This window comes from Oryx dammah, unplaced genomic scaffold (genome assembly GCF_014754425.2).
Source record: "Oryx dammah isolate SB20612 unplaced genomic scaffold, SCBI_Odam_1.1 HiC_scaffold_10, whole genome shotgun sequence".
Classification (NCBI taxonomy): Eukaryota; Metazoa; Chordata; class Mammalia; order Artiodactyla; family Bovidae; genus Oryx; species Oryx dammah.
In genome coordinates, this window is record NW_024070194.1 from 44,323,390 (window position 1) to 44,395,478 (window position 72,089).

Consider the following 72,089-nt stretch of genomic DNA (forward strand, 5'->3'; position numbering starts at 1 on the left):
ACATACATACGTTCTCTTTTAGACTCCTTTCCCAGAAAATCCAACTTACCATTTTTATTTTCTGCACAATATGGATTGCGGTTTTGGAACTGCATCTAAAAAGTTATTGTCAAACCCAAGGCTGTGTAGATTTTTCTCCCACATTACATTCTAAGAGCTCCAGATTTTATGTTCAGGCCTCTATTTTATAACTAAGTCAGTGATTCAGTGTTAGTCGCTTAGTTGTGTCCAAATCATTGATCCCATGGACTGTAGCCCACCAGGCTCCTCTGTCCATTGGATTTCCCAGGCAAAAGTACTGGAGTGGTTTGCCATTTCCTTCTCCAGAGTATCTTTCTGACACAGGGATTGAACCTGGGTCTCTTGCACTGGAGGTGGATTCTTCATTGCCTGAGCCACCAGGGAAGCCCCATTTTATAACTAAAGTCATTTGCTATGTAGCCACGATTGCCTTTAGCTCTCTTTTAGATCAGGTCCAGGGTTTGCATCTGAGGTGAGCTCAGACTTATGACTTAATCAACAACACCTTGGGTGTATAGCAAGGGCTCATCAACATGGACCTCCGAGAGCATTCATATATCCAGCTGCTAGGTTGGTGGGAAAGAGGCTGGCAGGGCATTGGCTCGCACGTCCTCATCAGCAAGTGGACTGCTGGGGTCTAACAGAGAAGGGAGAGAGGAAGGCGGGCCTCGGATGTGTGCTCAGGGGTGAAGCTAACTGCAGCAGGGGGAGAGGGGGGAGGGCTCGGATGTATGCTCAGGGGCAAAGCTAACTGGAGTCTTTCCAAGTAATTTGCCAACATGCTCTGCTAAAAATCCTTCCCTTCTGTCGTGGTCAAGTCTGTTTCCTCTGTTAGAGATTAGGCTCACGTCCTAATGTCAGTTTCAGGCTATCTCCTGGGTACCACTCATCTGTCTGGTTCAATGCTGTGGCTTTAATAAAATGTAAACTACATTTCCATATAGAGTAGGGAAAAAAAGTTCCTTCATTGCTCTTTTTCAAAATATGTTCAGGGCTTCAGGTAAATCCCAACCTAAATCTTATAGATTTTTCAATTAAATTGGAAAGATGATTTAAAAATAAGCTTTCATCTTCTCCCCAAGAACACATATTTATGAAAATAATTTAGTATCTGTTTAGATACAAGTTGACATTTTCTTTATAGAGGTTGTACACTGTTAAAGTCAATCCTAGATGTTACATTACTACATTTTGGTTGGTATTATCTAAATAAAAGATTTGATGCATCTTCTAACTGGTCACTATCAATATTTAAGGGAGCTATTGATGTCTGCATATCTATTTTGTATCTGACTATTTAAAGCTTTATTACTAATTTTAAGAGATTACCAATAGATTTACATTATTTTTTGGTATAAAGTTATACTATCCATAAATAACATTCATCTTTCTATTGAGAAGAGCTATCTAGCAGCACCTTTGAAGCAAACGTGTTAAATAAACATGATTATGGTGGCCATCTTTATCACAGATATGATTTTTATGGGCCATGTGTGTTTTCTGGGCTTCCCAGGTGGCGCTAGTGATAAGGAACCCACCTGCCAAAGCAGAAGACAGGAGAGATGCAGCTTCAATCCCTGGGTCTTGAAGATCTCCTGGAGGAGGAAATAAATGGCAACCAACCCCAGTACTCTTGCCTGAGAAATCCCATGGGCAGAGGAGCCTGGTGGGCCACAGTCCAAAGGGTTGCAAAGAGTCAGACACGCCTGAATTGACTTAATATAGCATGGTGTGTTTTCTGGTTACCTCCACTGATATATGTTGGTTGGCACACCTCCACGGATGTATGGTTGGAATCAGTCTTTTTGACAGGGGGAATATCCTTCCCTTTAATATTTTTTTTTAATATAATGTGATTACCCCCCAACCCATGGAGACCCATCACTACAAAATAGGACACTGAGAGATATTCTAGTGTAGTAGTGTTAGTTGCCTGGTTGTATCCATCTTTGCGACCCCATCGACTGTAGCCTGCTAGGCTTCTCTGTCATGGGATTCTCCAGGCAAGAATACTGGAGTGGGTTGCCATTTCCTCCTCCAGGGGATCTTCCTGAGCCAGGGATCAAACCTGGGTCTCCTGCACTGAAAGCAGATTCTTTACCATCTGAGCTACAGGGAAGCCCAAGAGAGAGATATTCTACTGTTAATCAATCTTTGCATCACTAAGTTCAGATCCTACTGGCTCATGAAAGAAACTTCTTTTGATGTCCTGACAAATCTAGTTAAGTGTTTCCTTTGGCAGTTCTGGATTCTTAATTTTCTTTCAGAGTGCTCTCAGTCTAAACTCTGGGTTATGCTGAAGTTCTAAGCCACTGGGGATAAACACCATCCTCCACTGCTCCCTCGGAGAAGGCAATGGCAACCCACTCCAGTGTTCCTGCCTGGAAAATCCCATAGACAGAGGAGCCTTGTAGGCTCCAGTCCATGGGGTCGCTAGGAGTCAGACACAACTGAGTGACTTCACTTTCACTTTTCACTTTCATGCACTGGAGAAGGAAATGGCAACCCACTTCAGTATTCTTGCCTGGAGAATCCCAGGGATGGGGGAACCTGGTGGGCTGCCGTCTATGGGGTCTCACAGAGTCAGACACGACTGAAGTGATTTAGTAGCAGCAGCAGCAACAGCCACTGTTCCCTGGCTCTCGCGTCCAGGGGCAGTGGGAGGGTCCTGCATGGATTTGGGGTCAGGCATCACCTCATGGTTCTTCACTTCAGCTCGGTGCCCTGGAGCCCACGTGGGGAACTTCAGAAGCAGCTGACACCAAAATCATCCCAACTTCGGGAGAAAGGCTGGACCATGGCTGACAGGCTTTATGAAGCAGGCTCCTGGGCCTGAGCTGAGTGAAACAAGGAGAAAATTTCCTCAGACAGTTTAATTAAGTTGAGTGACTTTCACTGTCCCGGAAAATAAACTCAACCTTTTTCTCTATTAGCAAAAATGACAACTCAGCACCCAGGCAGATTGCTGAATTAATAAAAATTCATTTTAAAAAGTCCATCTTTTAATTAGAAGTCTCTGCAGACTTAAGGACCGATCTGCCTAGAGAGAACACGGAGAAATTCTTGATGCTAAGGTCTCTGCCAGCCCATCACCCATCCCTCCTACACTGCCTAGGGCTCCTTCCCCGGGCTCCTCACATCACCTGTACCTGCAAAGCAGCTCCCAGGCCCTTGGTGGAAGCAGGACAGCTCCCCTGGGGGAGTGTCTTGTGTGGGCTGCACAGATCCTACTATTGACAGAAGGTAGTCAGTAAGAACAGGGAGAGCTGGTTCAGATCTTGGTTTCCCAGAGGCCTGGCAGCCTGGCCGAGGGTGAGTGACTCACCAGCTGACCCTGGAGACGGGATTAATGCCAAAGCCTATGGATGGCACAGGTCAGTGCAGGATGAAAGGAGAAAAGCCCACGTGAAGGGCTGAGCCCAGTTCCAGGTAGTGCCCACGGGAGGTCCACTGTTGCTGTGTGATGATGAGTGCCAATGCTGCCCAGTTATTATTATTATTATTCCTCCCTGGCAGATGGGGGGTGGACCATGTGCTAGGAACCTAGATCTCTGACCTTTGCCAATTGCATACGCACTCAGCTTCAGTTCTCTTTCTTTTATAAGGTAAATGAATAATATTTATCTAGCTTGTTGTACAGAGTTTTAAGGAACACGTTTTAAAATCCTGTAGACTAAGAAAAGTAAAGAAAGAAATTATCTTATGAATTGTCAAACAAAATTCACAGAGAAAAAACAGTGCCTCTACAACAACTATACTGAGACCAAAACACTCATATTCCTATGAATAGCATTCATTTATACTAACCCTGTGAAGATGTATCATTTTGCTCATGATGTTTTTACAGAAAGCCCTGCACCCAGAGAGGTGCAGAAATATCACCTGCAGGCGATTCAGGGACACACCTGGATAGGTGGAGATAGGCTGTCTGACCACATGGGGCATTCATGGAGTTGTGAGGTGAGAACTCATACTCTCAAACCGGCCCCACCAGGGGGGAGCTTGAGAAAATTTCACCCACACCAGGAGCAGCCTTTCTCTCAGTGAGTTTCTATCAGAACAATGTTGCAGATTGACCATCAGAAATCTGTTGCAGACTGACTGTTGACAAGTCCACATCCCACCTCTCATCCCAAGGCAAGGACAATGCCTCCAGCAGATAAAGGTATGTGACACTGATTGATACTCACTTTACACATGCCTCTGGAGTGCCTTGTTGGATCCACACACATGACCACACATGCGTTTATGATGTACAGGACATGGGGCCCTGTAGCAGGTGACAGAGTCTATTACCTTCTAAGTAATAAACATACTGAAGCATCTCCTGAAAGCTCCATCTCCATAGAAAAAGCACATGTGGACGAGTGCAAAGCACAAGCTCCCTAAACCCTCCCCCACTATGCATCCTTCCAAGGATTCATGAACCCAAAATGAAGAACTGTTGCTGTAAACAAGAGAGTATTTTAAGAAACGGTAAGCTAAATATTTGCAAAATTGAATCTTTTTTAAACCCCGAGATTACTTGGTATTTAAAGAACTACAAGGCAAATTCCTTTGTAACTTAACAATCTCTGTTATGCAGAGATTTGCAGACTATCATATATATATATATATACACACACACATTATATATGTATATGTCTATAGAATATATATATGGGTTTCTCCAGTAGCTCAGACAGTAAAGCATCTGCTTGCCTTACAGGAGACCCAGGTTCAATCCCAGGATTGGAAAGATCCCCTGGAGTAGGGAATGGCTACCCACTCCAGTATTCTCGCCTAGAGAATTCCATGGACAAAGGAGCCTGGTGGGCTATGGTCCAGGGGGTCACAAAAAGTTAGACACGACTTAGCAATTAACACTATCAATGGTATAGTATATATATATAATATGTACATGTAATATAAGTGTGTGTGTGTATATCTATATACACACACACACACAGATGGATGCACTGCAAGGCATGCAGGGTCTTAGTTCCCCAACCAGGGATCGAACCCTCATCCCCTGCAGTGGAAGGGCAGAGTCTTAATCACTGCACTGCCAGAGAATTTCCTATTTTTATATTTTAAATTCTCAAATATGGCTCTATTTTTAAAGGAACAGTTTGAAATTTTTGGATTAGGTTCACAAACTGCATCCATTTTTAAAAAAATTAATAATTTGAAAAAAAGAGGCTGTTGATGGGGAGTGCTATCAAAGGAAACTTTTTGACCTTTCCTGCTCTTACTTCTGCATCCCTTCCCCGGCCCCTTCCACCCAGTGATGGGCTGGGGCTCTTAATCCACATGTTACACACTCAGAAAATTCCTCTTGACCTTGGCCGTTGTGGGAAGATCTACGCCAAGGAAATCAGCAAAGGCTACCAATCATGAATGGGGGGTTTTGCTTCCTGGAGCCAGTTCACCAGGCAACTCTTGTCTCACTCCCCAGTTATATACATACAGTCAACACCTGGAATGTTCATGGCGGTCACACCTGGCTTTCTGGCTTCCAGATCAAAACCAGAAATGCATTAGTAATACAATTCAAGGAAGAAAGTGCCAAATTTGATCTTAATGGCATATTAATTAAGGATGAAGTCTGAAAGCAATTACTGCGAATGTTTCAGGACCAGATTCATGGAGGGACTGAAACAGTCATTTAAAGATGGGGCAACATTTGGGATCAGCCAGCAGTGAGGGCCTCCTGGCCACGCCGTGCACCCCAGCACTGTCTACCAGAACACCACAGCATGTCAGCATGCAGGCTCCACTCTTACTCTGCTTCTCCCACTGCTTCTTTAAAGACGCCTTGACCCAGAAACCTCACAACAAGCACAGAATCCCTGAAGCGCCCTCCAAGCCCTTGACACTTGCTGCGCTGGGCCCCCACTTCTTTCCAGACGCTGTCCTGGGAAATCACAGCATCTCCTTGCTTCCTCCCACTGAATTCCCCTTCCTGAATCCTCCTCAAGGAGATGTTTACCCCATTCAAGTGGCAAAATTGCAGCCTGAGGTTAAAGCCAACCCTCCACCTGTTCTGACCCACACCTGAGCAACTGACATGGCTGGAGAGAAATGACACACCTGGGCTTAGAAGGGCTTTTCCCAAACAGGCCACTAGAACCCAAAGAGGCACCTGGGGAGCGGGTGATCTGACTACATTTTCTATGTGATTTTCTCCCTGCTCTTTGGAGTGATGGCTTCACAGTCTCTTCTCTCCCCTCAAATGCATCCTCTCCAACAGCTCATCACTCTGCCTTATGTTCAGAAAAATTAGGAGTAATCAGGCTCTCATCTTCTTCTGCCAGAGTCCAGAAGCTCCCTGTACCCACACCCATATCCTCTCTCTCTTGCTGTTAAAATGCAGCATTCCCGCAGCTTTAGAAGGAGGTCAAGGGTGCCTGTTCTGGGTTATTTCCCCTCCTGGACTGCCCATGACTTTACCTCCTGGTCTCCCCTCTGCTCCTGAAACACAAGTCTCCCTTTCCTCTCCATCATTTCAATCAACAAACAAATAGGTTCCAGAGTCCTCCCTTCAAATATATCTCATCTTAAAAACAAAGCCTTCCCCAGTTCAACATGCTATGGGCCACTGCCCCATTTCTGTGGTCCTTTTTCAAAGAAAAACTTGCAAAATGGTAAATTCAACTTCTTCACCTTAATCTTCAGAGAAGGCAATGGCACCCCACTCCAGTACTCTTGCCTGGAAAATCCCATGGATGGAGGAGCCTGGTGGGCTGCAGTCCATGGGGTCGCTAGAGTCGGACATGACTGAGCGACTTCACTTTCACTTTTCACTTTCATGCATTGGAGAAGGAAATGGCAAGCCACTCCAGTGTTCTTGCCTGGAGAATCTTAGGGATGGGGAAGCCTGGTGGGCTGCCGTCTACGGGGTCTCACAGAGTCAGACACGACTGAAGCGACAGCAGCAGCAGCACCTTAATCTTGGACTCAGCTACTCTTTGATCATTTAACGCACTCCCCACCCTCCAAACTCTCTTGAAAATGGCTCTCGCCCAGGTTGCTATAGACTCCATGCTGCCCGATGTTTCAATGAGGGCTTCTCCAACCTTGTTTCCTTGGTGACCATCCTCCTGACCTCTCTTGTGTTTGAGGATGCTGTGATCTTTTCTCCTTCTTTCTTACTGGCCACTCCGTCTTGGCCTCCTTCACTGGTACCTGTTTCCTTGATCCAGATGGTGAAGGACCGGAGGGCTCCAGCTCCAACGTCCATCCGGGTCAACTCATGGCTCTAAATGCCATCTGTAAGCTATGTTTCCAAAATGCATATCTCTAGACATGCCAGAACTCCAGGCACATGTGTACTTAGGTGACATTCAGACTTAGATCAGTTAGATGAAGGCACATTCGACATTTCCCCCCAAATTTGCCCCTTCTATGCTCACTCCCATCTTCCCTGCCTGGGGAAAAATTATAACAATCCCCGCATTTGTTGACCCACACGTTCAGGAGTTTTCCTTGCTTCTTTTCCTTCTCCTCTCCCATCCAAACCCTCAGCAAGCCCTCTCCACTGTACATTCACGTACATTACAAGTCTGCCCCTTCTCTCTACCCTGACCACCTTCACCGTCTTTTTCCTGAACCACTGCAATGGACTCTCTCTTGATGTCTTGGCTTTCACTTGTGTCCCCCTTGTAATCCATCTCCCCCACCACCCTCCTCTGGCAACCAGAGTGGTCTTTCAAAACACAAATCAGGTCATGTCACTTCTGGGCTTAAAACACAAATCAGGTCATGTCACTTCTGGGCTTAAAACATTTCACACCGCCCTGCTTATTACTTTCACAGCAATGACCCCAGTCTGTAATGACCTGATTATTCGTTTCCGTATCTGCTTTCTGTCTCCTCTCACTAGAATATAAGCTCAAGGCTCAGGGGTCCACCACGGTACCCAGCAAGAGGCCGGACACATAGTGGATAGTCACTCTCATATATTTTGGATAAATTAATAAAACTATTTTTGAAAGGGAGTTCTTTTTATCTAATCTCGAGTCCAGGACAGCTTCTTGTGGTCAGCAGAATCTCTGTGCATTAGGAAGGCGAGGTGTGCTTTAAATAGGCCCCAATCCTGGCAGAAGACAGGGCACTCAGAGAACTCCATCCCTGCAGGACGTTTTATCGCCCTCAGACACTGAAAGCCCCTAAATATAGGCCAGCCATGAAAGATTCATGAGCTCCTGCTGCGACGGGTCAGAGCCATGGAAATCAGAGACTTCCATCATGGTGGACACTGTGACATTTATTCCTAATCAGCAAAGGCACATACTTTATTACCTTTTGAGGGAAGAAGGACCAGGGTGATATTCCAGAAGCACAAGAGGCTTCCCTCTGGAGCAAGGACTATGCTTTGCTCTTGGATGCAAACACATAGCACCCATGGGCCACTTCCACCGCACAGTGGCTGCTAAAAGGGGTGGCCCTGGCTAGACTCCCTTCCCCGTGTCACTGCAGGCATCTTAGCTGCTCACTGTCCTCTTTTCTTAGGTGCATATAACTTAATCCCCGTGTCGGGAGTCTGCAGCATCTTTCCTGAGGCAGTGAGACTTTCTGGTCAAAAGGACTATTGGAGGAGTAGCAGCAGGGGATAGGTTTGAAACGATGCCAGCATTTGACATTTATAGTAATTCTGATTTATCATTTGGGATCCTGCATTCAAGAAAAGTTAAACTTCTGTATATGGTGAAAACATGGTATACTTTCTCTAATGCATAGGATGAAGACTTTTATTTAAGGTTTACCAACCTACTTCTAAATAGACCCAGGGCAGCTTAAAGTGAAACGAAATACAAAACTAGATGGCTAGGGGAACACAGAAAAGGCCACCAAAAGCTGAGTGCCCCAGCCTAAGGACCCAGCATACGTTTCCCTGCAGCTCCAAAGATGTGAGTTCTTAGGCTGCATCTACAGAGTCTGGTTTAACTGGCCCACGGTGGAGTCTGGGCCTCAGTGGGTTATTTTTAAAGTTCTCTGGTGAGTCTAATGTGCTTTCAGTGGTGGACGGGCCCGCCCAATAGAAGCATGGTTAGAGCCTATGACATCCCAGAGATAAACCACTCAACATGACAGGGCAGTGACTTCTTGTGGCTGTTTTAAGACATCAACAACAAAAGAGAAACAGGCTGTGCCACGCCAATTTCATTTTTTGCTGGAGGAGACTGCAAGTTGGTCTGCAGATATAAGATTTCCCACCTTCCTGGAAGACCCCAGAATCGAGCATGAGTTAACCACTTGGATAGAATCAGTAATATCACAGGCACACAATCAGCTCTGGCTTTGATGGGATGTGTCTTAACTAAAGACACATGTCATTGCTCGCATCAAACAAACATGCATTCTAGCAAATCATGTGAGTAAGCATCTTATATTTCTGGGAAAAAAAGGAATATGACCAAGTCCCTTATGGGAAAATATGTTCTAAGTGGGAAGTTTCTGTTGGATGACTGGACACTGTGGATGCTTCCAGATTGTCAGTGAGCCTGGGCGTCCACAGCTCTCACAGCTCCACCCTCCCGACTTGCTCTCATAAAGGAATCCTGGAAGAAAGGCTGCAAGAGCATTGACCACATTTGATTCATGAAATCTGCCTTCCGAAGTGCTCTTTCCTGTATGTGCTCCAGGCCTGTCCAGTACGGCAGCCACAGGCCACTCGTGGCTAACTAAACTTAAATCAGTTAAATTTCAGCAACATTGAAACTCCAGGACTTCCTTGACTGCTCAGTGGGTAAAGGAGATGCAGTTTCAATCCCTAAGTCAGGAAGATTCCCTGGGAGAGGGAATGGCAACCCACTACAGTAATCTTGCCTGCGAAATTGGAAGGACAGAGGAGCCTGGTGGGCTACAGTCCACAGGGTTGCAAAGAGTCGGACACAATGAAGGGATCAAACAACAACATTGAGACTCCAGGCCCTCAGCTACACCAGCCATGCTTCAAGTGCTCAACAGCCTGGGTGGCAGGAATCACCGACTTGGACAGGGCTGGTGCAAGGGATTTCCATCCCACAGAAAGTTCTATGGGGTGATGCTGCTCTGGACTTAACAGGTCCCCAGCCAAAGTCCCCACAGAAATACTGATTGGGGCCTGAAGAAGTGAAAGACGATCAGATGTCTAAGCAGAATCGACAATCTCCTTGGGTAAAGAGGAAATCATGGTGTGTTCGGGGGCCTTAGTTTCTTAATCTGTATAATGGGCATGCTCTCTCCTTTCTTCTCTCAGCTTTAATACACATAAAGCTTGTCCAAAAGGGAGACGACTCCTGAGAAACCTACTGTGTACACAGAATATGCTATTATTGTTCAGTGAAACAATTTTAAGCGCTAACAAATAGCCCCCAGAAACCAGGCCCAGGAAGAAAGATGATGGGGAGCCAATGAGTGAGGAGGGGTCTTTGTCTGGTTTAGGATCAGACAGGTCTCTGCAGTGTCCTTCCTTTCCCAACTGACCTCATCCCGTCCTTTGAGCACACACTCAATGAGACACACACACTCTGACTGTCTGTGCACGTACGTGCATGCATGCGTGGGCATGTGTGCAGGTGTACGTACATGTGTGCACACATGTGCGTGAATTCAGGGCCTCAGGAGCCAGTGGTCAGAGGAGGGCAGGGAGGGATGTCACAGTCATGTCACAGGCCCGCTCTGAGAGGACAGGACAGGACAGTCCACTTCCACCAGCAGGGTGGTCATGAGGCCAGCAGCCCCGACGGCCTGGGGATGAAGGACCTTCCACTGCAGTGGCGGTTTTTCACAGGTTCCACACAGCTGTAAGAAGGTCAACAGAAAGCCATCCATGCCCTGGGGGACTAGGAGACAGTGCGCTGTTTCCTTCTCAGCAGCTCAGTGTCCAGGAATGTGGATGTGTAGTGTGAAGGGCCCTCTTTATCATGAGGCTGGAAAAGTGGGTGAGAAAGCACCAGGGCTCCCCCCACCTCCACCTCGAGTGCCCCTCAGCAACCCTGGGAGAGCCTGGTGGGTGACAAGTGCAGCTTCCTCCCAGGACCCCCACCCAGCTAGAAGGAGCCCCCCAACTCCCTTCCCCATGCCCTGATGAGCTCTCATCCCATCTCTAGGCCACCTCTGCCAGACGGACCTTCTCCTGGACTTCTCAGTCCACACAGGCGGCAGAGGAGAGGGGTCCGTCCGCTCGGTCCAACTTCCTGGCTAGGCACCCAGTGCTGTAAGAAAGGAGTCCTGCCCTCATGTCCCCGCTGAGCCCACCCCGGTGCCCACCATCTGTAACGACCCCTTCTGCATCCCTCTCCTGTCACCACCTCTAATTCATGCTCTGCATTTGCCAGGGAAACTGTATCAGAACAAATCATGGAAAAGATGGTAAGAAACTCTCCTGTGTCTTGACATTTGCTGATGGAAAAAGACGACGATGAAGGATAAATGCTTTCGTGGAGGGATTCTCCACACAAACATGTACACATACGTCTGTGACGTTATTTCATCTCGACTGAAGTCTTCACTGGTGGAGGGACTTTGTGGGACATCCTCCCCCTGGCAAAGAGGGGAACCAGCCCTCCTGTACACAGACTCATGCAGGAAACAGCCAGCATGATCAGACCCAGCAAATACACTTCAGGAATCTGGTGTCAGGAAAGGCAGACGTACAAGGATGCAGTGGTGTTTACAATGTAGAGAAACTGGACATCAACTAAGTGCTTAATGAAAGAAGCCCAGGAGAATAAACACAGAGCATCCCTGTAGGGCAATGGCATGCAGTTATTAAATGCCATGGAATACTTTATGTTGACCAGTTACGGTGTTCATAAGGTGGCTAATTGAATGAAGACCCTTACACGGCCACCACTGGAGAGCTGGAGGGTGGTCCCCTGGGGAGGATGTCCCAATGGTCTCACCATTTAGGATATCATTAATTCCTCTGATTAACGACAGAATTCCCTAACCAGAATCCTTCCTCCGTTCACTGATATTTTCTTTCTTCAAGGCGACTGCAAGAGGCAGTTGCTTAAACATCAACAAGAACAAGCTTTTCAGGAAGATGGACATTGAGAACAGGCTTGGCCTGGAAACTTTTCCAAACATACTTCAGAGGACGCATGGAGTGCTTAGAAGGAGTCTGGACACCGGGAGGGGAAACCCAAACTAAAGCCGTCGGGAGGCAGGTTCCTGGGTGAGAAGCTTGGTAGGAGTAATCAGCAACTTGAACCTACATGACAGTGATGGGCCCCCAGGTAACCAGGCAGCATCCCTGGGGTGGGCAAGGCCCTGTTGTGGTAATACACAACTCTCTCCTTCACAGGTGCCGAGCGTGGGGCAGCAGGGGGCTGAGCCCTGGGAATCACCAGGACTTGGTTTCCATGGGACCCCTATGGGCACCCCCTTGGGGCAGGAGGACACGAGGAATCACCTTCAGCTCTTACAGCTTCTGCACGGGACAGCACACTTCGCTTCTGCAGTGTTTCATTGGCAGAAAACTCATTGTGTGCCCACGCCCAGCTTCAAGGGCCTGGGATGTGACAGGTAGCAGGGCTGGGACTCTGATGAGCAGTAACAAGACGGCAGAGACATGGGCGGGAGCAGGGGCTGTGCAGCCACCTGTCACAGACACAGGCAATCAGCAGGGGTGGGGTGGGGGCACAAGGGAGAGAGTCACCACCGTTAAGCACATCCTTGGGAGAGGTGCAAAGAAAGAGGAGTGTTGAGGCAGATGGCCGGATGTCAGGGATGGGGAGGTGAAGCCACAAGGACCCAGTTAGAATGCCTCCTTCTCCACTAGGTCACTTGAGTGAGGGAGAACAAGTCATAGAATGTGCGGGGCACTGGCACTCAGGATGAAGGCAGCCTGAACTTGCCCCCCAGGAAGGGCACGCTACCCTGGGTGTGCCTGGATAACTCTGAAGGGAGCGTGTCCCTACATCAGGCGCCCTGGATGCTCCTCAAAGACCCCAGCCCTGGCCCCACCCCTTCCACACCCCTGTTCCCAGCAGTCTTGCCCTGCACTGCTGGTCCAGGGACCAGCAGCACCCAGGAGCTTGTTACAAATGCAGACCTTCAGCTCCACTCCAGACCTACAGCGTCATCATCTGCATGTTAACAGGATGCCGGGTGATTCATATGTGCAATATTTAAGTTTGAGACCTGGCAGGGCCTAGGAACAACATGGAAACTGGCATTTGTCATCTCTCAGCCTTGCTGATGCTGGGGCGGGGGTGAGGGATGGGCTGATATTAAGGAGGAAGACACTCCATGGGTGTCCAAGATCTCTCTCAGCCACCCAAAGATCACAAGTCCACACTCAGCTCCAGAGAGACAGCATACTAATTCTATTAAAATATAGAATTGTTGACCATTTATTAAATATTTCACAAAGCTCACACATTGCATTTGGATGAAAGAACCACTGCTCTCCAAGGTTCCATCTAGTACTCAGAGTCTGTTTAATTTTTCAGGATGTCAATACACTCCATGCCATAAAAAACAATCCATGTTTACATGATGCCTCAAACACATCCAGAATTTAAGATAATAATGTGTCAGGCACATACCTGAGCATCCACTCCTGGCATGACTGAAAGATGTGAAGAGAGGTGATGAGCACGTTGCTAATACAAGGAGGTCTTGTAAGAAACCTGGGTTGACTCCATGGTTTTATTCAATGAGTCTTAGATGTGACCATTTTAGAGGATGTGTTAACTGGGAAGAAGATGTTGCTAAGTATAGCAAGACTGGCCGGGATGCTCGTGGTTATGCTCAGTATATTTTCAGATATATCTCGATGTATACACTTTCCATTAAAAGCAACCCAACTCAATAAGCCATGCCGATGACCCAATTCAAGTCAAGTGAGACTGATCCATCACCCACCACACTTGCAATCTTCTATAGGCAGGTCCTGGAGCCCAAGTCTTCCAAAGTCTATGGACACTCCAAGGACCACCTTCCCCCTGACCCCGCCTGCCTAGGTCCATGCTGCAGGAGAGAAGTGAGTTCTGAGTGAGTCTGATAACACTACTATTTTACCACTCCAATGGGCCAAGGCAAGCGTGTCAACTAGTCCTAAGTTCTCAAGTACCTGTAGACAACAATTCTTCAATCCATCGAGGTAAGTGACTTGACCAAGTCCATCTGGTTAAAAACTCAGCCAATTTTACCCCACTGTCTCTGAGATACAGACAGACACATGCAGAGACGTGCATGTGTATATCTATGTGTTTGTATATGTGTCCGTGAAATGTGTGTACAAGTGTGTGCATGTGTGTGAGACAGGCTGGAAAACACTCTTTGCAGGACACAGGACGCATGAACCCAGAACCCGTCCAGACCTATGACCCACTGCAGCTCCCACCCTGCCATGCCGACCCAGGTGTGCAGGAGTCACGTGGAAAAGGTGCTTATGTAACTGCGGAGCGCATACAAGCTGGACCTTCTGGAGGGCGAGTCTGGGAACAGACCCCTCGCCGCCCCCCAGATGCTCTGAGATTCCCCTGGGGGCACCTGGTCCCGAGACTCTGCCACCTCTGAGCCTCGTAGCTGGAGCTGCCACTTTTGATTACCATGGGCTGGAGGTAATTAATTCCTGCAGAAGCCACGTGGGCCTTGCAGGGGCTGTTCTGTACGCTCACCCAGCTGACTCCTTCCAGATGGGACACAGGGCGGCTGGAGTGACAGCCCAGAGAGTGTCTGTCCTCAGAGGGAGCCTGCTTTGGAGCGTTGGTCCCGTGCAGGTGACCCATGGCTGTCGGGCCCCGTGCGACTGCCTGGCCTCACCAGGCGGCCCAGGAAGCCAGGGCAGGGCAGAGCACCGGAAAGCTTCGCTTTTTATAGCACCTCTCTAAGTGCCCAGGCGTGAGCATTTCAGGGGTGAAAAGCAGGGCTGACTTTTTCCCTGGTGTTCTTCTATCCCATCGAGGAAATCATCTAATTAAATACACATTTTCTCAAATGGAATCGAATCAAGCATTTTCATTTTGAGTTAAAAAAAAAGGTAGGCCATAAATAACTTTTATTTCAGTCTGAGTGTGTATTGTGAAAAACAATGCTGCTTGAAAATGCCCCAGTTTAATGCCTTCATCTGAAAGTTCAAGCGCAAGGTGGTAAACTGATGTGCCCTCAGGTCACCCAGCAAATGAAGCCTCAGAGGCCGGTCCTCCCATGCAACATTTCTCCACCACGACCAGAGACTCTGCTCATAAAATATGAGGCTCCAGGAAGATCTGGGATCCTGCCACCAGGGTTTCCCTTTACATCCCAAGCCATATGTCGTTAAGTATTGCATTATTCATTTTCTCTTGAGTTCAGACGTTTTTCTGGATGCCCTTTGCAGTGTTTCTTTTTATAGCATCAGAGAGCTCGCGGAGGAGCCATATCTGGCACATGCCTCCCCTTATATTAATCCCAAGAGAAAGCTCGGGATCTAATATTTAAGCTTCCAAGACATTAACAGGGGGCTCTGCCCAGATTTGCAGTTTCATCTCTTGTCTCTGCAGACACAGTGCCCCACCCACCACCCCGAGTGAATACTGGGAAGTGCTTTATGCCCAGGTCAAAGGCCTCCTGATGGCTGAGGTCACTACCCAGGGGCCCCTCTCTCGCCCCTGCTAGCCTGCCTTGCCTGAAGACTGGGGTTTGGGATTCCTGGGGATGACAGGATTTCTGAGCCACTGTGAGCTGCAGACTGGCAGTTTGTGAGAGAAATGTCACTGAAATGCCGGCCATTCTCAAGACAAAGTGGCAGGATGTGAAAAAGGGGACGGATGCTTGCCTGGAGAAGAAATGAACACATGCTTTCTCTTCCCATGGGCCCTCCTCCCAAGGCTTCCCAATGGTGAGGCCCCAAAGAGCAGCACCTCACCAGATCTTTTTCTCATGGGTCTTTCTTTCAAGATTAACAAAAGCTGTATGGATCCAGATGGGGAAGAAGAGAAGAGCACAGGATTCGTGGGAGAGATGGCACTGTCAGTGGCAGAGAGAACCTGTGATGTGGGGTGCACCTACTTAGCCTTCCCCAGGACACTATAAACCAAGAGCTCACTCATTTGTGTAAAACTGTCTAATACGGAGTGTTGGACTTTGCATACAGTAGGTGCCTGATAAATGTCACGTGGAACTGATTCTGTATTATGGAGACACCGGTCATTTCAGTCTCCCAACCAAGTAGTTTGAATTATTCAGCCTCTGTCTTCATTTGGGTTCCCCCAGTAGTGGACCTCAAGATAAGTAGTTTATCTGCAGGGAGCATTAAAGGAGTGGGTGAGTGAGGCGAGGCAGGAAGCCAGTCTAGGGGGCGTCATGAACTTGTTACCTCAGTGGGCAGTTGGGATTCAGTCCCACTAAGGAGGCTCTGAGAGATGGGGCTGAATGGCCTTGGATCAGTTCCACAAAGAGTCAGGGGAGCTGGTGTTACCTCCTAACCCCATACATCATTGGCTGAAGACTGCTCCTGGGACATTAGCTCCAGGCATTTTCAGCTTGCTCTGTGATCAGGCTAAGCACATGGCCATGGTTGGGAAAAGAATCCGATAGTTAATCAGTCCACCGATGACCCAACCCTGTACCATGTTCTATGAAGAGAAAGAAAACCTAGAGAATCAGAGAGTAGCTGACATCTCTGGCTACCTGTCCCACACCCAGCTCTCCCTCCCTCCTCCTCCTCCTGTCTGGATCCCGATTTTGCTCCAGTGATGAGTTCTCTTCACAAGCAGGGCTTCAGGAACCAACAGTGGTGGTTCCATTCTATTTGCAAATCCTTGGCCCAAGAATGGGGTGTGAGATGTGAGGGAGGAGTCTTCAAGGGGGCACTGAGAGCCTACCTCGCTGACAATGAGACACACAGCAGCGGGGGAGGGAAGGAAGAAGAGCAAGAAGTCTGAGAGCGATGCTGCCATGCACCCTCTGTTCCCAATGACACACATCCTCAGCCACATCTGATCACAGCAACATGAATAAAACCAGGGAACACAGCCCTCTACGGCAACTACTCCTTAGCCCTTGTTCCCCACCCAGCACTCATATAGCTGGTTTTAGGAACAGAGTTGGTATGGGACTTTGCATGTTTCTGGATTAAATTTCATCTCCTCCATCTCCAGGATGGGGAGACAGTCTCAAACCTTGGTTCTCCCTAACATTTTGTGGTTATGACTACCATCCTTGGGTCTCTTGCAAATGTGATAATCAGGCCTTTGATGTCTTCAGTGAAATTCTTTATGACCTGACATTTCTTGTTCACTATCATCTATAAAAATGATGAACTTCTGAGGTTAAGAGGGCCATGAAAGAGAACCCTTCTCCCGCCCAAGGTCATTAATCACAGTTTTGAAGCAGTCTTGTCAACCAGCTGCTAACATACTAGCTGTACCCCATCCATGCCCAGTTATCTGTCTAGCCTCCAGTGAAATCATAACAGATTCGGCAAATCTCATGTTGAAATCAAGACTCCATCTAACTACTTCATAGCTTCGAATTACTGGCCTGGAAAGCCTATCACAAAACAGGAAATAAACAACAGTGCAAAAGATGTCTTCAATGAACCTTACATCCATCACTGGTCAGGGTGTTATGGGTTGGAGACACACAACGCGGACCTGTCTCCCCTCACTGGCCTGACAACAACTGGCTCCTTAAATGGTCGGGAAATGAGAAGGGCCGGTTGCCCAGCCTCTCCCCAAACCTTGGGTCCCATAAATACTGTATTCAGTTACATCAGATCTGTCTCAGTCCCTGGCTTTCAGCATACCTCCTAACCCTCAGCATCTCCACCTTTTGAACTATGAAATGGTCATGTCACCAAGCCGGCCAGATTTCTGCAAGGAATAGTCACTAAAATGTGGAGATAGCAGCTTGTAAAATAGAAAATGGCTCTGTCTGTGGTGTTGGTGATCTTTTGCCCAAATGCTTGCAATAAATGAAGTCTTTCGGTCTGTTTTTAGTCTTTTTTTTTTTTTAGGCAGTCTGAGAGCACTCTCAGTCCCTGAAAGCCCTCTCCTGGGTATCTGTTTCGGGTGCCCTCATTGTTCTATCGGTGGATGCAAGTCATGGGGACGGGGAGCAGGCTCAGGAGATGGGTGAGTGCCGACCAGCGTTCTGTATAAGGAAGGGAGGGGCCGGGCACATGGTGGAGGCAGCACAGGAGACGGGAGCATGGGAAGCAGAGGCCATGGAGATGCTCAATCAGAACCTGGACACTCTCCTAAGGCGAGAGAAATAAAAACAACAATAATAAACAAGTGGGACCTAGTCAAACTTATAAGCTTCTGCACAGCAAAGGACAAAATAAACAAAACGAAAAGACAACCTACAGAAGGGGAAGAAATATTTGCAAACAATGTGACCATCAGCGGCTTAATTTTCAAAATATGCAAACAGCTCATACAACTCAACAACAACAACAAAAACAACCCAATAAAAAAATGGGCAGAAGACCTAAAGAGACATTTCTCCAAAGAAAAAAATATATAAATGGCCAACAGGGACATGAAGAGATGCTCAACATAGCTAATCATTAGGGAAATACAAATCAGAAGTATAATGAGATACCACCTCACACAAGTCAGAATGGCCATCATCAAAAAGTCTACAAATAACAAATGCTGGAAAGGGAGTGGAGAGAAGGGAACCTTGTTGGTGGGAATGCAAGTTGTTGCAGCCACTATGGAGAACAGTACAGAGGTGCCTTGGAAAACTAAAAACAGAATTACCATATGATAGAGAAATTCCACTTCAGGGCATATATCTGTTCAAAACTGTAATTCAGAAAGATACACCTACTTCTATGTTCATAGCAGCACTATTCACAATAACTAAAACATGGAAAGCTAAACGTCCATCGACTGATGAACAGATAAAGATGTGGTACACATACACAATGTGTCTGGTACACACAATACAATGGAATACTACTCAGCCATAAAAAGAATGAACTAATGCCATTTGAAGCAACGTGCGTGCAACTAGAGATTGTCATACTAAGTGAAGTCAGAAAGACAAATATCATATAATAGCATTTATATGTGGAATCTAAACTATGGCACAAAGGAACTTATCTACAAGGCAGAAACAGAGTCTCAGACATAGAGAACAGACTTGTGGTGGCCAAGGGGGTGGGAGGCGGGGACAGATAAATTGGGAGTTTGGGATTAGCGGATGTAAGCTGCTATATTGCTTCCTAGGTGAAGCTAGTGGTAAAGAATCCAGCTGCCAACGCAAGAGATGCAAGAGACACGGGTTTGATCCCTGTGTTGGGAAGATCCCCTGGAGTAGGAAATGGCAACTGGCTCCTGTATCCTTGCCTGGAAAATTCCACGGACAGAGGAATCTGGCAGGCTACAGTCCATGGGGCCACAGAGTCAGACATGACTAAGCACACATAAGCTTTTATTATATATACAGGAAACCACAACGGAAAAAGAACATAGAAGAGAGTGTATATATGCATAACTGAATCACTTTGTTGTATAGCAGTAATTAACACAACATTGTAAATCGACTATGCTGTGCTTACTCGCTCAGTTATATCTGACTCATTGTGACCCCATGGACTGTAGCCCACCAGGCTCCTCGGTCCATGGAGATTCTCCAGGTAAGAATACTGGAGTGGGTTGCCATGCCCTCCTCCAAGGGATCTTCCCAAACCAGGGATCAAAACCAGGTCTCCTGCATTGCAGGCAGATTCTTTACCGTCTGAGCCATCAGGGAAGCCCAAGAATACTGGAGTGGGTAGCCTATCCCTTCCTCAGGGGAACTTTCCAACCCAGGAATTGAACTGGGGCCTCCTGCATTGCAGGCAGATTCTTTACCAGGTGAGCTACCAGGGAAGCCTGAAATAAACTATAGTTCAATGAAAAAACAAACAAACCTCAGCACTCACCACTACTGTCCCCAGGCTCCTCCCCTCCAATGTAAACCACCCCAACCACTTCTCATGTCTCCTTGGAATCTTGGCAACTTTTGGTCTGAGACCAGAAGCCAAGGCCCTCCAGAACTTGGTCAGGCTCCTGAAGGACTCTGGTGGTTGACAGTGGGCTCTTGTGTCCATCCAGGCACTCTTCTTTCCAAAGGGCGGGATCAGGGTTGAAATTAAACAGATCCCTCACTACTCCTGAAAGATGCTCTGTTGAAGGGTGGAGCCTAATGCTGCCAGCAGGAGAGGCAGCTGTGGTCCTCTGGGCATCTGTCAACAAACACCTCAGGCATCCCCAGTGAGCACCCCAGACCATGCCATCAGTCTCCACATCCTTCCTCCCTAATAATCCTCTCCCACCCCCTCCCTCCCTCCACACACACACACACACACACCCCTCAGGCCCCCACATTAGCCACCTGCTTTCCAGTTTTTAAAGCTTTGCCGCTGATGAGGGCTGACAACAGAAGACACGATTAGGACAGAAATTCTTCTGGGAGCCTGATGCCCCAATAGTAGGTCTTTGATAAACCGTTAACTCCGCCCTCGGAAATTTCTAACCTTGTTCTTTAAAAAGTACGCCATCTCTTCCCCTCGGTGTCTCAGATGTTGGTCTGCAGCTGAAACAGAGCAACCGTACTTGCAGGATAAGCCCCCAAGCACCTTATCTTTCGTCCGCAATGCCTCCCCAGAGTGGAGCTGGGCTCCTCCGAATCATGTCCTGGTGTTGGGATGAGATGTGGTCTGGGCTCCTGAAAATAGCCACCAAGACAATCCTGTCTTGTAGCATGGGGACAAACAGAGGCACGTCAGGAAGAGTAGATAAGGCTCTGGGTAAATGTTTCCTTCTTTCCCTTTGTTGGGGCTGGAAGCCCATTCGAGCATGCCAAGGAAGAAAAAGAAATTATCGGCAAAGTATGATGTCCCTCTGACAGTCTGAGATCTGAGGGTCCGGCGGTATGTTGTCCCCTCTGGAGATGGGGAAAAGAGACCAGCACCAGAAAGGGATGGCATAATTAAGCAAATAGTGGAAAGCTATTTATCGACAGCTGAGCACGTAACCTCCTGATGACCTTAAGAACCTCCGGGCCCTATGTCCACTTGCAGCCATCACTCAAAACGTCTTTACTTCAGGCTAGCCTTTCATGTGCTCTTACAAAAGCAGGTGATTAGCTTGAGTGACAAAACTCTTGGGATTGCACAAGAGACCTCTCCACTGAGCCCCAGAGCTGAGTTATCAGCAATGCAGGGGACCAAGGCTGGCTGTGCTCAGAGGGCTAAAGAGACCCAATATGACTGATGAATAGACCAAGTGGATGCCCATTGATAAGATGACCTGCTGGGGCCAGGCACAGTTATAGGAAGCACCCCAGAGACAGGACATTGAGTAAGATCAGGGTGGGCCATGCACAGCTGTGCAGGATGTGAGGTACACAAGTGGCTGAAGAGGCCACTGGGTGCCCTTGCTAAGCTAAGCTGGAGGAAGTGGTATTTTAAAATACATTTTCTTATCCCTTTAATATTTTTTGGTAAATGTCATTGAAGTATTATATACACATAAGAAAAGTGCATAAATTGAATGTTCCAGGTTTGCTGAAGTTTCACAAATCGAACATACCCAGGTCATTGGCATCCAGGTCAAGAAACAGAGCACTAGCAGGACGCCAGAAGTCCCTCTCCAAAGGGCACCTTTAAAAAATGTGAACCAAGGTGCCCCCTGTTCCCTAAGACCGCATTTCGCAAAGCTGTGACCAGCCCAAGGGGCACCTTTTCCAAGTCTGCACAAAAGTCTTCTACAGGCCAGTGGCGTCCCAAGAAAAGTGGCCGCTACCTTCAAGACATTGCCACACACTCAGGGGGCAGGCAGGTACCAAGATGACAACGTGGGATGCAGGCCAAGGCCAGCGATGCTGCACAGGGGGAGGGGCTGGTGGAGGACTCTCCAGGAGCCATCTCTGTGACAGACAGCTTCCGGGAGTGCAGTGCCCAGTTTGAATGTCATGGAGCCTCCTCTGCCCCCTCCTGTCTCACCCTCCCAGCCCCTGCTCCTACTTCTTGCCATCACTCAACCCCAACCCAGTGACTACTCAAACCCTTGTCTCCACTCTGCTGCTCCAGGGGGTCCTGAAAGGGCAAGGTCTCTGAATGCACCCACTTCAGGGCTGTGTGCACAGGGGCTGCTGAGGGACCACCCCCAGCTGCACTTCCCCTGCTCAGGGTGTGAGGTTCCCCTCTCCCTATTTAAGAGAAAGAGGAGAAATGACCTCTGCTCTCCCTCTGATACTAATACCTCATGGAGTGTTCACTAGGTGCAGGGACCACGCTAATTTGCTTTGCAGGTTTATCTCGCTGAATCCTGGACCACGTCCTGTGAGACTGGTTCAAGTTCACCCACACAGCACTGAGGCTTCAGGATGATGTGCTGCCAAGTAGTGGGGCCCAGAGTTGACCTGAAGGTCAAGTCCAACCTTACATCCTTGCCCGTGACAAGGGGGAGCCTCATCCAATTAACCACTGGCACCATTGTGGGGATACAACATGGATGTGGAGAACCATTCAAGGCTTCTTTCAGGGAGAAAGGACAGATGGTCACCAGTCTGATGCCACAGTTTCAGGGTTCAGGGAAGCTGTGTGCAACCCACAATGCCCTGAGGTAAGGCAGGACTAGGGTCAGCTATGTAAGCACCTTCTCTGAAACCCAAGATTTTGTTTTCACATCAGAAAATGTGGATTATAAAGACAATGTTGCACTTATTACTGAGGTTAAAAGATTGTACAAAGTAAGCATCAGTGACTTGTGCCTAACAAGCACTCATATACGGCAGACGCCAGGACCACCATGGTGACTTGGTGATGCTAAGATACGGTCAGAGCACTGCGTCTGCCGTTGTGCTGAGCTGGGATCGTGGGTTTGGAGACCAGGTCCAGCCATCCTGGCCTGGGCAGGACTAGTGGAGACCCAGGATCCTGACTTTTGAAAGGACAGAGTGGCTGCCACTGTAGGCCTCCCCTTGGACTCAGAACCAGCTATGGTGGCTGAAGCTGGACACAACAGCTCCTGGGTCCTCAGTCATTGTATAAAAAGTGCCTACTGAATACTGCCTCAGACCTTGCATATGTGAGGATTAATCTTCTATGGTGTTAAGCTGCTGGCATCTGGGGTCTTATCCAGGCAGCAGCTGGAGCTACCCTACATAATTCAACAAGGTGCTTTCTGCACATCTTTCCAGTGTTACAGGATCCATGAGGTGGGTTTGGATGCTCTCAGTGCCCTCATCTGAGTCACTAGGGCCCCACTGTAAACCTCCAGGCTTGGCCTGGCAGAGCCACTTAATGGCAACGGTGGCCTGAGCTGGTGGCAGATGCTGGCAGTAGGCCCTGAGCCCCATGGGTGCACATACGGGTCTTTGCATACAGGACCTATGGTCTACGCATTTGCCCATCCATGGGTGCAGTTAACAGAGCTCAACAGGACCCCACAGAAAATCACTAAATCCAGCGAGTTCTATGGATGTGTCCAAAGCCCAACAGCCAGCTGGTGACAAAATTGAAGTCGGTGAGAAGTTCCCCACCGGCGGCATTCTGGTAGAATGAGTCAAGGTCACATGAAGCGCACTCTCCCTTTCTGTCCTTCGATGCTGAAAGGGTTCATTCAAGTCACCTGGATGGAGAGAATAAAGGTTACTCCTTCCTTCCCATAGTGATTCCCTAAAGCCACAAGCCTCCAAGAAAACACTGAAGACTCGGCCCCTGGCAACAGGCTCTGGCCAGCAACTAAGTCCAACACCTGCCCAGAGGCAGACCTTAGACCCAGAATTCACATCTTCTTCCTTACTGCTAGGAAACAGGAACGTGGTAATTATACCACCACCTAATGAGAGACCTGGGTCTCCAGAGTTTGACACTTTTTTATGTGTAAATATTAGCCTTCCCACTGAAGCGGCTGACTTTCAATCTCCTGTGCTTTCCAACGTTTAATTAAAAGGCTCCAGCACTCTCTGCAGCTGCCTCCACAGTTGGCTCAGAATAAGTTTTCTTTGCCATCACAGCCTTTTCCTTCCAGAATTTTCTCCAGGGTCACTGAGCCACACTCTCTGAGGAGACGGCTTGAGTCGTAGACTGGTAAGTCAGGGCTAGTGCTGAAGCCCGGCCAGCCTCACTTTCCACCTCTGGACAATGGGGTAAAGGTCACAAAGCTTCCCCACAGGGTTCTTACAAGGACGCGATGAGATCCCAGGAGCTCACACACAGCATGTGCTTTCCCCCCCCCTTTTTTAGATAACTGGACAGCAGTCAGTCAGTCAGTCCTGCCCGACTCTTTGCGACCCTATGGATTGTTCCCGGTCCTTCTCTATCTCCCGGAGTTTGCTCAAACTCAAATTTAGTGAGTCCATGAGGCCATCCAACCTCTGTCACTCCTGTCTCCTCATGCCCTCCATCTTCCCCAGCATCAGGGGCTTTTCCAAAGTATTGGAGCTTCTTGAAACTGCACTCATTAAATGATGACAATAAATGCCCTTTTTTATTATTAATCAGAATACTTTTGTGGTTTTTTGGTATAGAAACATAAAAAGGATATGAAAAACAAAATGCACTTATTTATAAAACAGAAATAGAGTCACAGATATAGAAAACAAACTTATGCTTACCAAGGGGATAGAAGCGGGGAGGGATAAATTGAGAGACTGGAATTGACATATACACACTTCCCTGGTGGCTCAGCTGGTAAAGAATCTGCCTGCAAAGTAGGAGATCCTGTTTCAATTCCTGGATTGGGAAGATTCCCCTGGAGAGGGGATAGGCTACCCACTCCAAGTATTCTTGGGCTTCCCTGGTGGCTCAGATGGTAAAGAATCTGCCTGTAATGTGGAAGACCTGGGTTTGATCCCTGGGTTGGGAAGATCCCCTGGAGGAGGGCATGGGTTCATGGCAACCCACCCCAGTATTCTTGCCTGGAGAATCCCCATGGACAGAGGAGCCTAGCGGGCTGCAGTCCATAGGGTTGCAAAGAGTTGGATGCAACTGAGTGACTAAGCACAGCACACACACTTCTATAGATAACCAATAACAACCTACTGTATAGCACAGGGAACTCTACTCAATACTCTGTAATGGCCTACATGGGAAAAGAATCTTAAAAGAGTGGATATATGTATATGTTTGGGCTTCCCTCATAGCTCAGTCAGTAAGTCATCTGCCTGCCATGCAGGAGACCCGGGTCCGATTCCTGGGTTGGGAAGATCCCCTGGAGAAGAAAATGACAACCCACTCCAGTATTCTTGCCTGGAGAATCCCATGGACAGAGGAGCCTGGAGGGCTACAGTCCACGGGGCCGCGAAGAGTCAGACACGACTTAGCGACCAAAACCACCACCACCGTGTATATGTTTAACTGATTCACTCCGCTGTACAGAAGAAACTAACACAATGTTGTCAATCAACTATACTCCAATAAAAATTAGTTTTAAAAATAAAACAAAAAATGCAGTGAATGGTAAAAACAAAAAACACATAGAAGAAACAAGTCTACACCGTGGCAGGGCTTTTACAAACTGACCCTCCTGTTGTGGATAGGTGGTGTTGGTGGACCTATGTTACAGAGGAGGAAGTTACAGTTCTGGAAAGGTGAGGAAGTGGCCCACACATGCCCAGCTGGGACGTGGCTCAGCCAGGATTTACGTCTAGACTCACATGGCATGAAAGCCTGTTCTCTCTCCACAACAGACTGTCCCCAGTTCTCCAGGTGAGAATCTCTAGGGGGTCTTCCTAACCCAGGAATTGAACAGGGGTCTCCTGCATTGCAGGCAGATTCTTTACCAGCTGAGCTAGCAGGGAAGTCATCCCAAATAGAGAGGGACAGCAATTCTGGGGTCGTTTTGACAGAATCCAACACTAGGGTAATTGGATCAGTTGATCAAAAAGTACCTGTTGAAAGATGTGCTGAGGACCCCAGAGAGAGTGGCAAAACAAAGCAAAGAGGACTGTTAGCTGTGGCCAAGAGGACTCTGGGTGATCATGCAGCTTCTGAAACAAAAATGAAACCCCTGGAAGCTGTCCGCCATTGGGAGGAGTTCCTCCTCTCCACATGTGCATCACTGTTTCTGATTACCTGCATACAGGACTCTCTAACTAGGCATGAGATGAGTGTCAGCTTTTTCTAAGAAAAGAGGGAAAAGGTGGGTTCTTAGCTGTAAGACTGTGAAATCCCTTCATTCTGTAATTAGCCAGGAGCAAATAAGCACCAGGAAGCAGCTGTGTAGCCCCCCGTGAAAGGCATGCAGAAGGGGAGGGTGGGCACAGAGCCCCACGGTAGGAACCATGGACAGCCGCCTTCCCTTGCCTAAGGAAATGGCAAGTTCTCCCAAAAAAGGTCATTCATCCCGAGGCCAGCAGTACAGGCTGGAGCTCTACAACCCTCTCCATCTCACGCAGTGATTGAAATGTTATTCCTGCAGCGTAAATCTTCCTGGGCTGAATCCATCTGCAAAACGTTTCTCGTTTCCCCCGTGGGAAACTGGAGCTCAACGCTGTCCCCTTTCTCTCTCAAAGCTGGCGGAGCGCCTCCCCGACCCCCAAGCCTCTCGACTGCATGACCAGCAGGGGATGACGAACACCAGGTTTGCCGACATCCATGGGAGAATAAAGTTCTGTGACTTCTGGGTTTTAATGTCCGTGAACATTTCCCTTATATGGGGGGTTTCTGGGAACAGAAACGTAGCTCTAAATCCTCATTCCTCTCATTTGATAAACCACTGGAATTTCAGCTTGGAGATGGGCATGAAGCAGGTCTTTTATTTTTTTAAGTTTCATGGGCTCCACCTAGGGTTTTGCTGGCCCAGGAGGGAGAGTCTCTCTCAGGGGTCAGCCCATTCCTAGAGGAAACACATGGGCAATAAATAGTAAACATGAACATACTTTTCAAAACAATCAATCCAGAGCCCTCATGCCAACCACCTCCTTTGTGGAGCTCTTACCTTCCGGGCCACTCTCCACCTGCCCTTCTGGAAGCCAGGGCCAGGTACCTGTACCCCAGGTAACTGTACAACCAGGACAGTCACTGTACCCCAGAGCCTGCTGAAACTCACCGAACTAGCCAAGCCCGAGGCTGCCCACTCTGCCTGTCCTGATCCTTTCCAAGGAGATCACAATAAAGGCTTTGTCCTCAGACTGTCCCCCCAACCCCCACTCCACTCTCTTACCCCTGACCCACTCTGGTACCACTTCATGTGATATGACACACCCCCTTCTCTGGGAAGCTGTGTGGAACAAACCGTGTTTTCACATTGCTCCTCTCCTGATCAGTTGGCTTTATCATATCTCAAATTTTCTTATTTTTTAAAAGATTTTTAATGTGGACTATTTTTTAAACTCTTTATTGAGTTTGTTACAATATTGCTCCTGTTTTTATATTTTTGTTTTTTTCTTTTTTTAGCCACAAGGCATACAGGATCATAGTTCCTGACCAGGGATCAAACCTGCACTCCCCTGCACTGGAAGGCCAAGTCCCAAACACTGCACCACCAGGGTAGTCCCTCAAATTTTCTATAAAACACCTTCTAGTTGAACACAAGCCTCTGCTAAGTCACTCTCACCACACTCCACATCCACCTCCCACAAGACGGCAGAAAACCTGAGTGGCTTCATCTCTATTGTGCTTTTCAAAGAGAAAAGCCAACAGTTATGATGGAAAAAAGAATCCAAGACGTGCAGATGTAAGTTTAATACTCTGAATATTGGAGAAAATTTACCTAAAGCGACCTACCTTTGTGACTGCCTGATTCAAAGGCAAAGCCTTAGAGCATTCCCTGTGGAAAATTCATTAAAACCACTGCAGAAGCATGATTTCTGAGGATCTCATTAGTTTGTGTAAGAATGCTCTGGGATCTGACCCAGTTTCCACTCCCAAAGTCTGAAAATAAAATATAAGCGTTTTCTACATAAGGATTTGGTCATGTGTCATTAATCTCCTAATAAAATCGGGGGTGATATTGTCCCACTCAAAACTTAAACTATCTCTAGATGAGACACCACAGAGAAAGCCCACATGCCATTACAACCTGCATTGGGGGACTTCTGATGAAAATCCTGAGATTCTTGCACTGGATAAAATGTACGTGCGTGCTAAGTCGCTTCACTCGGGTCTGACTCTTTGCAACCCCATGGACTGTAGCCTGCCAGGCTCCTCTGTCCATGGGATTCTCCAGGCAAGAGTGCTGGAGTGGGTTGCCATACCCTCCTCCAGGGGATCTTTCCGATCCAGGGATCGAACCCGCATCTCTCATATCTCCTTCATTGGCAGGTGGATTCTTCACCACTAGTGCCACCTGGGAAGCCCACTAGATAAAATATCCACATCTTAATTGAAGCTACCTGAAGGACAGAGCTATAGTCCTAAGGTTAGTTAAGATACAGAAGATTACAACTGCCACCAATCAAAGAAAGTTCATTGAAAGCTTGAAACATCCTCAGGCATTTATACCTCTTGGAATTGACAGCACGAAATCTATGTGTTAAGATGCTCTTGTGAACACAGGTTCAGTAATGCATCTGGCTACTAAGAGCTGGCAAACCATTCCTTCTATTAGCGGAAGCTGCACAGCTGAGTGGGTCTCAGCAGTAACATTACACACTCTTTGGCCAGTCAGATGAGAGACCCTGCTCCTGATCAAAGACTTCCTTCCTCTTTGGTTGCTAACATTTTTCCTTCACTTATGAACACCCCGGAGCTCGAGATATGCATGGAGTGGTATGCATGCTTCAGCTTGCATTCAGTTCCATTGGTATGCATTCAGACTTCAGACTTCAGCTTGAAATTCTCCACGGGTCTTCACCTCTACCTGAATAACTGTGGGCAGCAGAGAAAACTCAATGGGCAACCGAAAGATGGTCGTAGAAGAGCAACCAAGGACTAAAAAGCATTAGGCACTGTCTAGTCTTCTGCGATTGATGAGTGCTTCTTTTAACTCTGAAATTTTCCAGGGTTTATCAGGACGATCTTTAAGATGACATACAAGCCTGTTTGATTTCCTGAACATGAAGTCAGGTGACCACGGCTCTTCTCACACCACCTGCTTTGGGGGTTGGAGCTGGCTAAGTGCTGTTTCTATGGATGTCTCTGTGGCCTCAATGGGAAGACCTTGATCTCTGGTCACCCATGGATGCATTTTGCTGACCCCAGCCCAATGCGGGGAGCACTCAGGTCGTCCGGGAAGAGAAGGGCTCTTCCCTTGGACAGGCATTCCACTGATCTGAAACTGACAGGATTCAAACCTGACTTTTAAAGACTCTAAAACAAAATGATTCTACAACCTTGTGCCATGTTTAAAGCTCCACTCACCATCCAGAAAGTCTTCCATCCCTCCAAGCCCACCATCCCCTGACTCAGTTTACAATATTAGTGCTTCTCGGTGCTGGGAATAGGGGGGTATGTTGCCTGGCTGGCCACGCAGAGAGTTCCCCCAATTCAGACAGAGAAAGTATCTTGTTAGCAAATGACTATTTGACTTACTTTATCATTTTGTCATTTTTTGAAGCTCTTTCTTAAATTGTTGATTTCTGTTTGCAGTCAGTAGAAAAGAGAGCCAGGTCGGTGCTTCTGCCTTGGGGCTCAGTTTCCATCAACTTCTGTTTGCTCTTGGGCTGCACACCCATCTGGCCACTAACCACGGGGTGCCCAGATCCACGGTCATGTTGGTGGGGTCACCAAGGCAGACCCATCTCTGCGAGGACTAGGATGCCCTTGAGAGGCAGCCGTGGCTCTGTGACTCCCTCACAGCCCTGAGGACCCTCTCTCATGGCCTTCCTGGAGGAGGCTCCCAAAGCCTTCCTGCTCTCCCTCCTTCTCATCACCTCCCTGCCTCCCAAGTTCTCCTTCTTATAGGCTTTGCCCTAACAAAGTCCCTGTAGGCTTCCTCCCTCCTTGGCGGCCCCCACGATGACCCTGGGATGCCCCACGGGAGCTGAGCCAGGGCAAGATCCAAGGCTTTACCAGACTTGTGTCCACACGAGTCTTTCTGCCAGCTGACCAGCCAGTGAAACCTTCACAGGTGGATAGAGGCTATTTTGCCCTGACTGCCAAGCCCGCTGGGACTCCCGTATCCCAGCAGAGGTCCTGACCAGGTGGGGTCCTGAGGGCAGGGCCTTGTGGAGACCCCACCTCTGGGTCAGGGTCAGAGACAAGGGCAGAGGCCAAGACTCAAAACAGGAAGGACGGGGCAGGGTATGGCCACACGTGTGTATGCACGTGTGTGTGTCTTGCACGGGTGTGCCTGTGTAAGTTTGTGCCTGTGCACGTGTGCAAGCCTGTGTATGTGTGGTCATGGGCTGGGGCCTCTCGAGGGAGCAGGGCCGCTTACCGTGGATCAGCTGCATTTTTCTGCACTATTCTCCCCATTAACGTGCTCCCCTAAGGCTGCGGAAACCCTACAGTCCAGGTTCTGCTTTTAATTTCTACACGGATCAACTGTGAGAGGGGCCTCTCCTGCCTTCCTTCCCGCCCCCTTCCCGCATCCCTCCCACCCTTCTTCCAGCTCCGTCTCTTCTTCCTCCTGTCTCCCTGTTCCCTTCCTTTCTTCTGGTTTCTCTCTATGGGCATTGGGTCCCCCTGCTTGGCTGGAGATGGCACCTTCTGGGTGGTGACTCTCTTTAAAAGTTCAGTCCCCTCTGCTCTCATCCTCTGCCCTCTCTTTGATGAGCCCAGAAATCCTCACAACACCTTTGCCGATTCCCTAGAAAACTGCCCCAGAGTTGAGAACCCCAGGATCCAGGTCCAGGAATGGGCTTCACCCCAGAAAGAGTCTAACTGAAACTTAGAGCAAAGAATACAGCAGGGGGTGGGGGGAAGGAAGAGACCAAGCAGAGCCCCCTCCCTGGGCCTCAGATCCCAGGGCTTCCCCGGGGATGCCTTCCTGCAGCCGGGTTGCACTGTCTTCCTCCCTCCATCTATTTAATCATAGGACCAGGCTGCTTTCTCGAAGCCGTGCAGACAGGCTTCCCCACCGCAGCTCTGGATTAAAAATGAGATGGACTGTGAGGACATTCTCACTGCTTCAGGGTGACTGGACTTCAGATCAGATGACAAGGTTGTCATCAGCACACAGGAGATGCCTTTTATGGGTCAGTGGGAAATAATAAAGATGGAGTGACCGCAGGGCTGTACTCCTGAGAGGACAGATTTATGAGCCTCTACGAGGCACCGTCTGTAGGTTGTGATGCACCGGTCCAAGGCACTATTTACTTATCAGATCAGAAGTGCTTCGAAGACGGTGCTCACTGAAACTCACTGTCCAGTAAAGGGGGCAGTGTATTAAAATGACAAAATAAATTCAAGTTCAATTTCCGACTTCCGCCTGAATGTGTCTCCATCCCAGACTGAATGACTTGAGAAATGATGGTAACTCCTGGATATGGGGAGGGATTGAGTAGTAGGATTCTGTGTGTATTACTTTAGCATTTGTTTACATGGCACTCCCTACATTTGAAAGATAGAAAGTGTTAGTTGCTCAGTCGTGTCCAACTCTTTATGACCCCATGGACTGTAGCCTGCCAGGCTCTCCTGTCCATGGGATTCTCCAGGCAAGAACTCTGGAGTGGGTTGCCACTCCGTTCTCCAGGGGATCTTCCTGACCTAGGGATCAAACCTGGGTCTCCTGCATTGCAGGCAGATTCTTTACTGTCTAAGCCACAAGGGAAGCACCTACATTTATTTCCTAGATTTTTCACTGTAAAAATGAGACAGGCAGCATTATCTTGCAATCCTGCTTGAATAGCCCTGAACCATGAGGCTGACTCTCTTCTGTAAGTCACTAGGTTAAACCACTGGAAACTGGCATTTCCGTATATTAAAAGGAGTCACATGTCAGCAGCTTCCCAAGGGTCAGCCTTACAGTCTAGCCCCTGGATTCTTTTCTGGATGATTCTAGACATAAAGGTGAGAACAGTAGGGGACAGCAGAGCTGTCTGATTTTGTCCACGCTGCTCACACCTCTTCCCGCGTTGGGTAACCTGCAGAGAAGTGAGGCACTGGTTTCTGGAAATTACAGCCCTCTGGCGGGGGGGAGCCCTATCTCAGATTTTTCAAAACAGCATTATATTTCCTTTTAAAATTCTTTGGGGGTAGAAGGCAGTAAGGTTCTAGTGCTTCCCAGGTGGCACTAGTGGTAAAGAACCTGCCTGCCAATGCAGGAGACCTAAGAGATGAGGGTTCAGTCCCTGGGTCGGGAAGATGCCCTGGAGGAGGGCACAGCAACCCACTGCAGTATTCTTGCCTGGAGAACCCCTCGGACAGAGGGACCTGGTGCGCTACAGTGCATAGCGTCACAAAGATTGGACACGACTGCAGCGAGTTAGCACACACGCACACAGAGAGGGAGTAAAAGAAGCACTGGGCGGGGAGGGGAACTCGAGGATAGAAAGGAAACATCTCACACTTACGGTGGATGAGAAAAATCACAATTGGGAAACCGTACCTTGGCTATCATATGTGTAAAATAGCCCTGAAGTGCGGATAAAGGTATTTTGTATTTGTAGCTGGATCACGTGGGTTATACTTTTCCATGCTCACCACCTGGGAGAGGCAGGTAACTGAGCTCCATTCACAGATTTGAACTCGAAGTCATGCTGTTCCCTTCTGCCTCCCAAAGACAGACTGAGGGCTGCCCGTACCACCCCGATCCCCTCAAAGGAGAGAACTGATACCCGTGATAAACCAGAAGCTCATATTTGGTCAGTTGTACTGGAGGCTTGATCACTTCCAGGAACAGAAACGCATGTAGACAAGCACAGAGGCAGCGCTCCACCATCCAGACATGAAATCTCCTTCCCATCCTCGCTCTTGGCGAGAATCCCTCGTCCCTCATGTTGCAGGAAGCCCAGTCAGGCACGGATTTCTGAGAAGTCTCTCAGAGTCTCAGGGCTCCTCTTCAACACGGTATTAACACGACAGAGAGCGGGTGACTGTGTCCAAGTTGACCAGCAAACACAAAGCAGAGTGCCTAGGTTGTTCAGGGGTGAAGGGAGAAGTCAAGAGCTGGCAGCCAACCCTGAGGACAGCGAACGGGAACCACAACCCTCACAACCAGGCCAGGAGAGAGAATTTTCTGTCAATTCCACCAAGTTATGAAGAAATGACTGAGTCATGTGCACTAGGCAGGGTGAGGAGGCACGAAAGACTTAAAGTCTGTACTGGAATCAGTGGAAACCCAGATAAATGATCAACCAATGTACAGTCATTGAATCGGTACTAAAGGAAGTTTTCAATTATTCGAGTCACTCAGATATGAGGAGCACAGCAGAGCGGATCCTTGACGTGTTCCTACAGATATGCTAGCTGACGTGTGAGGAGGGCAGAGTTGTTGATCAGCTTCTAAAATGGGATTGCGTCCACTGTTATTTAAGGTGCTCATCAACACACAGGGCTCCATCTTTAGTCAAACATGAACCACTCTGGATGTGAAGACGCATTTCCTGATGGAAGACAGGGGCTCCATCCAGGGAGCACATCCCGGAAATGGTCTACATCCACCGCCTCGCAGGGCTCCCAGCCTCCGGCAAACACTTTACTGCCCTCGGGTTGGCCCAGGAGAGGCCAGTCAGGGGACAAGGGAGGTCTCTGGCAGACAGCAGCACCGTAGGGACCACCCATGAGGGCCTCAGCCAGCAGCTCGTTTCATAACCAGAGTCATCACGCCTCGTACTGGGGCCAGTGGGTATTGTCCTGCCCCCAGGAGGGCGATGAAAATCACGTGTGGTCTGGGAAACATCAAGTCCCTTCATTTTTTGGCAGCAGTTAGTTACATTTTTGGGTTTTCCTGGTAGCTTAGCTGATAAAGAATCTCACATGCAATGTGGGAGATCCTGGTTCGATTCCTGGGTCAGGAGGATCCCCTGGAGAAGGGATAGGCTACTCACTCCAGTATTCTTGGGCTTCCCTGGTAGCTCAGATGGTAAAGAATATGCCTGCAATCTGGGATACCTGGGTTCAATCCCTGGGTTGGGAAGATCCCCTGGAGGAGGGCATGGCAACTCACCCTCGTATTCTTGCCTAGAGAATCCCATGGACAGAGGAGCCTGGCGGGCAACAGTCCATGGGGTCGCAGAGAGTCAGGACATGACTGAGCAAAAAGCAGCAGCAGTTAGTTACATTTTTGCATCACTTGCTCACTGTATTTTTCCTCAAGCTCCAGATGCCCCTTTGGATGAAGGACCTCTACCTTTAAAGCAGTGGACCCACATGTGCATCCAAGGAAAGTAAAACAAATGTTCCGTTTTCCCCGTGCTTCCAGAGGTTGGGGATACTTGGTGATGCCTGGCCTGATCTCAACCATAGTCAAGGTCTTGAGTGCCAGAGGCTCCTGCATCTGGCTGCCCCACATGTGCTACAGGCTCTCCATGTCTGTGTCCCAAACTCGTGCACATGTGGTGCACCCACACACTTGCACAGATGAGCGCACACACACACACAGCACATACAGACACACGTGCAAGTACACAGAGACAGACCCACACACAGCTTCTTCTTCCTCCTGTTTCTTGTCTCAGTGTGCCCTCAGCCCAAACATCTGGGAGTCTTCATTCCTTTGTCCTTCTGTTCTTTTTATTCCATGGCCATGCACATTCAAGCAAAAGCTAAGCCCCTCAGTCAGCCCAACCCCTGCCTCTGCCCCACTCCTGCAATTCAGACCCTGAGCCATCACTTGCCCAGATACCCACAGGGACCTCTTGTGTCCCATGACACTTCCTCTCAAACCTACTGTGCAATAGAACCTCCTGCCAACTCATATGGCGCAGCACAGACGGAAGGGAATGTGGCAATGTCTCACAAAATCATACGTGCCTCTGCCTGGAAGTGCAGCAACCCCATTTACAGGGGTTTACCTGGACAATGCACTTTCACAAGCCGAAATAATTCACTGTGGCTTTATTTGCAAGAGTGAAATACTGGAAACAACCAAGCACCCATCCCTCGGAGTCAGGCCACATAAACAATTTTCTAAGTATTGACTCCTAAAATGTAAGTAGTATACATTCCCCCAAAATAAAACTGAAGATTAAATAACAAACTCTAATTACATACAAATGAATTGATTTGTATACAATTATAAGTCACATGCACAAATAATAAATTCAGGTCTTCAGATTAGATACCCTTGGTGGGATATGTACTAAAGAGGAAAATAACTGCAAAGAAATCTCACCGCTCACCGACTATATCTCTTGGTGGTGGTGGTGCTATTGGTATAGCAATCCATGAACAACTTTGTGAGTGTTGTGCTGCTGCTGCTAAGTCACTTCAGTCGTGTCCGACTCTGTGTGACCCCATAGACAGCAGTCCACCAGGCTCCCTCGTCCCTGGGATTCTCCAGGCAAGAACACTGGAGTGGGTTGCCATTTCCTTCTCCAGTGCATGAAAGTGAAAGGTGAAAGTAAAGTCGCTCAGTCGTGTCCAACTATTAGCGACCCCATGAACTGCAGCCTACCAGGCTCCTCGGTCCATGGGATTTTCCAGGCAAAAGTACTGGAGTGGGGTGTTGTGGATGTTGTAGGATGCGGCAAATAAATTAATGTATTGATATATTTGTGCTGGAGAAGACTTTTGAGAGTCCCTTGGACAGCAGGGAGATCACACCAGTCAATCCTAAAGGACACCAACCTTGAATATTCATTGGAAGGGCTGATGCTGAAGCTGAAGCTCCAATGCTTTGGTCACCTGATATGAAGAGCTGACTCATCGGAAAAGACCCTGATTCTGGGAAAGAGTGAAGGCAAAAGGAGAAGAGGGTGGCAGAGGATGCTGGTTGGATAGCATCACCGACTCAATGGATATGAACTTAGGCAAACTCTGGGAGATAGTGAGGGACAGGGAGGTCTGGTGCACTGCAGTCCATGGGGTCACAAAGAGTAGGACATGATTTATCCACTGAATAACAACAACAACAACAACAATGGATATATTTGGGAACCAAGGGGCAGTGGGTGTGAAATGGCCTCGGATCATGTAGGATACGAATGTGCATTCCTCCCAGACACCCAAGATCACATATTTAGTCATGACATCTGTAATCTGCTTTCAAAGATTCTGAAAAACTAACCCAGAGTGAAGGAGAGCAGGCCAATGGGCAAACGTTAACAACTTGGGAATCCTATGTTTAAGGTGCAGCATTATTTCTTGTATTATTCTTTGAACTCTCCTGCTCATTTGGAAGTTTCAGAATAAAAAGTTGGAGAGAAAATCAGTCTTACTCGGCCCCAGGTACACACAGAATGAAGTCTAGGCACCGAGCAAAGGGTCTCAGGGGTCTGGTCTCCACTAGATCTCCTGATTTAGCTCTTACCACCACCCTACCTCCCAATCCCTTGCACCTGTGGCCCCATTTACACATGCTGGGGTGCACGTCCTCTGTCATATCCTGCCTTCACCCTACCCCCTGCAAGGGTGGGTCCCTTTCTGCCTATTCACACCATAACTTCTCCTGTAACCTCATCTCAGACAAGACTCCTTGTGGGGCATGCTCTTCCTTCATATCCCTCTGCCTTGCTCCAGGCTCGGGTGTTACCATCATCACATCTGGCATCATGATAGAAATGAACCCCTGGACCTGTGTCCTGCACTAACCAGTAGGCTCCCCAGACAGAAACGGCTTCAAATCCTGATGGCAACATGGGGACCCAGCATCCCCAACAGAACTGGCCAACTCTAGGAGCCGGACAGGGACCTCTCTGAACATAGCAGGATGCCCGCTTCTGTTACTGTCCTCCTCTGTTCAAACTCCAGATGGTCCTGGGTTGTAACAGCATATGGGGTTCTGGAGACCAAGACGGTTCAGTGCCCACAACCAGACAGAAAGTGATCTCAGGAGCAGAGGAAACAATCCTGCAAACCTTTCTGCCGCTGACACCCAGGAAACCCCTCCCGCCTCCAGGGCCTCCTGCTCTCCTTCTCTTGGGGAACAAAAGCACCCCAAAATGTGTAAATGTCTTCTATCCAGCCGACCACGGCCATCCTCCTGCTTCAGAATGACTGGAGGTCTTTTACCATGTCGTCCTCTAACTGCTGTTGGTTCCCAGTTTCTGTGGTTGGGACTGAGCGGGTGGCACAGGAAAAGCGGGAGGAAGGGCGGTCTTCACCCCCGAGTTTGGTTCCTCAAATGTCTTCTTGGCACGGCTTCTGGCCACGCAGCCCCGTGGAGAGGAATGAACATCCTCGCTCCAGTCACACTGCTCCTCTGCTAACCACCCACGGCCCGTCCTCACACGTGAGACGCGGCTGCCGGCATCTGCCCCGTGCGTGCCTGGCACACAGTTCATGTGCATTTTGTCAAACGTCATGCACATCCCCATTTTAGAGACATGCGAACCGAAACTTGGGAATTGGAGAGGTATAGCTGGTAAGGAGGCTTTTACGGTCAGAAGGTGACAGAGACAGGGCCGCTTGAACAGCTGTTGTTGCTGTTGTCATTCACTAAGTCAAGTCCGACACTGCGAATGCGTGCACGGCAACACTCCAGGCTTCCCTGCCCTTCACTGTCTCCCAGAGTTTGCTTAAACCTGTGTCTATCGAGTCAGTGATGCTATATAGTCACCTCATCCTCTGCCACCTCCTTCTCCCTTTGCCTTCAATCTTTCCCAGCATCAGGGTCTTTTCCAATAAGTCGGCTCTTCGCATCAGGTGGCCAAAGTATTGGAGCTTCAGCTTCAGAATCAGTCCTTCCAGTGAGTATTCAGGGTTGATTTCCTTTAGGATTGACTGGTTTGATCTCCTTGCAGTCCAAGGGACTCTCAAGAGTCTTCTCTGGCATCATAATTTGAAAGCATCAATTCTTCAGCCCTCAGCCTTCTTTATGGTCCAACTCTCACATCCACACACGACTACTGGAAAAATCATAGCGTTGACTATTGGCACCTTTGTTGGTAAAGTGATGTCTCTGCTTTTTAATACACTGTCTAGGTTTGTCATAGCTTTCCTTCCAAGGAGCAAGCATCTTTTAATTTCATTAATTTCCTGAACAGTGAACCTCTCCAAATCACTTGTCAATTGACCACTAATCAATTTAACTTCAGAACTCTCAGATTCCTGTGGACAAAAGAGACTTGCTCATACACCCTTCTGCTGGGTCTCCTTCTTTCCCCTACTCAGTAGGTGAGGTTTCATAAAGGAGTGAGTAATTCCTTCCTGATTAATAAAATAATACCTGCTTGCAATAGGGACTTCCTGCTTAAGCTTTTAGAACTTTTTCATGAGACGTGACTGCTCATTAGAAACCTGGGGGGAATTTCAAATTCCCAGCACCAGTACTCACCACAGGTCAATTACTTCTGTCACTCTAGCGACCTGACAGATGCATCTGTCTTTTTAAAGGTCTCCAGGTGATCATAATGTGTTGCGAAGGCTGAGAACTACTCGAAGCATTTCACCAAAGTTGCCAAGCAAGGAGGTGAAATTTCCCCATCTAAGGATGGCTGCCGAAGATGCCAAACTCAGAAGGACTGCCCAGGTCAGAAGCCAGGTCCTTGTCAGCACATGGAACATAGGAACATCCCCGATTCTTTCTGGTGCATCATGCCAGGGGCACCCACGCACAGCACAAGCTACCTAAGTGCCTGCTCCCTGGACCCATGACATCTGCACCATCACCTAGTGGCCTTAGGCCAGTCCTGTCACATCAGTCTCTCCTCTCTCCCTGAGCACCAGGTCTGCACCTTATAAAAGACCCCAAGGCCAATTCAATGCAGTGGTTATAAGCACAGCATGGGAGCCAAGAAGTCTGGCTCTGCTGTCAAGGTCACCTGCAGGCAGTTCCCCCCAGGTAGGCAGTGTCCCATGTCCTCCTGTCTGCAACAGGTCTCTGGCCAAAGTGCGGGTTCAGTGGGACCAGACAGACTGTCAGGGAGTGAGCACCCCAATGACGCTCAGTCAATGGCGGAAATGATGGGTGGATGAAGATCCTTGCTTCCTCATCCCGTGAGGGGTCAGCACCGAGGTCTCTAATGGGGTGAAGCTCCAGCTCCCTACAGTGACTGGCTCCCTCACGCATCCTGCATGATGCTCCCGGCTCTCTTCCTCCCTTCCTCCCCGTTTCCTGGGATCCCCTCTACAGCCAAGCCTCCGTGTAGGCTCAGCCGTTGGAGGAATCCAAGGTAAGACATCAGGAAAACTTGAGTTAACTTCTCTGAGCCCAGGCTTCTCTAAAAGCCCATGGAAGTGGACAGAAGCACTGTACAAGGAGCTGGCTCACTGCCTCCCAGAGGGACAGGTAGGCAAGAAGAGCAGCTTTGACCATGCCATCCTGAGGGGACTTACACCACTCCCTGTGGGGTTCTGAGTGTCTGCAGCACCATCCCACCTGATAGATAAACAGCTGGAAACCTCCAATACCCTTTCTAGGCAGAGGTTCAGGGACTTTTGCTTGGAGGCATCAGGTTACTCATTTAAATGATTAAATCAATCATGGCTAAAGTCTTTAAGCTAGATCCCCAGTCCCTGTGCAAACTAGAGTAAATTCAGCTTCAGCCTAAAGTTTTCCCTTATGTCTTAGGGAACTGGGGAAAAAAGACACTGGACTTTTACTGCCTGGTTGCTGCCAACAGGTGGTGATGTGTACTTCCACCGGGAGGCACAACGTACCTGCTTGTCACTCTTTTTGTGTCGTCAATAACAACCACTGATCTTTCAAGGACCCTGCATCTCACTGGGGAATGCAACAGTGACGGTCTTATTCTTTTGTGTCCTTTTTTGTTTATTAGCTGAAATAATTTTACAGAAAAACCTTCTCTCATCAACTGTTTTGTTACCCAAGGTACAGTTTTACAAGGAAGACAAAAATAAATGCTTTTTCATTCTTGTTATTTGCTAGTTTTCATAATAAGGAGTTGGCTCCCTAGCATCTTCCAAAAGTGACCCAATGAGTTCTCCTTTTCAGTGTCATGATGGACTCGTGATCTGATCTGTGCAGCCCTTATCCGAAGTGAGGCTGAAGCCATCATATCTTTGACCAGTGGAAACCTCTCCAAACTGGCTACTGAGTCCTACTGACATGACCCAGATTTCAGTGACTGCGTTGCTGTCTGGCTTAACCCCAGTTCCATCTTGTACATTTCCTACCCTAGATCTAGAAGCAACCACCTCCTCGAGGATCTCTGGTTCTTTAAATGAGGAATGGTATTTAGAGATGAGGGTCTTTTAAAATCCATTGTACGGGGCACTCAATTGTGCTATCATGCTAAATTGATTCAGTCATGTCCAACTCTTTGCGACCAGGCTCCTCTGTCCATGGGATTCTCCAGGCAAGAATCCTGGGGTGGGTTCCTGTGCTCTCCTCCAGGGGATCTTTCTGACCTGGGGATCAAACCCACGTCTCTTGAGTCTCCTGCATTGGCAGGTGGTGTCTTTACCACTAGCACAAGCTGGTCACTCAATGGGTCCTTTTGAAGTGGGCAACTCCTATCTGTCAGTTGGACATTTTCTTGTGTTTTTATTTGATCCTCTCTTCTCCTTTTCCATATTCTTGGTTTTTCATTTGTTTCATATTGATCTGGGTTTAGATTTCATAGCCTCATCCTCTGATTTTTTTAAATTCCTCTCGTTTATTCCATTCCACTTTTGTTTTATTCTGCTTTCTGGGAGATCTCTTCCACTATATATTACTCCTCCCTTGTTGAACCTTTTGATTTTGTGATTATATGTTTTATTTCCAGGATTTCTTTTATGTCCCTTTTTATAGCCGGCTGTTGTTGCTCCATGGGTGCAATAACTTTCTTACTTTCAAGGCTATCACTCACCATCTTCTGGGTGTTTCATATGTACACCACACTCTCTACGTGTCCATCAAATTTCTTTCTGTCCTACTTTCTGGCTTTGGTTTCTGACTCTCCACTTCGAATGACCCCTTGGTGTTCACTCATATTTAAGTAAAGTTTCTGCAGAGTTGGGAAAGCCTTGTTTCTGGCGAGGAAGAGGCTGGTTCCTTCTGGGCTCCAGTGCAGACTGATCAGACAGGGATGAAGCAACTTCTCAGAGGAACTCCAAAGTCCTTATTAAACTGTAGGTCTTTTCTTTTAGGTGATCGATTTTCCCAAAGACTCCTCGACTCCAGCTTCCTGCCTGGTGTGAACCGGTCTGCCTCCTACTGATGGGTACAAGCAGGGGTCTAGCCATTCAGCAAGCAGATTTCCACTGAATCCCCCCCATAACATCACGGAGTCACTCCTTCAGCTCAGGTGATACCTGAGTCAGAACTTCTCAGGCTCAACTCAGAGAACGTGCCTTCACTTCTCGGCTGGAGCTGTGGTCGGGGCTGGTTTCCTGATCGTGTTGTGGGAGAAGAGACGATATCTCTATAAGGCTACATCATTATTCTAACAAAGAATCAACCAATTCTTCCGTCTCCAGCCCTCCCTCAAGTCTGTGCCTTCAGGACTTCCCTGGTGGTCCAGTGGTTAAGATTTCAGCTTCAAATGCAAGGGGTATAGTTTCGATCTCTGGTTGGGGAACTAAGATCCCACATGCCTCATGGCCAAAAATCATAAAATAGAAACAATACTGTAACAAATTCAATAAGGACTTTAAAGATGGCCCACATCAAAAAAATTCTTTAAAAAGGTGCACCTTCACAAGTACCTGGCACCTTGACGACTGAGCCTTTCCAGGGTTCTTTCTGGTTGGCCCCTCCTGTTCCCATCCTTTAGGGACAGAGTTGCCAACTTCATCTGCTATGTCAGTTATCGCTCATCCTTCCACCCAACAGATGGCAGAACCATGCTGACCAGTCTCTGCTTCCACTCTCTTAGAATTTGTGGATCCATGCCTTTCTTTTTTTATTGAGGTATATTTGACATATAACCTTATATTATCCTCAATCAATGCCTTCTAAAATTTATGTTATTATCAGCATCCAAGGATTTTGTGAAGAAATGGAGTAAAACACATATACAATGTGCCATATTTAGCCAAATGTCATCTCTGCTGTAAGAGAGGTGGGGAGAAACTAGACTAGTCAAGATTATTATTTTGGGGGGTCAAGAATTAAATTTGATCTTAGTTTTTTGATAGGCAAGGCTGAAAGGACAGTGTTATTATGTAATTTACGGGTTGTCCACAGATGGAAGATGTGCTCTAAGATACATAAAAGGGGTGACTATTATTTTCTCTCTTTTTTATTTTTGGCCATACCATGTGCCTTGCAGGATTTTAGTTTCCTGATCAGGGATCAAACCTGGGCCATGCCAGTGATAGCATATAATCCTAACCATTGTACCCAGGGAATTCCCAGCTATTTTCTATTGTAAAAGGAATAGACATCTTTTCTGGAAAATTTAGGGGAGGCACTTTAAAAGAATATAATAGTTCCCTGTCGTCATTACCCTAAGAAAACTGATGTGAGCATTTGGTATTTACTTCCAGTCTCTTTCCATTTTTAAAAATGTAGGTGAAATCATATGTGGAGATCATTTCCTATTTTTTTTCCAGTCATGTTCTATCTTAAGAGTTTTCCCACGCTGGGAAAAACTTTTCACAAACATCGTGTTTAAGGCTGTATTTTTCATGGAACAGATAAGCCACATTTTTTGAGCCATTCTCATAATTTGGTGCATTTCAACTCTTTCATAATTAGTGTTCTAATAAACCATATGTCTGTTATGAATGTCTTTGCACACCAAGGAGGGCTCACATATCTGAGGCCCTCTTCAAGATACATTTCTAGAAGCTGACTTTTGGGGTCAAAGGGCATCCACATATTTCAAAGCTCTTGATGTGTTGTGGGCCAACTGTTTTCCAGAAAGTCTGTGCTTTGCTTGAGTTGGACAAAACATGCTATCTGACTGTACCTCTTTCTGGACCATTGTCCTAGCATCTCTGTTACTTTGACAGGGGAGATGATGTGCCCTGGCTATTTCTATCTGCATTTTTTTGAAAACCAATGAGGTTAGTAGTCTTTGGCATAAGTTGATTTGTCACTTGGATTTTCTCTTTAGAGGTTTGCTTTGTCCTTTACTCTGGTCTATTTTGGGTCTTAATGTTTTTCTTATTGATTTGGATGAATCCCCTATATATTAGAAATATTAATCTTCTTGTTCTGTCCTATTTGTTTCCAACATTTCCCAGCTTGATGTCTGCTGGTTAATTTTGTTAATGGAATAGCATTACAGAACGAGATCTTATTTTCCTCTTATTTATTTGGCTGCGTTGGGTCCTAGTTGCCTCATGCAGGCTCTTTCATCAAGGCACATGGGCTAGCTTGCTCTAAAACACGTGGGATCTTAGTTCCCTGACCAGAGATCAAACCCATGTCCCCTGCATTGCAAGGTGGATTCTTAACCCCTGAACCATGAGGAAAGTGCCCAGAAAGAAATTTTAAAATGTTATGAAGACAAACTATGGATTGTCTCCACCTTGCTTTCTTTCAGTGCGTTTATATTAAACAGTTTCAGCAGGGAGCTTGACTAAAATATTCCTGTTCGAGGGAGCTCCAGGAGAATGGCATAGAAACATCAGTTTTTTTCTGCTGTTCATTTGCTCCAGAAAAGGAAGTTGTAAATCAAAACGTAATCATAAGTCTGTACGGCAGAGGAGGGGCTGAGGGAAGAGTAAAAGGAGATTATTGGGTGTCAGAATCCTTGATAGAAACCTAAACCAGGAACCAAAGGAGGCAGCCAGTATAACCGGAACTCCATTGTCAGGAATCTTCCTGGATAGAGCTCTATTAAAAGACTGGGCACACATCCAGACAACTCCAAGGGCCCACCTGAAACCTGGCAATGGTTTCCTTGAAGAAGAGTTGGGAAACTTTTCTAAACCTTTTTTCTAATTCTGCTATACTGTTCTGTTGTCATAAGGACCCAGGAATCTCAGTGTCTGGAGCCACTAATTTATTTATACAGCAAATATTCACTACATCTTAGCTCTGCCCAAGGCAACCCATGAAGCATCACAAACTGATGTTCACATTTTTCCATTGTCTTCTTTTGTTTTTAGAAAAGGGTCTGACTTATAACTACCTTCAGGTCCAGGTCAATTCCCCCCAGCCTCAGACCTCTGGGTTTGGCTGTTCTCAGTGACTCAGGAGGTGGCCAAACTGCAAAAGGGTTGAATGTTCCTTCAGACTGTGGTGGGGAGGGATGTCCCAGTTGGCCAAGTGTCGACCTCCCTAATTTGAGCCTCATACCAAGATGGTGCACTCCCATAGCACTGCCCTCTCCCATTTTAGCTACTCTTCCCAGTTCTGGTTATCTTTTATTTTGGTCCTGAAAACACTGCAATGTCTTCAACAGACACAAAGCGAAGAGAAGGACACCTACAAAATGACACGAACTGGTCAGTTACTGGTAGAGTTGAGTGGCTAGAAGTCGGTCAGGTAATGATTTGCAACCTGTCCGGCTGTTACTCCACACGGTTGGCAAGCACCCGGGACTCAGGCTGAGTCAGTAGCCCATTCTTGTAAGATATTAAGCCAAATGGGCATCTCAAATGAGCGCCCTCTACTGTGCCATGAGTGATCCTGAAATAATTTCCACTGGTCAGGCTGTCCAAGCTGCTGCCTTTGGGTGGTTCTTTCTGCCCCTTCCTTCCCCCACTCTCCCAAGCCTTTTATTTCCTATCTTGGCATTTCACCCACGAGGGAAATGCAGCAGCCACAGCCCATTAGTTCCCATTTCTGTCCTACAGGAAGGTCTTCTCCACGAGCTTTCGGGTCTGTCTTGCCATCCCAACCAGCACATTTTTCTTTGTCTGGGTCACTCCCTTTGCCTGAATAATTTCATTAGGGTTTCATTTCATTAGGCGTGAAACAAAGAGGGCTTGGATGAGCTTGAATAAAAATAGCATGAGATGAATTCACAGTCCAAATGCTTTAAATTCCTACTTTCTGGGGTTTGAAATCTGCCTAGTGCTATACTCAACAATTCTGTTGATTAATGCCTTCAAAAGTACACCCCATTGCTGCAGATGGAGAAACTACGACCCTGCGCACACCCACAGCTAAAAAACATGATGAGAACAGGTGTGGGGGGTGAGGGGCCATAAGATCACCCTGCTGTAGCTCACACTGTACATTTCTTATACCCTGGTAGATCCTGAGATGAACACAAAATAAGTTCACCAAATACATTAGAAACAAAAGGTGAGTATGCTGGAAGGGGAAGTCAACATCCCCAGGCCCAAAGCCATGCTGTGCAGCTGCTGGAGAGACTGTATCAGAGGCCACTACAGCAGAGCATGTGGGTTTTGACTTCTCAAAACCATTACTCACAACTATCCAAGCTGATGGAAAGATGGCCAGAGCTTAGAGACAGAAGCAAATGAGATGCTCCCCAGGCACTCCTGCACTGCCCCCCATTTATTTTCCTTAAGTCAGTTCTATCAGACCGGAGGCTTGGACTTTCAAAGCCATCATCAAGCTGCTTGGTGATGGCTAAGGCTGTTAGGTCCAATGATATCTCGACATTTCCCAAATACTGACTTTATTTTCTTGCCAATGAACATAGTACCAAAGGATGCTGAAGACTCATGCTACTGCGTGCTGTCAGTGCACAGACTCACTGTTCCCCGCTAAACATTACACTCTCTGTTGAAGAGGCATTTGTAGAAGGACATTTCCAGGAGCGGGGGCAGGGGGGGGCGGCTACTTGGGAACACTGGGGCGGTTCACCACCTCAGGGAAAAGGATTTGGAAACATCCTGATGCAAGAATGTGCTGAGGGGAAGGGTCACATGAGGAGCCTGGGGCCAAGCAGGCTTCTGCATGCCAGCCAGCAGTGTGCTAAGTCGTTCCAGTCATGTCCAACTCTTTGCGAACCTATGGACTGTGGGCTGCCAGGCCCCTCTGTCCATGGGGTTCTCCAGGCAAGAATCCTGGAGTGGGTTGCCATGCCCTCATCCTCCAGGGCATCTTCCCAACCCAGGGATTGACCCCACATCTGTTACATCTCCTGCATGAGCAGGCAGTTTCCTTAGCACTAGCACCACCTGGGGAGCCCACCAGCCAGCAGAGGACCCACCTTTGCTCTGCCCAGGACTCAGTCTCAAGAGATGACCAGACTGGAAGGGATTCAGGACGAAGTCAGTCAAGGCGTGGCCGCTGTGAATTACCAAGGAACCAGGAAGGAACCACATGGCTTCTCCCAGACTCCACCTCAGGACAGAGATGTTTCCAGAAACAGCACCCAGCTCTGCTCCCTTTCACAATCCAATGTGGGCACTGACTTGCGTCAAATGTGTTATGAGCTCATGTCTATTCTGAAGGTGGTGTCTTGCACAGGAAAATGCTCATTGCACATTTGAAGGAAGAATAAATGAATTTGTTCATAGTGTCACCTCTTGAGGTATTTTCAACTCATGATTCACTGAATTCTTTTATCCCTTTATTTCCAGTGTTTGCTGAGCACCTAATTATGTGACAGACAAGGTCTTTGGTGCTGGGACTCCAGTGGTGAGCAGGGCGGAACACGGTTCTGCCTTCATGGAACCACAGACCCAACAGCAATGCTGACTTCTTCTCCAGCCTTGTGGGGGAGGCAGTGGCGTGTTCTCTTCAGCTCCACCATTTTATCATTTCATGATCTGACACATCCTCCTCATCTTTCCAGATCAAACGCTGTTCCTCTTTAATCTGCCTCCAAATGACCATCACTCTTCCTACAGCACAACCTCCTCATCCCTGGTCCATCGCGGGAACTGCGCCAAGTCAGCACCGCAGGACCCACTACCCAGAGGGGACACTGACCACAGGCTTCAAATCACACCCGGGCAGGCGCTGCCTCTCTGCATTCAACCCACTGTTTCCTGTTGTTTAGTCGCTAAGTCATGCCCAACTCTTTTGTGACCCCATTGACTGTAGCCCACTAGGCTCCTTCTGTCCATGGGATTTTCCAGGCAAGAATACTGGAGTGGGTGGCCATCTCCTTCTCCAGGGGACCTTCCAGACCCAGGAATCGAACCCAAATCTTCTGCATTGGCAAGTGGGTTCTTTACCACTGAGCCAGCAGGGAAGCCCACATTCAGCCCACCGACCTGTTAAAAATGGCAAGCACATGCATCCTGTGGAGCGGTAACTAAATATTAAAATTTCCCCCCCAGCTGCCTCCTCCCCACTCACCTGCCCGCGTTTCTCCTCCTTGGACCCTCCTTCTTGCAGTAAAATGGCCCCAAGTCTCATTCAGTGTCTCAGGACACAGTAGGGCAGTTTCTGTACTGAAATTCACAGCAAGGCAATGCCTTCCTTTTTTCCTTTCATCCTCTTATCTTTTGGGGTCACTACTGCTTAGCTGATCAGTTTCTTCAAGGACATTGTCTAATGCCTTTTGGCAAACGGGGAGTTTAATTTTTCCCTCTCTGGGGACCATATCATTTCGCTTCTTTTTAAGTATTTTTTCCCAGGCTTTAATAAGCTTTCTGATAAAGTCTCCCAGCTCCTTGTAAGGCACTTGCTTTGTTCTCTTACCCCTTTCAACATTCTTCTAAGAAGGGCCCCTATTCTCAGCACTCTGTCTTGTTCTATAATTGAATATTTGTGTCACGAGTTTCACTGCATTCAAAAAAGTGTCCACATATTTTATTTTTTCATATTAGAGACGTAATGCATGTACATACAAAAAAAATGGAAGATGCAGAGAAGTATGAAAATGAGAGATAACCATAAGCCTACTTTCTGGAGACATCCCCCATTAACATTCAAGACCACTCTATTCTGTATATATTTTGTGCATGGATATATATTTTTACATAACGGTGCTACTATAAAAAAGTTTTAGCTCTTTTTAAAAAACCTTTCTATGGTATCATTTGCATTTTCTTGTGTTATTAAAACTCTTCACAGCCATGATTTAGTGGCGCAATATTTTGTACTATGGATCTAATTTATTGCACCATTTCCTAACCTGACACTTGGGACTGTAGTTGTGTAAGGAATTCCTCTCCCTCAATTCCTTCTCCAACCAGACAGCCTCCTCTAACTCAGCGGCTCACCCACAAAGGTGCCCTGAACCTTCTCCCGGTTACTGGTCAGAACGGGCACAGGACATTCTTCTCAGGGCACCTGTCCTGCCCAAAGCTGCTCAGCCCAGGTTGCACCTGGTGGGTGCACCTTGCCCCCAGATCCCTCAGTGTCAACATCTGCCTTCCTGTTTCTCCTTCCTTCAGCCCACTGAGCTGGCCCCACTGCCCCGGCAGGTCTACCCCTGGCCTCCGGCACTGCACACAGAGGGTCCTGGCCTGCCCGCTGCACTCGCTACATCTCTTCCTGGAAAGGTCACCTCCCAGGTCTTTAAAGGAGAGATGGGAGGGGGGCCCAGGAGGGAGGGGACATATGTATACTTGTAGCTGATTCGTGTTGACACGTGGCGGAGACCAATACAACACTGTAGAGCAGCTGTCCTCCAATAACTGCATTTTATTCTATACTTCTCAAAATAAAATGGGTCCAAAAAATTAACTCACTGAAGGAAAAACAAAAAGGTGTCTCCTTGTAATTCTGGTCGCAACCTCTTGGGATCGACAATCTAAAGAAGCAGGGAACATGTATATGTATGCCTGAGTTCCTTTGCTGTCCACCTGAAACTATAACAACATTGTGAATCGGCTATACACCAATATAAAATAAAAAGTTTTTTTTTTTTTTTAATAAAGAAGCAGTGGGTTCTCCTCCCCACCATCCACTTTGAATGACCTGACCCAGCACCACTGGCTCCTCACCCAACTCTCCCAGAAAATGGCTAGTTCTTGAAGGTGTTTCTTGATTATCTTTCCCTTCAGGCCAACTCAGTTTCTCTTGTTCCTTACAACGACCCCTTTGTCCAGAATGGTGAAGATACACAGCAGGAGCTCAATAAATGTTCCCTTGCTGAATGAATGAAAGCATGAAGGTCAATCTCCCTTCGTTGGTGAACTACTCCAAAGATGAGTTGTCATAGTATATATAGATAGACTCTATACCCACAGAATTTCTTAAATCTTGAAAATATCCATAAACTTTGGGCCAGTATTTTGCTTCTAGGACTCTCTCCTGCTGACATGGGATGGAAACAACAGTTCTGGCAAAGAACGGTCATCAGAACACTATTTATAGCATTAAAAATGGAAAGCAACTCTAATAAAGAAAAACGGGAAAGTGGTTAGGCATGTTAATTGCACGTGAATGATGAAATACTATGCAGCTGTCAAAAACTGTGCTTATAAAGAATTTTTAATAACATGAAAATGACAACAAATGTAATGTTAATGGTATATCTCTGAGTGATAAAATAAGGATGACATTTCCCTTTATACTTCAGCATTTTATCAAATTTTCTTCAATGAGAATGTGTTTCTTTTATAGATAAAGTAAAGCATTTAAAAGTCTCCAGTTTCTGAGTTTAAAGGTATTTGGTTTTTTTGAGGTCCCTATCTTCTTTTCTTTGCAAACGGTAGGAATTTTTTTAAGTGTGACAGAAAGAATGGTCAAAGAAGGAACCAGTTTTACAGGTTTAATCCTATGAAACCCAGAGCTTCCCTTGGAACTGTCAGTAGTCCTCACCCTTGCTGTACCCCACTCCCCTTGAAAGTCGAAAGAGACACCAGGGCTTCCTCCAATCTCACTGACACCTGCGCTTCCCTAGTGGCTCAGTGCTAAAGAACACACCGGCTTGCCAGTGTAGGAGACACAGGAGACTTGGGTTCGATCCCTGGGTTGGGAAGATCCCTTGGAGAAGGAAATGACAATCTGCTCCAGAATTCTGGCCAGGATAATCCCATAGACAGAGGAGCTTAGCTGGCTACAGTCCATGGGGTCACAAAGAGTCAGACATGGCTGACCATGCCACACACACGCACTGACATCCTCTGGTGAGTTAGTTGTGGGGTAGATACCACAACAAAAACAGAGCATTGTCAACATTTGCTTGCTAAACCATACAGGATTCATATATATATACATACACCTGATTCAACATGGTGGAGAAAGAGAAGTGCATACCATGGACCACAAGAGGAAACTGACGCATCTAAATGATTACTCTCATTATTATTGGTGCGGTTGTTGGTTAGGTTTTTTTTTTTTCCTTTTTTTTTACTTCCTATGCCTGAGATAAGCATCAGTAACTAGACTCCTAAAATAGATAAACTTTTGTGACTCAATTCTTCTCCTTGCAGGCCTTTTTCAGGTGCATCATTCCTGCAGTTCTCTTCTGAAGCCAGGGCGCCTCTGCTGGCTTCCCTCTCTGTTTTCCCCTCTCTGTTTCTGACATGAAAGGCAGCCCTACTTTGCCAGGCAGCTGCCCTGGACAAGGGAAGCAGCTGGACAAGCACTGTCAGAGCTCATCCCGCCCCGTCTTCACTCCCAGGAAGAGGATGGAAAGTGGAACACAGAGAGACTCAAGATGACAAATGCCTGCCATCTGATGGCCTCAGCCCACTGCCCCTAAATCTCCTGGTTCCATCATTTCACAAGATGACCACAGGGACCCATCACTGCTTCCTGGCCTTGAATCTTCCTAGGCAGCCCCTTGGCACCAGTGCCCGAGGCCCTCCGAGGAACAGCCAAGCTCTTTTGCCCAAGGACTCATTGACAAGAACCGGCTCTGGTATCTGGAAACCTCCACTGTTCCTGGATCAACAAACCAAATCAATTCCCCATTTTTTCTACTCAGTTTTCAAACAAACCCTCTGTGTAGTCAACAGGTATCTTCCAGCAGACAGTGACTACAGCCATGAAGTTAAAAGATGCTTGCTCTTGGAAGGAAAACTATGACAAACCCAGACAGTGTATTAAAAAGCAGAGACATCACTTTGCCAACAAAGGTCTGTATAGTCAAAATTATGGTTTTTCCAGTTGTCATGTATGGATGTGAGAATTGGGCCATAAAAATGGCTGAGTGCTGAAGAATTCATGCTTTTGAACGGTGGTATTGGAGAAGACTCTTGAGAGTCCTTGGACAGCAAGGAGAGCAAACCAGTCAATCCCAAAGGAAATCAACCCTGAATATTCACTGGAAGGATGGATGCTGAAGCTGAAGCTTCAATGCCTTGGCCACCTGATATGAAAAGCCAACCCACTGGAAAAGACCATGATTCTGGGAAAGACTGAGGACAGGAGGAGGAGGGAATGAGAAAAGATGAAATGGTTTGATAGCATCACTGACTCAATGGACATGTATTTGAGCAAACTCCAGGAGATAGTGAAGGACAGGGAAGCCTGGAGTGCTGCAGTCCATGGGGTTGCAAAGAGTCAAACTTGACTTAGCGACTGAATAGCAACAACAACAATCTTCCTGGCACCAGCAACACTGATGGGTAGAAACTGCGTGGTTCACCATCTTGCCAGAGATCAACAGGAAAGAGTGCCATGACTGACTAGTGATACCTGTCTCTGATGGCTGGGGGGCACTCAGGAGTACTGCATGTCCCCCAACTGCCACCTCTGCCCAGATCTGTCCCTCCACCTCCTCAAGGCTTGTGCTTGTATCTTTGCAATTTCATACCTAATGAGTGGGGTGGGAGGTTCCTCTCACATACAACAGATAAAGTGTTAATTGCTCCACCCTGTCCACCTCTTTGGAACCCTATGGATCCTCTGTCCATGGGATTCTCCAGGAAAGAATACTGGAGTGGGTTGCCCACAACAGATAAAGCAACTGTCAATAAATAACCACACCCGTGCACCAGGAGGCCAAGGCCATGGTACTGCCCACCTAAATCAGGGGGACTGCACTGACTCCCGAGGACATGGGGAACGCATGGAACCATGCTGCAGCCCCATGTTCCCCTTCATGCTGCCTTTTGCTCTCCCCACCACACTCCTGCACTTTGTCCCTCCCCTCTCACTGCAGCGATCACTCCATTCTAATAAATCTGTCATGCGTCTCCTTCTCCTTCATGAGACAATAGATTTCTTTATGGCTGGAATCTCACCACATCCTCCTTTTGGGCAGAGTGGATGAGCAGAGAAAAGCTTCTCAGTAAAGATTTTTCTTTTTGATGTGGACCAATTTCTAAAGTTGTTATTCAATCTGTTACGATATTGCTTCAGTTATATGTTTCGGTTTTTTGGCCATGAGGCATATGGGATCTTAACTCCCCAAACAGGGATCAAACCTGCAATTCCTATATCAGAAGGCCAAGCACTGGATGGTCAGGGAAGTCCCTCAATAAACATTTTTGAATGGAATTCAACTGGGTCTCTGGATGAAGATCTAAAAGTAGATTGACATATACACACTACTGTATATAAAACAGATAACCAAGAACCTGCTGTATTACACAAGGAACTATACTCAATTCTCAGTAATGGCCTAGAGGGGAAAAGAGTCCAAAAAGAATGGATGTAAGTATATTCATAACTTATTCCCTTTGCTGTACACCTGAAACTAACACAACATTGTAAATCAACTATATACCAATAAAAAATAATTTTAAAAAATCAGTTCTTAGTCTCTGTATGGACATGAAGGAAAGAGGTAGAAAAGCTCTAAAATTGAACTCCAGGCCCTTCAGTTTCTAAATCAACTTTGCCAGTCCTCTATCATTTCACGGTTGTTCTCACATACAAATCAACACAAGAATGTTCTTAGTCGCTTAGTCGTATCCCACTCTTTGTGACCCCATAGACAGTAGCCCACCAGGCTCCTCTGTCCATGGGATTCTCCAGGCAAGAATACTGGAGTGGGTTGCCATGCCTTCCTCCAGGGGATCTTTGCAACCCAGGGATCGAACCCAGGTCACCTGTATTATAGGAGGATTTTTTACCCTCTGAGACACCACAGAAGTCCAAACATAATAATACTCTGGTGGACTCTTCCAGATGCAGTATCATTTGGTACCAACATTCAAATACTCTCTCTCTCATACACACCACACACACACACACACACACACAAACACATCATATATATTTACTGATAAGCACTAAAATACTGAGTCCTTTGGGGGACATCACCCTGATATTGTGGAAGGCCATGAAGCCTCTCAGGCTGAACTGTGAGTTTTCCAAAGCAATCAAAGAAGGAAGGATAGGTACAAAATTTCAGCAAGTTCCACAAGGCAATTCAAAATCAGGCTTTCAGAGGTTCTTTTTGGAAATTGCATTTGCTGTCAGAGTATTTATTAATTTGCTCCTTCAATGCAGAAAATCATTCACTAAAAAAACATGAATATATCTGCAAATCCGTGTGTTAAAAGGAGTTCATTATTTCACCTGAAGTTCCCTCTACAAAAAGAAAAACACCTAAATTTTATATACTGTCTAGTGTGTACACTCCTATTATCCCAGACAACTGTGCCTTTTGGTAATTTTCCTTAGTAGAAAATAATATTTAAATTCTTCAAATACTTCAAGGTTTGGGATTTTGCATTAAATCAGTTAGAAATTTTGTTTTAAACCAATGCTGATGCCAAATATATTACTGGAAGTTAGGTTATTTATGTCAGGGTGATTTTTTGACAAAAATGTAGAGAAAACAACAACTGTGAAGAAATATGCAGCTGAAATTCTACTTCCATTACTGTGATCAAACCCAAGATGCTATTCTGCCTTTTATGTTTCAGTGACATTTCCATCGATGTGGCCAGGGTACCAATGGCATTGTAGTTTCACAAGTCTGTCCTACCTCAAAGTGAAAAGGAATTGGAGGTAGCTAGGACAGAAAGCTGATAGGAGGCCCATCAAAATTTTGTTTTCTCACAGTGAACTGGTATTCCTAGCTGTAAACTTTACAGAAGAAACAGGAAGATGGATTAGAGACTGATGTTCTGGTAGCAGTGGTGGGTCCTGGTTTCTTGAGGGTCCTGATGGAAGAAGCACTGAGCTGGGAGCCTGGTTTCAGTTACACCCACAACTAACCCCCACTCCTGCCCCCTACGCTGGAGGGGATGCCAGGAGTGGGCCCTACGGGCGACACGGTGACCAAAGTGATAGAGAAATACACTAGACTTTGGAATTAAGACTCCAGACCCACTGGGGGCAGAGGTGATTCCTGCCTCTCGGAGGGAACCACAGCCAGCAAGAACACATCCCAAGGACAGAGGATGGCCTGGGAAATTGTCTAGTAATCTCTGGGTGAGGGTGGGGGAGGGGGCATGCTTTGGTTTGTCTCTACCTTCTGTGGACCCTGTCCTAAAGACCCTGAGAGAGAACGCGGAAGAAAATAAGTGGGCTTTTAAAAATAAGACTGGATTTCCCTACTGGCCCAGCGGTTAAAACTCCAGACTTTCACTTCAGGGTGCGCTGGTTTGATCCCTGGTCAGGGAACTAAGATCCCACGAGCCATGTGGCATGGCCAAAATGTAGTAATAATAATAATAATAATAAAGCAAAATAAATGAATAAAAATTAGACCATGTCAACCCTAATAGGCTTTAAGGAAACCAGGGGTGGGAAGCCTCCTGGGTGGGATGTCAGAGGAAAGAATCACAACTCCATGAGAGGGACAGCCCTTCACCTCCTCAACTTGTCATTGGTCATCACTGCTGTGAGGAGTGGCAGGCACTGTAAGATGACCCCCTTGTACCTGGAACAGGCCACCTTGACTGTCCACGATTGCCTAAGCTGACCCGAGGACCCCATCTTGCCATGTTGCAACAGATCAAAGTCTGCAAAGAACTGGATTAAAACTCATGCCTGACTCTTCACCCTGGGTTGACGCACAGGGACGGGCCAACGAAAAGGCAGGGAAAGAACCAGGGTAAACCTGGGACCCTGCAGGCTCCCGGTTGCTGATAACATACGTCCAGAGTCTACTTACTCAATCCGTGTGCTCAGACCCTCTCCGTGACCACAGACTCCTTCACATTCACCCTCACAAGGGCAAGTGGATAAGAGCATCTTTATCTGCCCACAGTGCTGGGTCACAGGAACCAGAGCATTTCCAACACTAGAATGGCCACTGGCTTATCCATCCCAGTATTTCACTGTCTGAACGCAAGCTCAGGAAAATGAACTCGACAAAGGACTGTGGCCTGTTTTGCTGACTGATCCAGGCATATATAACAGGTGCTCAAAACTCTCGGCTGAATAGAACTGAATTCTGAAAGGAGTGCCAAGGAATCCCTGGTGACAGCTCAGCATGTTCTCCTCCTCAGTAAAGCACAAAGAATATGGGGGCAGGGGCGGTGGAGGGGGCCAGGGAGACCCCAGTGCTGGTCTCCTTTGCTGTCCTCAAGCTGAGGAGCCTTAAATCACATGCCTGCCTTGAATCTCTATCCTCTCATCTGTGAAAGGAGAGGAGCTGACTCCACAGTGTTTCCACGCTGTTACCTTGAGCCCTAGAGCTCTGCAGACATGCTTCTGCATAGGAGATGCATGGGGAACTCTGCCTTCATCTTCATCTGTTTTATTATGAGACATCCCACAAATTTTCATTTGACTAAAGAATTCCACTGCAGACTTCCCCAGCAGTCCAGCAGTTAAGGTTCCACCTTGCAATAAAGGTGTGTGCAGGACTAACATCCCACATGTCCTGTGGTTTGATGGAAAATTTAAAAAAAAATTCCTAATGATGTATGGCAAAACCAATACAATATTGTAAAGTAATTAACCTCCAATTAAAATAAATAAATTTATATTAAAAAAAAGGTAAAAAAAATGCTTAACCTTTTTTTTTTTTGCCGGTAAGACACTACCACCCGACAATGCTTATAATCCCTTAAATCTGGCTATGCTGGCATCTTATGTATCCTAGAACACCCCTAAAACCCTTCACTCCCCATGACCCCAGATATTCTGTTCCCGCTGCCTGGAATGCCCTTCCCTGGCCTCTCCATGGCTTCCTCTTTGTTGAACTAATTCCTACTGAAAGGTCACTTTCTCAGCAAAGCCCCTGCTATTCTCAGATGAATCTGAGTCCCTGTTCTTCATTCTCACAGCATCTGTCCTATTTATTAAGAGTACTTTTCACAGTTAAGATGAACTAAATTGGTACCATCTTGGGTCTGTTCTTCTGATTAGATGATCGTTTCCAAGAGGCTGAGGACAGACTGGGTCTCTTTTGTTCACCAACTTTGTTCTCATACAGAGCTGAACTCATACATCTTACCTGAAAACAGCTTCTTAAAGCATAACAGAGGAGCCTGGAGGGCTATAGTCCATGGGGTCGCAGAGTCAGACATGACTGAGCAACTAAGCATAGCACAGCACAGCACAAGACGCTGCATAAAATGCTCAGTAAGAGTTCATTCCTGTGGAGTTACCATCCCACACACTAAAAACCCTGGAGAAGCCAGGGCCTTCATCCCACTTCCCATACAAAAGGAGAGAAGCCACGCCAGCTCTGCCCTAGTCCTCAGGTTCATCCTCTGTCTTGTGTCACATCTCAGGGTCACAGGTCACATCACCCTGGGGTGCACCTTCCAGACCTGGGCTATCTAATGTGGAAGCCACTGGCCACATGAAGTGAAATGAAAAATTCAATTCCTCAGTCACACTGATCACCTTTCAAGGGCTCAACAGCCGCGTGTGGCCAAGGGCTACTGTCCTGGGCAGTATACATACAGACCGCTTACCATCATCACAGAACTTTATTTCTATTATCAATCTTCTTTGGGGTATAGTTGATTTATACTATTGTGTTAGTTTCTGCCATACAGCACAGTGAATCAGTTACACATGGACACACGTGCTGTGTTGTGCGCTGTGTTAAGTCGCTTCAGTCATGTCCACCTCTTTGTGACCCCATGGACCATAGCCCGCCAGGCTCCTCTGTCCATGGGATTCTCCAGGCAAGAATACTGGAATGGGTTGCCGTGCTCTTCTCCAGGGGATCTTCCCAACCCAAGGATCAAACCTGCATCTCTTACATCTCTTGCATTGGCAGGCAGGTTCTTTACCACTAGCGTCACCATCCACCCTTTTCTAAAGTCTTTTCCCATATAGGTCATTACAGAGCATTGCGTAGAGTTTCCTGTGCTATACAGTAGGTTCTTATCAGTTATCTATTTAATATATAGTAGTGTGTATATCCGTCTAGTCAGTTGAGTTCAGTTCAGTCACTCAGTCGTGTTCGACTCTTTGCGACCCCATGAATTGCAGCATGCCAGGCCTCCCTGTCCATCACCAACTCCCATCTAGTCAAGACTATGGTTTTTCCAGTGGTCATATATGGATGTGAGAGTTGGACTATAAAGAAAGCTGAGTGCCAAAGAATTGATGCTTTTGAACTGTGGTGTTGGAGAAGACTCTTGAGAGTCCCTTGGACTGCAAGGAGACCCAACCAGTCCATCCTAAAGGAGATCAGTCCTGGGTGTTCATTGGAAGGATTGATGTTGAAGCTGAAACTCCAATACTTTGGCCATCTGATGCGAAGAACTGACTCATTTGAAAAGACCCTGATGCTGGGAAAGATTGAGGGCAGGAGGAGAAGGGAATGACGGAGGACGAGATGGTCGGATGGCATCATCGACTCGATGGACATGGGTTTGGGTGGACTCTGGGAGTTGGTAATGGACAGGGAGGCATGGTGTGCTGCAGTTCATGGGGTCGCAGAGAGTCGGACACAACTGAGCAACTGAACTGAACTAAACTGAAGTGTGTATATGTCAATCCAACTGGTATAGCCACTATGGAGAACAGAATGAAGGTTCCTTAAAAAACTAAAAATAGACCTACCATATGATCTAGCAATCCCATTCCTGGGCATATATCCAAAGAAAACCAAAATTCAAAAAGATAAATGGACCCCAGTGTTCACAGCAGCACTAATTACAATAGCCAGAACATGGAAGCAACCTAAGTGCCTATCAGCAGAGGAACAGATACACAAAATGTGGAACACTTTCTAACCAGCACTGTTCTAATGCCTGCTTAGCCTGACACATGCCACATTTCTGGGTTGTCCTGGACCACATAGTCCCCTTTCTGGGTGTTGCCTTCCTTCCTAATACCATACCTGGAACTAGCTCACTGCTCATCTCCTCCAAAAGGACAGAGCAATATCCTACAAGCTTTCATCTATCAAAAAAGCTAACTTCGCTGATCCTTTAGTCTACCCCATAGTTTTTAAATACTCAGTTTGATTTTTTTCATTATTTTAGCAGTTTTTGCTAACAACTTCTTGAGACGTTGGCCCTCTCAATGCTGCCCCTGCCCCACGCTGCTGGACTGCTCCTGGAGGACCTGGCCTCATTCCCTGGGACTCCTAACTCTGGAGTCTGGGCACAGCCCTGGGTTGGTTCCTAATCATTTCTGTCCTTCTGACGCTATGGCATTTGCTTCTTTTTTTTTTAATTTTTATTTATTTATTTTGACTGTGCTGGGTTTTCACCGCTGTGTGGGCTACCCTCTAGTTGCGATGCGCAGGCTTTCTCATTGCAGCGGCTTCTCTTATTGTGGAGCATGGGCACAGGGCGTACAGGCTTCAGTAGTTGTAGGCATGTGGGCTCAGTATTTGTGGCTCCCATGCTCTGGAGCATAGATTCAGTAGTTGTGGTCCACAGACTTAGTTGCTCTGAGGCATGTGGGATCTTTCCTGATCAGGGATCAAACCCATGTCTCCTGCATTGGCAGATGGATTCTTTTTTTCTTTTTTTTTAACCACTGAGACACCAGGGAAGTCCCTGGCTCATTTGTTTCTAAAGAAAACTTTAGACTGTTGAATCACAGCTCCAATATCTGCATTCATCTCTCACTTTTCATACAAGGCTTGAGAAAAAAATTGCTATAGAGAAAACCTAAGCAAATCTGCTTTCCTGAAATGGACTCTCTTAACTTTGGGCTTATTGCTACTGAGTTCATCATGGATTTGATTATTTTGTGATCATTTCCTCCAAGGCTTCTGTCTAATCTTTAGATTAGAGCTTTAAGGCAGTAAATTCTTTTTCTTCTCTTTCATAACATCACATTAAAAAGGGATTTCTTCCTTAGTTGTTTCTCTGATGTTTGTCAATTATCCTCATGCAGCTGCTGGCCTGCATCTGGGCTCCTGCAGGAGCAAACACTGAGACAAAGATTCAGGTTTCCAAGTTACATCACTGGATCCCAGAATAAGAGAAGTCACTGCAATGAGAAGCCCAGACACTGCAACTGGAGAGTAGCCCCCACTTGCCAAAACGAGAGGAAAGTCCTAGGGAAATACAAAAATACCCAGCACCAAGCCAGGTAAAATTCACAATGTCTAAATAACCAGGGAAAGATCATCAGTGGTGCAAAAGACCAAGAAAATAGGACCCAAGTTGAAGAGATAAAGCCATCAGTCAATATCAGCCCCAAACTGACACAGATGTCAAGGACTGGCAGACAAGGATGTTAAAACAGTTGCTATATTAGCACTCCAAAGTTCAAAAAGTTGCACAGAGATGAGGAAGATACTAACAAGGGCCAAATTGAGCTTCTCTAGATGAAAATATTTTCTAGATGAAAACGTCTGAGGTGAAAATATACTGGGCAGGATTAATGGCAGATAACACTTCAGAAGTTGGAGATCTTAAAGATAACAGTAATAGAAACTATCTAAAAACAGAGAATGAAGATATCGCAACACCCCTCTCTCAATAATTAATATAACAAGTAGCCAGAAAGTAAGTCAGGAGATAGGAAACAATCCTACCCACCAGCTTGGCCTCACTGACACTTATGGACCATGTCACACAACAACAGCAGAAAGCATGTTCTCTGCAAGAGCATACAGCACATTTATCAAAATAAGCCATATTCTGGGCCATAAAACTAGTCTTCATTAATGCAAAATGAATCAAGTCATACAAAGTTTATTTCCCATCCACAATGGAATTAAATTAAAAATCAACCACAGAAAGATATGTAAAAAAATCACCCAATACTTGGAAGCAAAATAATATGTTTCTAAAAAAAGCCACAGGTTAAAGAAGAATGAAAGGGGAAATCTGGAGGCATTTTGAACCCCACAAAAATGAAAACACATCAAACTTTGTGGAATGTCACAAAGAAGAAACTCGAGCACTATGTATCTATGCTGAAAAATGTTTCAGATCAGTGACTCTGGGGTCCACCTCTAAAAGATTAGGAAATGAACACAACCTCCATACTGTTTTCCACTGTTGTCACATCACATAACATTCCCATCAACAGTGCACAAAGGTTCCCTTTTCTCGACATCCTCGACAGCATTTATTTGTTTGTTTATATCACAGCCACCCTAACAGGTGTGAGCTGATACCTCATTATGGTTTTTATTTGTATTTCCCTGATGATTAGTGATGCTCAGCACCTTTTCATATACCTGCTGGTCATCTGCCTGCCTTTGGAGAAATGTGTGTTCTGTTCCCTTGCCTCTTTTGTAGCATTTATTTGTTTTTGGCTGTGCTGGGTCTTCACTGCTACACGCAGGCTTTCTCTGGTTGTGGTGAGTGGAGGCTGCTCTCTGGTTGTGGTGAGTGGGCTTCTTTTCTTGTGGAGCATGGACTCTAGGGCATTTGGGCTTCAGAATTGCAGCTCCTGCACTCTAGAGCACAGGCTCAATAGTTGTTGCCCACGGGCTTAGGTGCTCCAAGGTATGCGGGATCTTACCTGACCACAGATAAAATCCATGTCTCTCCTGTGCTGGCAGGTGGAGTCTTAACCACTGGACCACCAGGGAAGTCCCTGGCTATTTTTAAAATGAGGTCATTTGTATAGTTTGTTTGTTTGTTTTGTCTTATTCTTTGGCTGCTATAGCATTTAGGAGTTTCGTTTATATTGTGGGTATTAACTTTTTCTCAGAGATATAGTCACCAAATATTTTCTCCCATTCCACAGACTGCCTTTCCATTTTGTTGATTTGCTGTGCAGAAGCTTTTTAGCTTGTTGTAATCCCCCAAAGACCTACATATGATCCAGCAACCCCACTTCTAAGTGCATATTCAAAGGAACTCAAGTCAGTATCTTGAAGAGATAGCTGCATTCCCATGTTTATTACCACATTATTCACAATAACAAGAACAAGGAAGCAACCTAAATGTCCACTGAAAGATGAAAGGATAAGGAAAATGTGGACATACCATATATGTACGCACACAGAAAACAATGAAATATTATACAACCTTGAAAAAGGAAGGAAATCCCACCATTTGTGGCAACTGAATGATACTAAATGGAATACACCAACCACAGGATGAGTCCTATGTGATACCACTTATATCAAACTCATGGAAGCAGAGAATAGAGTCATGGCTGCCCATGGCTCAGGGAGGAGAAAGGGAGGCATTACTCAAAGGGCACAAAGCTTCCGTTGTGTAAGATGAATAAGTTCTAGAGATCTACTGCACAGCACAGAGTGTAGAGTTAACAATACTGTACACTAAGAAATTTTCTAACAGGATAGATCTTCTGTTGGGCTCCCTGGTGGCTCAGCTGTAAAGAATCCACCTGCCAATGCAGGAGACTCAGGTTCAATCCCTGGGTCGGGAAGATCCCCTAGAGAAGGAAATGGCAACCCACTTCAGTATTCTTGCCTGGGAGATCCCATGGACAGAGGCTCCTGGCAGACTACAGTCCATGGAGTCACAAAAAGAGTCAGACATGACTTAGCAACTAAACAACAACAATAAATCTTATATTAAGTGTTCTTATCACACAAATAATAACAATAAAATAAATAGGGCAGAAGGTGATGGATGTCCTCATGGCATGGATTGTAATAACGGTTTCACAGATGTACCTTGCTTCCCATGTCATCAAGTTGCGTACATTTGATATACACAGCTTTCTGCATGTCCAGAGAAGGCAATGGCACCCCACTCCAGTACTCTTGCCTGGAAAATCCAATGGACGGAGGAGCCTGGTGGACTACAGTCCATGGGGTCGCTAAGAGTCGGATATGACTGAGCGACTTCACTTTCACTTTTCACTTTCATGCACTGGAGAAGGAAATGGCAACCCACTTGCCTGGAGAATCCCAGGGACAAGGGAGCCTGGTGGGCTGCCGTCTATGGGGTCGCACCGAGTCGGACACGACTGAAGCGACTTAGCAGCAGCAGCTGCATGTCAGTCATACCTCAGTTAGGTGCTTAAAAAAACACAATTAAGTTCAAAGTAAGTAGAAGTTAGAAATAATACAGATCAGAATGATAATGAATTAAATAGAAAATAAACACAGAGAAGAGCAATAGAGAAAGTTGTTGAAACCCAAAATTATTTCTAGAGATTGGCAATAAAATTTACAGATCAGGAATGAGAGGAGTGTCATCAATACAGATTCTATAAACATATTAATAGGACACCAAGTAAAAATCATGAACAACTTGATACCAATATATTGACAACTTAGATGAAATGAACAAAATCTTTGACAAACAAGCTACTAAAGTTCATTCAAGAATAAATAGATAACTTTAATAGTGCTCTATGAAATAAATTGAATATTTAGTTAAAAACTTTAGTATGTATAAAACTCTAAATCCAGAAGGTTTCACTGGTAAGTTCTATCAAACACTTAGGAAACAAAGAATATGAAGCCTACACAAACTGTTCCAGCTCCCATACAACTTAATTTATGAGGCCAGTATTCATCTGTTACCTACAAAACCAGACACAGACATTATAAGTAAAGATAGACTAATATCCCTCATAAATGTAGAAGCAAAATTATAAATAAAATTTTAGCAAACTGAACCCCAAAATATGTAAAACAGATAAAATATCATGACCAAGTCAGATGTATCTTAGACTCAGGGTTGGTTTGACATTCAAAAATCAATTAATGTTAATTCACTGTATTAACAAATTAAAACAAGAAATCTTATGATCATCTCAATAGGTGCATAAAAAGTACTTGACAAAATCTAATATTATTCTTGATTTAAAAAATAACTCTCAGTTAACTAGGAATACAGGGGAACTTCTTCCATTGATAAACACTATATTGAAAAATCCTATAGTTTACATTTAGTAAATGTTGAAAGACTGGAGTGCTTTCCTCCTAATACAGAACAAGACAAGGACGGCCACTCTCTCCACTTCTGTTCAATACTACAGAAGCTCTAGCCAGTGCAATAAATCAAGAGAAAAAAAAAATAAATATGTATTTATTGCAGACAACATGATCCTCTATAAGAAAAACTAATATAATACACAAAAAGCTACTAGAATTAATATTTGCTTTAACAGGCTGAAGGATAATACAAGATCGATATGCAAATATCTATTGAAAGCTTAAATGCTAAACATGAACAATCAAAACGTGAAATTACAATGAGATACCAAAAATTCAAAAGTTTAAAAAGAACCATCATTTACAACAGCATAAAGACATGATAAATCTGGGATTAATCTGACAAATGTTGTGCAAAATCTGTACACTGAAAATGACAAAAGATTGCTGAGAGAAACTAAACACCCAAATAAATATACCATCTTCATTTGTTGGAAGACTCATGAGTCTTAAGATGTCAGTTCTCTCCAACTTGACTGTAGATTCAACACAAGCCCAATTAAAATCCCAAAAGGGTTTTGAAGAAGAAGAAAAAAAATTATAGCACTTAAATGTTAAATTCAGTAGTGAATGCATATCAGTTAGGAGTCTTAGAAATTGTATCATAAGCCCAAAGGAAATGATGACCAGTGAGAGAAAAGGCTCTAATTCTTGAAATAAGCAGAAAGGAAAGATTCAGGAGAAAGAAGTATAAAATGCCTTAAGTATTCCGTAAGGTAGGTTACATTCTTCTAAAGCAATGGTATGAGAAAATGGTGTCAATTTCCTCTGTATGTGAGAAAGAGCCAGGTTTCTCACGAACCATTAGCAACCACTTCCTCCTGCAATCTCACCACCTCCTGTGGACCGAGGTCCTCAGACAGCAAAGCTTCTGAGCTATAATACTCCTTCAAGCTCTCATGAAAGTGCATCACGAATTAACAGCCTTTTCAGCATCACAAAGATAGTTTCAAATTATATTCTTTATCTGCAGCTTCCAACTTACATAACAGATGCAAACAGCCTTGTTGGTTTCTCCAACCTCCAACTTGAGAAATTTCATCATGTTTCCCTTACCTCTTTAACTATCACTTAAAAAAAAAAAAAAAGCACAATCTTTCCCTTTATAACCACCTACACTTTGAAGAAGGCACATATTTTCAAGGTAAAATGAAATAAGAGATGAAGACAAGGCCAGTCCTTCCTTGGAAGACAATAAATGTTTGTTATCTAGTAAGTTTTTAGGATTCTGCTTCGTTCAAAGTTTGAAAACACTGTGAAACTCCTGGGTTCAGGTCTCCTTTTCTTTCCAAATGCAGTAATTTCCAACTAAATTGTTATCTTCTTTGGAGGACTGACTCTCAAGATTTATATCTCAAATGATTATTTCATACCTCTGGCAAGAACCTAACTGGTTATGAGGAAAAACAAATCATTTGTATTTTGAGGGGAGAAAAACATATGGCCTGCGGAAGAAATTTTGCTAATGAGAAAAAAATAATGTAGGATTCAAGAGTTCCAAATCTGTATGTTAAAAATATGCAAGAGAGGGAATAAGGGAAATTTGGAAGAGTGCGTAGAATGTGCTTACCCTGAGAGTGAAAGCCTTGAGTCTGTTGAGTTGGGTTGACACGTACACATGACATACAGTGAATATCAACGTGTATCATGTTGCTACCTCGAACACTGACATTAATGATCACTTTCTCATTTACCCCAGCCAAGTTCTCCTCTAAATTCAATCCTATTCCTACTAACACAATCCATGCGGATGTATCCTGATGCCGAATTCAGTTCTGTTGACTGGGATGAAAATGCAAAAGAACATCCACATGCAGGATTGCCAAGGGGAGGTGATGACTCTGCATGCCTACCCCTGGCAAGCTTTCTCGGGCACTAATTACCATGATTTGACATGACTGCATATTTTTTAGACACCATATGATCCTGGCAAGCGAACGTGTCAGTGAAAATTATACTCCATCAGCTGAAACCTTCCTAAATGCCAGGGAAGTAACGTGATCTGTGCTATGAGCAATCTCTAAAAAGGGTGCCAATCCTGATCACGCTTTATTCCAATCAAAGGGTTAGCAAATGCACTGCTCTTACTTATTTCTCCTAAACCACTGTGAGTTCTTGACCTGCTCTCTCCAATTGCATGTGGCTCCTGAGTGCTGCCACTGGGGCTGGTGAGTATTTTAAGTGCAGGAGATTTTGAATAAAAAAGAGACTGTAAATCCCTCATTAGTGACTTTATATTGATTACATGTGGAAATAATACTATTTCAACAAGCAATAAAGCAGGTTAAATATTAAAGTTGATTTCACCTATTCTTTTTCTTTATTTAACATAACTATTAGAAATTTAAAAGTACATATGTGTCTTGCATTATATCTCTATTAGGTAGCACAATTCCAGACAATAAAGGTTATTATATCCTGTAGACTCACTGCTTGGTCTACTTTAAAGCATAGAAGAGGGGATATATATATACATGTGGCTGATTCATTTTGCTGTACAGTAGAAACAGGACATTATAAAGCAACTATATTTCAATAAAAGTTAATTTAAAAATAAAGATTGGGTTCTGTGTATCTACAATAGATAACTAATAAGAATCTACTGTATAGCACAGAGAACTCTACTCATTATTCTGAAATGACATACATTAGAACAGAATCTAAAAAAGCGTGTGTATATGTACAACTGATTCACTTTGTTGTACAGCAGAAACTAGCCCCACATTGTAAATCAACTGTATGCTAATAAAAGTTAATTTAAAAAATATATAGATTTGAAAAGCAATCCAAAAAGGAGACTATACTTTTGGTGAACCCACACACATTCAACCCTCTGGGAGCACCAAGAGGTGGTAATTTCCTCTTTCAGAGAAGTAGATGGTCACCTTCAAGGGCTATTGTGCAGCTTCTGTGGTGATGACTGGTTCCTGTTGTTGCTATTCAGTCACTTAGTTGTGTCCAACTGTTTGCGATCCCATGAACTGCAGCACTTCCCTGCCCTTCATTATCTCCCAGAATTTGCTCAAACTCATGTCCACTGAGTCAGTGATGCCATCCAACCATCTAATCTTCTGTTGCCCCCTTCTCCTCTTGTCCTCAATCTTTCCCAGTATCAGGGTTTCTTCCAATGAGTCAGTTCTTCACATCAGGTAGCCAAAGTATTGGAACTTTAGCTTCAGCATCAGTCCTTCCAATGAATATTCAGGGCTGATTTCCTTTAGGATGGACTGGTTTGATCTCCTTGCTGTCCAAGGGGCTCTCAAGAGTCTTCTTCAGCACCACAATTTTAAAGCATCAATTCTTCAGTGCTCAGCCTTCCTTATGGTCCAACTCTCACATCCATATATGACTACTGGAAAAACCACAGCTTTAATTATATGGACCTCTGGTTCCTGGGGATCCTTTTTGTTGCAGCCAATGTCATTTTCATTATTTAAAAAAAGAGAATACCCCTGGGGAACCTCCCTGACAGCTAGAAGACTGAAGCCCCCAAACAGGGCCCAGGTTACCTTGTTCAGGCTCAGTCCCACCACTGCCTGTCCCATCCCAATACTCCACTGCATCCACAGACCTCTTCACTGCTCCTGAACTCCACACAGCCTTCTCCTTTTCCTGGAGTGCATTGATCCTTCTTCTATGCCTGTAAAACTCCTACTCATACTTTAAAACCCAACAACTCAGATGCCCCCTCCTTTGCAAACTCTTCCTTCTCTGACCCCCTGCAGCTCTCCAGCATTCTCACCATCTAACCCCTACAGCAAAGCTGGGTTTCCCCATCATGACTCAACTACCTCTCTGTCTGCTCTCCTTCCATCTGTCCCTTTCCATATGCTACAACCCAAACAGGTCAACCCAATGAATGATTTGTGTGTGTTCACATGTGCACATATTTACATTCGTGCACATAGGAAAGAAAAATCTATAGACCTAATATACTTACTCACTGAAACGTTGAGAGTGGTCAATTCTAGACTGGAACTATGGGTGACTTTTTAAATTGTGGTAAAATGCACACTGCATAAAATGTATCATCTTAACCATTTTTAACTGTACAATTCAGAAGCGTGAAGTTTATTCCCATTGCTACTCAACAGATCTCTAAGACTATTTTTTACCTTGCAACATTGAAACCCTGACCCTGTCAAAGACCTCCTCTCCGCCAGCCCCTGGCCACTACCATTCTGCTTTATTTCTATTAGTGTAACTATTCTAGAATACATCACGTAAGGGAAAGCATACAGTCTTAATCCCTTCATGACTGTTTATTTCTCTTAGCATCATGTGGTCAAGGTTCTTCTGTGTTGTAGTAGATGTCAGAGCTTCCTTCCTTTTTCAGGCAGAATAATATTCCACTGTACAGATACATCCATTGCGTTTCCATTCATTCACGACTAGACATTTCGCTGGCTTCTACCTTTTGGCTATTGTGAATGACATTGCTATGAACATGCATGTATAAATATCTTTTTGAGAGCATGCTTTGAATTCTTTTGAATATGTGCCCAGGAGTGGGACTGCTGGATTATATGGCAATTCTATTTTTAATCTGCAAGGAACCTCCAGACTGTTTTCCACAGGGGCTGCACCATTTTTCAAGCCCACCAACAGCACACAGGGCGCTAATTTTTACATATCCTCACTAACACTTCTGCTCGGCCTTTCTTTTCTTTTCTTTTTAACAGCAGGCATCCTAATGGGTAAGAGGAGGTATCTCAATGTGGCTTTGATTTGCATTTCCCTAATGATCTGTGATAATGAGCACCTTTGCATATGCTTGTTGGCCATTTGTATATGGTCTCTGGAGAAATGTCAATTTAAGTCCTTTGCTCATTTTTTAATTGGGTGGTTTGGTTTTTTACTGTTGATTTGTAGGGGTTCTTTATATATTCTGGATAGTAATATCCAGATATATAATTTGAAAGTATTTTATTTTGTTCTGTAGGTTGCCTTTTTACTCAATTGTGTCCTTAGATGCATAGTTTCAATGTATCTGTTAATAGTTTTACTCTTGTTGCCTCTGCTTTTGGTGTCATATCTAAGAAATCAATGTCAAATCCAGTGTTGGGAAGATTTTGCCTCATGTTTTTTTCCTGGGGTTTCATAGTTTTAGGTCTTGCCTTTAGGTTTTTGATCCATTTTGAGTTCATTTTTGTATGTAGTATAAGGTACAGGTCCAACTTCATTCTTTTGCATGTGGATATCCACTTTTCCCATTTTTTGAAAAGATTTTCCTTTACCCATTGTATAGTCTTGGCACCCTTGTCAAAATCCTTGACAAACCAAAATCAACATATTTTTTGGTTTCAATTCTGGTACTATCCTTCACTGGTAGTGTCTAGTACTGTCCTTCAATGTATGGCAAAACCAATACAGAATTGTAAAGTAAAATAAAAAATAAATAAATACATTAAAAAATAAATAAATAAAATAAAATTTCAAATATATATATATATACTCTTTTTCAGATTCATTTCCATTATAGGTTATTACAAGATATTGAGTATAGTTTCCTGTGCTATACAGTAGCTCCTTGTTGTTTATTTTATATATAGTAGTGTACATATGTTAATCCAAAATTCCTGATTTATCCCCCCACCCCAAATCTATTATCCTGTTTGGAAACTGTAAGTTTGTTTTCTATCTTTGCGAGTAGCTAAGCTATTATATTTTCATTGAATAAAAATGTACTGGATATCTGCTATAGTAGACACAGTCCTAAACTGGAAATTCGGCTATAAACAAAATAAATCCCCACTCTCCTAGAGCTTGCACTGGACAAGAAAAAATGAACAAATAGATACCTGATACCAGAGGTTGTGATATATATCACGAGGTGATATAAAGCAGAAGATGCCTGTGATGGTGTGGGCTGCAATCTCAGATCAGAGACAGTCCCCTATCCCCTTGATAAGGTCAACAGAACCAATGGCCATTTGGGGAAGGACAAACCAAATTAAATCATCTGATTTATGACTGTGTATTAAGCATGCTGTGAGGAGTGGGAAAGCAGAGAGATGAATGAGAACACCGTCTCAAACTGGGTGAAACCTTGAAGTCTAACCAATCACAAAGCAAAGTGAAGACAAAGCACTGAATAGATGAAAGTGCTGAGGTCACAGGAAATCAACATGCGACAACTGAAGAAAGCTTTCAGCTTAGGGGAGGAAGCAGTCGGTGGATAAAACAGGACAGGAGGGAATGGTTCTCGAAGTTTCTACGTAGGAGTCAGCAGAGGTGATGAGGAGGTCATGCAAACACATCAAGTTTCCCCTAACCCAGCAGATCAGACAAAGCAGGTAAAATGCAACCAGAAGCTCCGTAGATTCCACGTATAAACATAGGACGTCAATACATGCATGCGCACTTATCATCATGGGCATGTGATGCCTGCATATGAACTGACTATTCCATGTACGTTAAGTACACAATTAGGTCATTTCACAGGACATTCCATCTTTGTCCAGGTGGAAGTTTAAAAAAAAAGACCCTCGGCTTCCATAGAGAACTGTTACAGGAGAGTGGGCTCCTCCCATATCTTCTCTGCATCTGGCTGCATTCAAAATACCCACAGATTTCTCTTCCTGAGTACAGGGTTAAACAAAGAACTCAAGACCAGCAATGGAATAGCGGCTGTCTGAAGGGATAATATCTCTGGAAACAGACTGGATTAGCCAAGCAGCATCCAGAGAAATAAGTATCTCATCATGATTACCTCCCATTTATAGCCCAGCCTCCTGGGAGGATGCTGATCAGGGCTGCCAAAGAAGATCAATCAATTCAGCCCAATTGGACTTGGTGACTTTACCACTTGCACTCAGAGAACTGGGCTGGGATCACTTTGAAAAGACATCATCTCTCTTCCCACTCTCTATTTAAACAGAAGCCTCTGTCAGAAATGGATGGAAAATAGGTTTTGGCAGCCGAGTCCGTGGTAATGGTAAGAGTTGAATGCTCACAATTTTGCAGGCTTTGCCGCAGAGACATGGGGCAGCCGCCTGAGTGAGTGTATTGGAGGACTGGATTGATCCTCTTGGGCCCAGTATGCTGTGTTTGTCCACAGCTTGGTTTCTGGGTGGAAAAAGTCAGAACAGGTGATGGAGGGGAGGTGTAATTAAACCCTCTCTCTTTCCCCTCCGCATTTATGTACTTTAGTTATCTTGTCTTAGATAAGATTTATATGTTTCTACATTGCCTGAAAAGGTGAGAGGGAGGGACGCTGCACAGAGATTCTGGTGACCCTGGGGCCCTGGGTGGCTCCTGAGAAGGAAGGACACGTGAGTCCACGTTGCATGTCCACCAGCCGCCAGGCTCCTAGAGCAGAGGTAATAGCCTCTGCAGGTTCTCCCCTAAAAAGATGAGGAAGCTGCTTAATTTTAATCACTATGACTCTCAGGTGTAAAAAAAAAAAAAAAAAGAAAAAAAGAACTCACTTTCTTTTCCTTCAAAACCATTTTTTGTCTTCCTCCCACTGGGGTAAATTAGACAAACTCCTACATGACTTTAGTTGATCATGTTATCATCACCAACAGTAATCCAGCTTCTGGGACTTCTCAGGGACTCTGATCGTTCACTGTGTAACGGACATGTGGGGGAGAAAGTTTTGGTTTCCGTGTTCCCACCCAGAGATGAGAAATGGCATTTTCTCCTGCATTTGTGGGCCCCGGCATCCTGATCGATCAGCCAAAACATAGCCTTTATGCACGTGGAGTGAATCACACAAATCGCTGACGTGTTTACCAAGAGCAGACACCGTGAAGAATGCTGCCAGGCCCCCAGCAGAGACCCGGCACTTGGTGGATGTCCGAGGAACTGTCAGATGAGATGCTGGGGACAGGGACATCATCTGTCGAAGGCAGAGCAGACACCTCAAATGTCACCTGGGTGGTTTCATTGCCTCCAAAGTTGTCTTTCCTTCCATTTCTACTTCGGCACGTCAAGTCTCATTGCTTCTTTCTGGGTCACGTGTCCACCTGGACACTTGCCCCTCCAGGTCACTAGACAAATGACTTTTTTCAATCTTAAGATTGTCGGAAAGGAGTCACAACCATGCTTTGACTTGCTAAAACTCTCAAGAAATTTCTTCTGGGAACCTTCTCCTTGTATAGGAGGAATAGCTGCTAACCTCAGTGGTGGAAACTAGTGGGAGGGATGTGGAACCAGAGCCCCAAGGAGCAAAGAAAGAAAACAAAGAGTAGCTGCCAATCTCTCAGCACATCTCACCTCCACCACCCAGAAGAGGGGCTCACTCCTGTGTTAAGCATTTGTGGTTCTACAATAACAAAAGCTCGGCACATAGAGAGCAGAGAGCACTCCCTAAGCCATGCAAGCCTCCTCCCTCCTTCTCACACTATGGATGAACATGGAGGGCATCATTTAAGTGATGAAACCATCCCTTGCCATAGGACCTTTGCACCTGCTGCTCCAGCTTCCTGGTCATCCACGTAGTCTATGCCCTCTGCTCCCATCCTGGTTCAGCAGCATCTCCTCAGAGAGGCCTTCCTGGACTATCTTCCCCATCCCTCTCTCCATCCCCTATTCCTGTTTTATTTTCTAATTAGCTCTTATCCCCATTTTCCAGACAATGCATTTATTTATTCTTTTTTTTCTTAATCACCTCCCCCAGCCAGAATGTAAGCTTTAGAACATGAGAAGGTAGCTTTGCTCCCTATTACATCTCTAACACCTGTAATAATGCCTGGTATAATATGTGCTTGGGCTTCCCAGGTGGCTCAGTGGGTAAAGAACTTGCCTGCAATGCAGGCGACACCAGAGATATGGATTTGATCCCTGGGTTGGGAAGATCCCCTGGAGGAGGGCACGGCGACCCACTCCAGTATTCGTGCCTGGAGAATCCCCATGGACCGAGGAGCCTGGCAGGCTACAGACCATGGGGTCGCAAAAGAGTCGGACACAACTGAAGCGATTGAGCACAGCACAGTACAGCACAGCATAACAGGCTCTCAGTAAACATCTGCTGAAAGGATGGACTGAATGAAGGGATGGATGAATATATGACATGAGAAGGCAATGCAGCACACTCCTGATGGCAACAGTGGATCTAATTTTAAGAACAGGCAACATCTATGTGAAACACTGAGTCAAACATGCCTATACTTCTCCCCTCCCCTACCCCCACTGGGTCTCTTCATCACCCAGGTGTCTTAACCTATTGTGATTTTAGCCTGGCTCTTAATTACAAAGAGTCAGAAATCATTTCCCAGTGCTCTATCCTTTAAGGTTGGCTGCCAAGGAAAACCTCTTAATGCTTTATTCTGGACGCCAAAGGAAAAACCTGGTTTAAAACAGGAACTTAACCTTCACAGCCAAGATTTGGTTGAGTTCAGTCCAGTTCAGTCACTCAGTCA